The following is a 72,089-nucleotide window of genomic DNA, read 5'->3' as shown; positions in this document are numbered from 1 at the left end:
AAAAAGAAGATGCACTGGTGTTCCTGGTCAAAACTGACGAAGGACAAAGGCAAAGGGGGAATGGGATTCAGGGACCTGCAAAATTTTAATAGAGCTCTCCTTGGCAAGCAACTCTGGAGACTGGTAACATGTCCAAATTTATTGCTAAGTAAATTTATGAAGGTGAAGTACTTTCCAGACAGATCATTATTCCAGTGTAAGGTGAGCCCAACTGCTTCTGGGTTTGGAAGAGTATGGCCAGTGTTAGAGATGAAGTGGGGAAAGGAATTTGGCGAAAATTGGGGATGGTAGCAGTACTAACATCTGGATAGATCGTTGGATTCCAAATAACAAAGGAGGGACACCTACTACTCCTAAACCCCAAAGCTGCTACCTAACCAAAGTGAAAGAATTGATAACAAACTTTAGGTGGAATAGACTACTGATTTTCAGTACTTTCAATGGCAAAGATGCTGAAGAAATCCTCAAAATCCCCATAAGTGTGGCAGGAAGGCCAGATAGCAGTTACTAGATAGCAAGCACCAATGGAAACTACACTGTGAAGTCAGCCTACAAGATGTTGGAAAGGGAGGAGAAAACTACTAATATTGGAAGGGGAGTAGCTGGAGGGCAAGGGGAAACCAGCTTTAATGGACAGAAGGAGAAAGATTAGACAAAAATGTGGAGAATGGACATTAAGGGTAAACACAAAACCTTTCTTTGGAAATGTCTGAACCAAGCTCTACTAGTAAACGAGCTCATATACTACAAAACCAGAATGGGGGAACCAATTTGTCTGTGGCGCAGGAGAGGAAACCATAGAACACTTGTTTTTCTTTTGCAATCCAGCAAAGGGAGTATGGAGGTTCGCACCAGTGCAGTGGGATGGCATTGATGACAGTAGAGGCAATTTCAACAAATGGTGGAGTGGACTAATGGAAGCAACAAGCAGAAATGAAGGTCACTGGCACCAAGCTCTCACTGTGAACATCCTCTGGCAACTGTGGAAAGCCAGAAATAAGAAGGTCTTTAACAACAAGTGTAGGACACCTTTTGACATTGTACAGAAAGCTCATCTAGAATGGAGAGTACACTGAAATGAAAAGTAAAGAGAAACGGGTGAGCAGCCAGGAAACATCAGCTTGTGATGAAGAGGGATCGTGCGACATTATACACAGCAACAAGATGACAATTGAAGTGGAGGTGAGCCAGCTGAAGGAAAGCAAAATTGTTGGCATTGGCATAGTAGCAACAAAAGACAATAATGTGCACGCTGCATGGGCCATGCAAGACAAAAGTATAGGTGACATTTTGCTGGATTATACTGCTGCGCTTAAGTTATCATTGTGCAAAATCAAACAAATGCCTTGGCCAGATGTTAATTTGCTAGTTTCATCCGCTCAGTTGTTCCGAATGTTGCGAACGCACAAGACACAAAACATCAGACTTTTTGCTCAATTGGAAGACATTCATATGCTCAAAGCTTTGTTTATGAACTGCTCATTCAGCTTGGCTGAAAACCAATGTAATAGATTAGGGAAAAGAATTAGTAAGTATGCTACTACTTTAGTGCAAGATGAGGAATATCTAAGTACTCTGTGTCAAACGACACAATTGTAAAGCTCGTGATGGGCCTTTGCTCAAGTTTGTATAGCTTGTTTTTTGAAATCAATATATTTTCTATCGTTTCCGTAAAAATATATATATATATGCAGTTGAACTCCAATATTGGTGGCAAACTTTATTCCCCCTTTCCAGGAGTAACAAGGATATGAAAGGCACACAAAAAATGGAGGGGCAAGCTCGTACATGACCAAAGGACTTCAATCAGCACCTTTCACTTGGAAGGGTGCATGTGGACTTGTCTACATTGCAAACAGCCGCTGCGAGCCACATGACAGATTCTACTGGCTTTGGAAATGTGCAAATCCATAGAGATGGGAACCAGTATGCTAAGTTAGAGAATTCAATTTATAGGGTCAAATAGACTTGCTGTAGGCGTCGTTTTGTGCAGTTAGGAAAGACTGAAAGGGACTAGTTTTCATAGATGTCTTTTGGTGCAGTTAGAATAAACAGGTGCAGACTAATTTCCAGATTTTTGTTTAGTTTCAAGTCTATTTGTTCAGATTCATTTTGCTATGATAATGGCTACAATGCATTTATTTGATGCTTAACATGCTTTTTTCTTTTCGAATGCTATCAGGCAATATATTCAATTTTGATTTACTATAGAAATATCAGTTGTTGGTCTTTTACAGGTCTTTCATACATTTTCTAGTCATAATAAACTTCAAAAAATAGGACACTTTAGTCCTGAACTTCACAAAATGAGACACTTAGGTTCTTAAACTTTAACCAATTGCACACTACATCCCTAACCTTTAAACAATGGGAGATTTTGGTCCCTAAACTACACAATCTATTCAAATAAGTCAACCTTGCAAAATAATGCAATACATCTGAATATACAACTTATGCTATTCCTTACCTAGAACCACGTAAAGCTAATGCCTAGTTCACAACCTATTTCTAATACCTAAAAGAAGGAAACTTAGATACCCTACAATATTATGACCTTTGGCCCCAGATTCTGGTAAAAATTCATGTTTTACATTATGGTGCTTCTTTTTGACAAGATTGTGGCCTTTGGCCACAAATTTGAACAAAAAGAACCACAAGACAATGACAACCCAGTGGTGGATCAAGTATGTTGTAAGCCTCCTAACTTTCCCTTGCTGCAACATTTGAGTTCTCTTGTAACCTCGCAATCTCACCTTATATCTTGTTTATCGATCTTAATAGTCCAGGGATTATTTCTTTGGATCTTTGACATATCTCAAGGTCAACTCAATCCCAATATCTACAGCCTCCTGGTTCCAATTAAACAGCATAATAGCATTAATGAAAAGAAGTTTAGCTTGCCGCAATTCATACAAACTGAAAACAAAAGCAAGCACGAAAAAATAAAACCTAATTTCCATTACACTGTACTAAAGACATTGACAAAACCTCCTTCTTGGGTTTAAACCTATCCACGATGTGATCATTAGTGATTGTTTCCACAATTACAAGTTTGCCAGACCATCTTAATTTCTTATTGACACGAATTTCTAGTTTCTTTTATTCTTTGTTTTTCCCTCTTGGATGGAGTATCGAAGGCTGTCCAAGTCAATCAAGGTGCTCAAGTCGATTCCATGATGGTGCCAATGGGTCCAATGATGCAAGCTCGAGCCAAGAGACTTAACGAGTTATTACAAGCCATAGTTCAAATTGTCCAAGATTCAAGTGGAGTGCCAATCTTGGTCAAGGAGGGAAATTCAAAGGTGAGGTTGAAGAAGGGGCTTGATGGCCGAGCTTAGTCTTTAGTTAATCGTATTTGGGCTCGAATTAGTAGCTAATAAACGGTCCAGCTCTTAAAGCTTGGAACCGTCTTTTAAGTAGGGTTTTATGGGCTGTGTTAAAAGGTCCGGTTTGTGTGTCTTGTTGGTCCAAGTTATGTTAGGCATTATTATGTAAAGACACATTAAAACATCATTTTTCCTTCATCAATGGAATATATGCCATTTCCAGAAAAATATTTCTGGAAAGATTACTCTTTTGGCTTTACAAGCTTTTCTTAAACACCTAGAATTTTCTTCGCGTTCGTTTGGCTCATCAATTAAGTTTATCACCCTTGATTGTGTCACCTTCTACCGTTCTTGGGTTCGCAAGTTTGTTTGGTTGTGGGCCAAGTCATTCACAACCATGGGGATTAGAGGGATCCAAATAGGATTTTCCTCTACCAAACTTGTGTCAATCACCATCGGTCCAGAGTTAGATCGATCACGAATTTTGTTAGAAGACAGGGTTCATATCAGCTGGCATCAAAGCTAGTTGGTGATTTTCCAAATTATATCCCTAACATGAACAAGAACCCAAACATGCGACGACAAGAAAACCCTAGTGACGTTATAGAGGACAACCACAGATTTGACACAAAATTAGAAGAAACTAATGAATTGGACAAAACAAATAGATATAACCTAGAAAATCACCAACTAGCTCTAATGCCAGCTAGTACGAACCTCAATGTGACAAAACTCGTGAACAAGAAGCTTGGATCTTTGGTGATTGACACAAGTTTAGCAGCAAAATTCCTACACAGACCCGTCTAATCCCTGTAGTTGTGAATGTTGATATGATCTTGACCCACAACCAAATGAATTTGTGAATCCTAGGAAGGTGGTTGGTGCTACAATCAAAGATGGTTTCTTGATTGATAAGTCGGAAAAAACACTGGAGAGATTTTTGAAGTATTCAAGGGTGCTCGCAAAAACTCAAAGAGAGCTTCACACTCGAAGGTATTTGCTGGAATAATTTGTATGTATTATTGAGAGAAAACAAGAGTTTTATAAGTCTTTTACATAACAAAATCCTATCCAAACTTGGAAAGCAAATGGCTAACAATTGCCTAATAACCATGGGCTTAAAACCCAACCTTATAAGAAGCGGATCCAAGCTTGTATATTGCTGGTCCATTTATTGTTTTCTAATGATTAAAACGACATTAACAATTAATGCTAACAAAGATGAAATTTAAGTGCACCAAACTCGGCCTTCATGACTCCAATTCACGCATGACTTAAAGCAGGTTTACTAATGGTAAACCCTTCTCATTAGACTCTTTAAATGTACTTGGCATCCCAACCGAGTTTTGACCTGCTCGACCTATAGTTTGAAGTGATTCATTGAGTTTCTTGGCACGTGCACATGTCATTGGACCTACTAGGATGTTCACAAGATTGACTTGTGCTTCTCAAACTTCTTGGACAACTTGCGCGATTTCATCATGAAGGGTATATTAGTCATTACAAAAAAGGAAGAAACACAATTATACCTAATAAATAATAATAATAATAATAGAACAGACAGTTAGATTTCAATTGGACTTTGGATTGTGATGGAAATTGGGCTTTTTTTTTTTTTTTTTTATTAGTACTAGATACATGCATTAAACTTAAGACGGGGAGAACTTGCTATTATCTAAAACTTTAAGAGTATTTTCTAATTAAGTGCATGGCTGGAGGTCGCCTGTCCCTTCCTCTCCCGGTCCTTTCCTCCTCCATCAATGTCTAAGGGGAGTAAAAGACACTTTGCTACCAAGAAAAAAGGGGTCAAAGTTCAACATCGTAGTGATTCGATGTTGAGGTGCAATTTTACACCTAAGCCAATTTAGATAGAAATTACCTAAAGTTCCATTAAAAACCAATGAAGGTCACACGAATGGTGCTCGACATCTACAAAATATCAAGAAATTTTCAAACTCTAAGCCACAAGTTACAATGTATAGCACCGAGAAACTAAATTGCATCTATATATCATATCACAAAGAAAAAGAACTAAAATCCAAAAGTACTTGTATTAACAAAAACCAGTATAATTGGGTGGTAAAGCATCCAAAGGGCAGTGACGGACTCAGGAATTTAGTTGGGATGAATCATCAATGATATGATAGCAAGACATCTATAGCATATAAAGCATATTAAATGTAAAATGAAACTTCAATAGACTATCATTGGAAATAAGAAATTTTTAAAAAATAAATATAAAATATATAAAATGTTAAAATTAGACTTTATGCCATTCAATTTACTATCAATGTAGCGCATTCAAAATCATGGTTGAAACTTCTTCAATTTGTATGACAATTTGAACTTTTTTTTTGTTTTCTTTGTCTTTGACTTCCTATGAAATATATACAATGTTACTTTAGTTGCTATTTTAAAGTTATACTAATCAAAGAAACTAAAAGTTATTTATTATAAGAGATTTAGTTACAAGAAAACTTAATATTTTTGTAATTGTTATTCAAATATTAAATGTATGATAATGTAGATACTAATGGTATACTTTTATAAGAAAAATAATTATTAGTTTGCTGTAGGACACTTTATCAAAAGAAATTAAACACAATTAAAAAAGTACTGTTGATTATTATGTTTAGAAAGAGGCCAAAGTAATATAATTTTAGTTGACAACTTAAATTATACAGAGAATTTTAAAAATTTTAAAACTTTTAGGGGACGGCGGCCCCTACTGTCCCCTGTGTCCGCCTCCCCAAAGGGTTGCCCAAGAATATTCCCATCACAAAGACACTGCTTCTTTACAAAATGTTTTGAGTCTGACCAATCCAGGATTTGATATTAAATTCTGCAAAGCCCAAAGAAAATTTTGATTTCAGGTTCACCTGCCCTCTTATGGGGATACATATTCGAAATTTGTTTTATGTTAATTAATTTTACTGTTTTAGGAACTGAATAACAATTTTTAAAGATTATTAATTTGTGTTGTTTATAGCTCTTTAATGATCAATAATTGCAACTAGTGATTAAGACACCCCGGCCCAATGCGTATGCCATCAATAAAAATATATTTAAAATGATTAACATTATTTTTTTTTGTGGAAAAATAGTAATTTAAAATAGTTAAACTATTTGTAGTATTTTTAAAAAGTGGCACTTTTTTATTAAGTGATAGTTAATTTATTTAGCAGATATCGAGTAGTTATAGCCTTATAGGAAGGTGAGTCGTTAAAATGCTGTAGCTCTCTGTAGAAGTAAGGGTAGATTAGGCAATGCATAAAATGACACAATTTGGTGTCTCAATAGAAGTAAGGGTAGATTAAACAATGCATTAACTCACACACTTTGTTTACACCAAATTTCTCCCTCCCGCTTTAATTATACATAGTAAGAAAATCGAAGCAACTCCTCAATCACTATTACATAGAGCCAATAGCAGCATAAATGCGGGACAAGTTTTACTGGTTCTTATTCATGACCAAACTTATATACATTAATTGAAAATTTTACACGATTTCTAGATTCATGAATTGCACACCGAACTTATGAAGCTTGAGACGGAAATCTATATGAGTACAAAAAATCCCCAATTTCCATATTCATTTCAATTTCAACATTTGAATTGCATGAAATTAAGGCCCTTAAAGAGAAAAGAAGAACTCAACACAATCAAGAAAAACAATTTACAAGTTTTTAATGTGAAAAAAATCTGAAATTGTCCAATTTGTTGACATAAGTGGAAGAAGACATTATTTTTTTTTCAATTAAGTTATGATCCAGCATAACAAACACAAAAATACCACACAGCACAAGTACGGAAAAACTATTCAAAAAATATGACACAATAAAAAAAGATTGTGATGCAATAAAAAAAGGTTATGATGCATAGTATTGAGCCAAAGATGGGACTATCCAGAGTTGAGAGTGGACAATTGATCCCCTCAAAAAATAGGCATAGGTGGGATGGTACGAGAGAGAAAGTGTAAGTGAGAGATTCTAGATTTGAAACCTCTCACTTATACTAAAAAATAAAAAAAAATAAAAAAAGATGGTTCCCCCCTCAACTTTCAAAAAATGTCCTTAATATAGTGCAAAATTTTGTGTAAATTTCAGAACTTGCCTTTCTTGAAATGTAAGGGATGAGGGGGCAAACAAGTAAAACAAAAGAATAATGGCCCACTAGCGTCTATTAGCCTAGAGGAGAGACAATGTAGGAGTCACCTTTCTATACGTGTGTATCTTTTTATTATAAATCTATTCCTAATTTCTAAGAGAAATTTATGGAATGACTAAACAATAAACACCTATATAAAAGTATCTCTCAAGTTTCCATATGCGTATGTTATGAAGCTTTTGAATCTATTCCTAATTTCTAGAGAAATAAAAATTATAGAACAACTAAACAATAAGTACCTGTGATGCGTGAATTCGTTTTTAGTTTTTAGGAAACAATTAAGGAACAACTAAATAGTGGAAACATGAAACAAAGGAACTATCAATTCCTTTCTAATTTACAGGGAAAAAAAGTTAAAAATGAATTAATTGACTTTAAACTTGCAGATACGTATCCCAAAATTTTAAAACTTATAAGAAATTTATTTTAGTTAAAGTGTTAAGCTATACATAAAGTTATGATTTGTTAAAAAATCTTATACCACATCTCTACCTCCAGAAGAAGAATAACCATACTCAAATCTCGTAAAGCATCTCCAACAAACTATATATAACGATTCTTAGAAATGTGCAATGAAGTCATACAAAATCAACAAGTATTTTATCCTGGGATTTTTTTTCCCACAAGTCATACAGGTTAGTTAAACAACTCAATATGTGTATTTATATTTGTTTAATTTTTTTGGATATTATTACTACTTTTGTTCTCAGTTGAATACCATTTTATAATTTTATCTATGGATTTATTTTTTATCTAACATAGAGACAATATATGTTAACCATCCATAATGAGATTCTAGTATATGTAATTCATTGTAGTCTATGCAGTATTTGCATGAATTTAACTTCTGTGATAATTGAATCTTTTCAATTAGGTGATGGAAAAATATTAAAGAAGAAAATCGGTATTTATGTCGAAATAGTTTTGTTATTTTATATGAGAATTCAATAAATATGGCACTTAATGGTAAAATTTTTTTAATGTAACCAGCAATTTTTTTTTTTTTAAAGAAAATTACTCTACAAACTTTGTCCCCGGCCCTCCCCCCATGTATTGAGCACCGACAATACCAGATAAAAATCACAATACCTCCTCTGTCTCAACGGAGAAAAAAGAATTGGGAAGTTGGAAACAGCCAAATTTCTCCAGAAATATTGGAATAAGATCAGACCATGAAAACTTGAGCTAATGCTTAATTTTAAGCAAGGGCTAGAGACGAGACATGGCACTGATGAGGAAGGTTTGACTCCCGAATATTAGAGCATTTTTCTAAAAGGGTCAAAATTTCAATTTTAATCCTAAAAAGCGTGAGGAAACTAGAAACAAGTAGGGATTTGGTTTCCTTTTCCACATCCCGAATATTAGAGCATTTTTCTAAAAGGGTCAAAATTTCAATTTTAATCCTAAAAAGCGTGAGGAAACTAGAAACAAGTAGGGATTTGGTTTCCTTTTCCACATAAGCCAAAAAATAAGAACTACTCCATATAACACGGTTTCATCACATAAAGCAGTGTCTTTTTCTTTAGTAGTTTCCCTTTTTCTTTTCTTTTCTTTTCTTTCTTCTCTTCAACCGGAGCAGTTTACGAAATCCTGAAGCAGTTAGCCATGGAGAAAACATCGAATTGGGGATCCCTCACAGACCTCCTCCTGGATTCAATTCTTAAGAAGTTGGTTTCCCTCATCGATTACGTCCGCTTCAGTGCCGCCTGCAAGCATCGGAGCGCCGTAGCAGCAGATCCAAACATGGAAAAGTTACATATTGAAACTTCTGCAAATAATCAACTCCCCCTCCTGATGATCCCAACAATAAAGGGTAGTCGCAAAAGCCGTACCTTGTACAACTTAAGTCATGGCAAAGCCAATTACGACGTGGAATTATCAGTGCCCCTCCACAGAAGATGTTGTGGTTCTTCCCATGGATGGTTAGCGTTTGCCATGGATGATCTTTCCATAACTCTTTTCAATCCTTTCACCGGTGCACGAATTGATCTACCTTTTCTCGTCCAAAACAACCCCTGATTACGATGCTGAGTATTTTGTAGAAAAGGTGGTTTTGTTAGCCAATCCAATTACAAATCCAGAATATGAGGTAGCTGTCATATATGGTGATATGCACCAATTAGTATTCATCAAAGCTGGTTATGAGAAGTCTTGGAGTTTTATTGAACTTGATTATTGGAAAATCACAATAGAAGATTTCGTTGGCTCAAAAGAATTTGTTGTCTCAGATGTTATATATCATAAGGGAATTATCCGTTGCGTGAACTATCATAACAGAATTAGCAATGATACTCAGGCAAGGCTTCTACCGAGGAAACAACGGGCAAAAAGCTTTGGACCAGGGGTTTTAGACGACAGAGTAAGAGCAGATTTGCTTGAAGTTAAAACAAACTTGGTTGAATCTTCGGGTGGGAAATTGTTGATTTTAAGATGATTTCGGTCGTTAGATGGTGAAATGTTAGGCTTGACTTCAAAGTTCAAAGTTTATAAGGTTAAAGGGAAAGGAATATATTCAAGGCTGAAAAGGGTGAAGAAATTAGGTGGTGATGCCTTGTTCTTGGGTGACAATCATTCCATGTCCGTTTTAGCTTCTGAATTCCCAGGATGTCGGCCAAACTCGATATACTTCACCGATGGCTATATTGAAAATTTTTACCGCAACGGGCCTCGAGACATGGCGATCTTTAACTTGAAGGATGAAAGCATCGAAAGCCATATGTGCCGAATCTTATGGACAAAATAATGCCACCACCAGTATGGATCACACCCACGCCAGCAATGTCCAAATTCTGCTGAAGAAACTTGGTCAGAGTACGGGGAAAAGGAAACAGAGAAGAAAGGAAATAAAGAAGAAACTCTTCAATGCCAAATTGCTTGAAGATGACTGAACATGAGATTCCTTATTCCTCCTTCTAATTTGAGTATTTTTTGCAGAAGATTTTTAACTGTAAGGTTTAGTGGATACTTTACTGTTTAGTTAGTGTTTTTTCAACAAGATATTCATTTAAATTATGGCTGACTTTTCAAATTGGAACTGTAGCAGTTGATTGCTCTTAACACATATTGGACAATTTAACATGCGATATTGTCTTGCTTTTGACTTTGCTACTTTGGTTTGTGGCAAACTTACCATTCTGTTCAGTTATAAATTGTGCATTGTGACTTGTGAGGCATTTGTCGAATTTCTGTTGTTCACAACTGATCTCTTACCGCATGATATCTGTACATGCATTCTGTGTTTCTTTTTCTTCTGTCTGTGCAAATGTTTTTTTTTTTGCACTAAATATAAACCATTATATAAGTCTTTAGAGAGCTCAGACCATGCATTATATACATCATTGGGTCCAAGTAACCAGTCCAAATAAATCCTGGATAGGGACAAGGACTTCGTCGTTTTGAATAAGCAAGAAAGCAGATCATTTTAATTGCTGTCATTGATGCATAATGAAGTTAACTGCTCTTCGATCATACGTCTGGTTGAGAAATGAAGCAAATAATTCTTGCTTAGCAGCAGAGGTAGGTCTTACTCTATATCAACAGCCACTAATTTGAATTCACTCACAGAAAGTCGATTTTAAGGTAGCTTTAAAGAACAACTGGAGTTCCTTACAGTCTTACACTGAATTTACCACTTTTATGCAGACTAGATGTCAATCAGGGGACTTTTTTTTTTCCCCTAACTTTAAAGAGGATCGATAGTGGTATCGAGAAATTTCTAAATTTATGATGAAATTTAAAATTTTTCTACAAATGGGGCTTTTTGAATGTAGCATTCTGTCTAAGTGATGTACATATTTGCCAAATGTGGCCCACTAAGCTCGCATTCAGCAAATGCGATTTATTATTAAATTTCTGATTTTTGCAAAAATCTAAAAAAAAAAAATTTTGCTTCAGACAAATGCGAGGTCAAGCAACCTTCCCCACTCACCATAGCTGCCTGTCTTCACTCCTCTGTTTCCTCTCGATTCCCTTCTTAAAGCCGTCTACTTCTGCTACTGAAATTTATACCCGCCATTAAAATTCCAATTTATTAGTATTAATTACTTACCATTTGAATATCCTCCAAGTCGAACAACTAGCATTTTGTTTTAAAACAAAAAAAAATAGCAGAATGAAGGAGCTAAATTTGCAGAAAATGAGAGGAACAACAACAATGGTGTTGTTCCTGTTCATAATTGTTTTTCTTTCCACCGCTTTGGCGTCGTTCACTGCCAATGTTACGTTGGATCACTGTGCTTTAGTGATCGATGGCAAACGGAAAGTTCTGATCTCCGATGCCATCCATTATCCTCGCAGCACTTCGCAAGGCCGTACAGCTCTCCTCCCCTAGACTTCAGTTTTAGACATATTAGTACTAATTTTTACATGCATTTATACACTTTTTGCAAATTATTCATGTTAAGTGTGTGGAAATTTATTGGAAACATGGAAACACAAATGTGGCCGGACCTGATTCAGAAGTCCAAAGATGGAGGTTTGGATGCCTGACCTCGCATTTGTCAAATGCGAGGTCTGAAGCAAAATCTTTTTTTTAGATTTTTGCAAAATCAGAAATTCAATAATAAATCACATTTGCTGAATGCAAGCTCAGTATTTGAGGGGTTGTTTGTGTTGGGGTTTCTAAGAATAGGTAGTTCACATTTGCCGAATGCAAGCGCATTGTGGGTCCTCCTGTCCTGCCGTACTCTTTGCCACGTTGATCCACTAGACCATTTAAAATGTCATTGGGTTCGGCCACGTGAACTCGCATTCGACAAATGCGAACTACCTATTCTTAGAAACCCCAACACAAACAACCCCTCAAATAGAAAACTTTTTTTTTTTCATAATAGTTTTAGAATTTTCTCTAGTGGTAACAGGTGACCCTTGATGACTGTAACAGCCCCACTTTCCCCTAAGGCGAACCAAAGGGGTTAGCGGACTGCCTGCCCAACTCTCGCCAGGACTACGGATCAGATTAGAGCTATCTGCTTCATTCCGGAACTTACAAACGCGCGTAAACAAATCAAAATAGCAAACACTCACATCGGAACTTTAGCGTTTACAAATCGAAATGACATACAAAAGTTTTCAAAAGTTAATATATACACATGGTTTGCCAAATCAAAAGAGAAAACGCCCCAAAAGTACACTTAGGGTTTTAATACATGAGCTATACAAAAGATATGTTCGACTAGCTCAATTTGGCAGCCATTTGTCAAATCCAGACCAAAAGGGTTTATTTTCCTGTAAGAAAAACAAAAGGAACAGAAAGGGGTGAGCTTGCGCTCAATGAGGTACCAAACATATAGCAGAAAAATCATGGCATTTCACATTTTACAAATCAGATACACATGTCAGATGTAAAGCAAAAGAACTAATGATTCAAATCAGAAGGATACGGGTGGCTCTCAGGAGCCAAATTTCCAGCGCAGTACTTGATTCAAACCGGTTGACTCTCCGTCAACGCATATAGAACCAACGCGTCCGTAGACCCCTCTTTACACCGAATTCCGTCCACCAAACACCCCTTTACCGGGCCCGCTCACCGTAACCGAACAGAAATGGTAATACTCGAGTATACCCGGAATCAAGGGTCTCAATACCCAAAATCCCCGAACAGACTACCGTGGTTCGTTATCTAATCGTCCAGGCCCTTGCCGGCCCGAGTCGAATAACTTAGCCACAGGATTGAGCTCATAGGTCATAGAAATCCGAACAGATGCAGACACAGATAACAGATTCAGATACAGATACAGGATAGCAGATTCAGATAGCAGATTCAGACGGCAGATTTAGATAGGCACTCAAAATTGGCATATGAACAGATAGAAGAACGAGTGTGATAAAGTACACCCTCGCCTCCATTTTATCAAAACAGTATTTGGCTTCAATAGTCATAAATCAAGTATTCAGATATTCAGATATTTCACATAATGGGTAGCAGGTAGTGGAACACTCACCGGCTCAACTTCAAAAGTTTTCACTTTAGATTGGCCTTAATCGCCAAGAAACCCTAAAATAATCAAAATAAACCAATTGAAGGTTTTACTTCCAGAATCGAGTAAACAGAATGCACATATGAGGCTCGACTACACGTCGTACGCCTTGCCAAATAAATACTAATGCAAGAAGGCAAAAACATGATTCCCTTGGAAACGAAAAGGTAGCATGAAGACCTAGGCGCAAACAACCCAAAAGCCTTTCATTTCCACCAAAAGGCAAATCCAACTTAAAGGAACCAAACGGCCTAGAAAATCGGGCAGCACCTCCCCTAAAATTCTTACTTTTCCAGCCATCAAGGCTTCATTATTTCCTCAAATCAGCCCCAACATTTCACACAAAAGTCATCTCATTTCCTAAAAGCCGTTCACTAGGCTCAAAGTAGTACAAGTACATAAGTTAGCTGGGAAACAACCGAAATGAAAGCAAGCCCTAAAAGAGACTCGACAACGAGTCATAAAGCCATGCCAACCACAACCCCAATAAGGTTTCATATGCATATATAAGCATTGTAGCAAACCAGAAAATCAGGAAATGTAGCCATCTTGGCCATAACAACAAAAACAGTTTTGCCTTCATTATGCGGTAATGGCACAAATTGCACTACGATTATCGGATGAGGGTGTAAGACCCACCGTCTCGAATCTAAAAGACAGGGCTACAACAATGTAGAAGGCCACTCAGTCCAAATCCTAGCACAACTAGGTCAAAAATGCAGAATACCACAACCTGAACCGTAATTGCAGGTTTACAAATCACACAAAACTGTAATCAGTATAACTCGGTCTATACAGGTCCAAATGCATTGATTCCAAAGGCATATGGTAGCTAAGACATTCAGCTACATTTCATCAGAAGACACCAACATCTAAAACCAAAGCAATTCCAGTCAAAATGGCCAATTACAAGTGCAGTTTTCGCATTCTGATCAACCCAGAACAGCATCAGTAAAATCGACATATCTCATTCTACATTAATCCAAATGACCTGAAATTTTACAGGAACCTCAAACACATCAATACCTACAACTTTCATGTTTTGAGCCAAGGCCAATTCGTCCTCTAACTAGGTGCTAAAAATTCGGACAGATTATGCAACCCAAAAACCCTAACTTGCTGAAATTTTTCCCAAACCAGAAATTGGTTGCAATTGTTCACTTTTCCCACCTCCTTAAGTCATTATATACCATTTCTAATCATCCTAGATAGCCACACAATCATGCTTATATTAAAACAGAAAAAACCCCAAAAATAACAAAACTTCATCATTTCAACCACAAATTAAGAATTAATCCATAAAATTGCCTCTTATGCCACTACTAAACATAAATTAAACATCATTAGAGGGAGGAAAGGGGTTCATCATGACTTACCTTAGAAACAAGAGAGAGAGAGCTATTGATCACCTTAACTTTCCAAAAAAACTCCACCAAACAACTCACAAATACTAAGTGAAGAGGTTTTATGGAGTAATTGCAAGATCAAATGGTTGGATGGTTCACCTTGAGCAAGATTGGAGCTAAAACTTGAAGAGTTTCTTGCTTCCTTTTGGAGAGAGAGGGCCGGCCATATGAGGAGAGAAAATGGAGATTTTTGGTGATTTTTGAAGATATTTAACAACTTGGTCAAAATGTCAAAAAGCATGAATAGTAACTCTTAAATCCTATCCAATGATACCATGACACTTGGCACCTCATTAATGCATTCCTATCCTTTCTTTTCTCTCTCACATCAATCATTTCACACACTCTACTTATCTCTTAACACCCGAAAAATTTCACACAGTATCCGGAATTTAACCTAATTGGCCGAATTTTCTCGAACTTTTCGCACTAGTGGGTCCCACGTCCATTATATACTCTTAATTTCTCAAAATCTATTCGATACTAGAAAAATCATCTAAAAACTATAATTACTCATAAAATCCACCAAGAAAATATTCCTAAGCTAGAAAATGCAGAAAACATGCAATTAAAGGGGAAAACCCTAGGAAAACATTAAGGGAAAAATACGGGTTCTCACAATGACTCTAACTGATGATCTCTTGGTTACAAGTGAAGTGCTTTACCTACTGGACCCTGCTTCGTAGTCATCAACCATGGGGCTTACTTATATTAAAGATTAAACATATGTCCTTCTTGAGTCTCATGCCGTATCTTCAAACAATATGTCAGAACTACAATTTCAAATTTATTAGAGTCAAAAGGTTTAGCATCAAAACTAGTAGCTATTCCTGCTGGTCCTGCTGGTATATTGAACCGCATTGCATGTACTTTCCTATCAAAATTCAGGTATGCGTTTGACTCAACAAAATGACAGGGGCTTCCAACATGCAAATTCAAGAACCACCAACTTTGTCGAATATCTCTTCTTTAACTTAAAAGTGTCATCACAACACTCTAGCAGCATTTCTTCATCTAGAAAGAATGTCGTAATGAATACATGATCTTGAACGATAGATATGGTCACATCATGCACAGAATTATCTAGGAGTGGGATGATATGCTGACGCCATCACCTGGATCAGCGTGTCTCCAGTTTTGATCAGTTGAAGCTTAACTTCTCTCCTCCCAGGGTTAAGTGTAATGCATCTACCACCAAAAATTATCTCACCAGGGATTTCACCAGCTTCTACAGGAGGAAATTTCCAATGAAGGCACTGCAAAACAGCACATTTTATCACGTCAGAATTTCAATAGCATTGGTTGTGTCCACACTGTGTTTCAGTCACTTCTAAGCAACAATTTGACACACTGGTTTTCTCTGTTACTATCAGATTTGGGAGGCTAGAAATCCAATAATTTTCCAGGTACTCCTGTTAGAGTTGGTGTGGTGGTGGCTATAGTTGTAGACATAGTTTTTAGCTGCATCATGTGCTAAATTTCAACTAGAAAAACAAATTGGGAGCTTGAACTTAATGGTGGGCATTGATCATCACTTTTTTCAATTTCATTGGTCGACCCAAGGTGTACAGCTTCCTGAATAATTTATTCGTTTTCGTTGACTAAAACAAAGTTCTTTTCTGATGTATACTGAGGTCCCCCCCCCCCTCCTGGCGGCAGCACTACATATCTTGGTTAATAAGATCTGCAAATCAGCTTTGCAAACCACCAAAAAAAAACACATATATATAAAACGAAGAGCAACATATAACAGGACTTGCATTGTAATTGTCCCGTGGCTGTGAAGCTCAAGGAAATTAAAACCCGAACAAGAACTTCAAATACTAAAAGCTGCAGCGATTTGTGTTGCTGCAGTGTTTTTATATGACTTTTTCACTTATAGCAACCACTGAATGACTTTGATTTCTGGCAGCATTGGATAAGCAAGGAACGAGAATTAAAATCTGATGTCATGTATTTAGATGATTTCTAGATTTATAGACTTATTTGATGGAAAAAAGTTCCAAGCTTTTGAACATTGGTGCGTCCGTCCGTGTAATTTTTGACTAAAGGATTAGCAATTACTCTTATGCAACTGATTAGATCGTGTCTGCTTGGGCTTATAACACTTGAAACTATCTCAACAGTAATGAGCATAAACAGTGGCAAAACAGGCCTTTCCAAGATGTTGAAGGTGGCCTGCTAGAAGCACGTGTGGCAATGAATTGAGCTGCTCAGGAGCAGCTTGTTCAAATCCTTGAGTCGAGCTTCAATTTGATCGTTCAAAATGGAAGAGCAGGCATTTTCAAGATGGCAGTTGGGGTGGCCTTTTAGAAGTAGGGATGGTAACTGATTGAGCTGTCAGTGTCGACTCGAGCTTGTCCAAGCTGGTTTAAAAGATGTTCAAGAAGGTGTCTCGATATTGATTTCTAATCTTATGGTACTTAGGCAGGTCTTCTAAGCAAGTTACAAAACCAAAGTCCCCAAGACTGAATTTGCTGAAAAGAAAAAGGAAAGACTAATCTAGGCTGTGCAAAAGACAGTGTAGACAAAAAAATTTTATTTAACTTATTTAGTCAAGATTTATTTAAATTAAATTTATCTTGATTAAATTAAATTAAATAATAAAAGTCTATTGTGTTTAGGGCTGACAAGTTGAGCAAATATTATATGGGCTATTAAATCAAATTAAATTTGTGATGTCCATTTAAACTGAAGTGGATTATTTATTAATTTACAATGGACTATTTGGGTTAGCCTACTATTTAAGGCCAAGTAAAATGGATTTTTTGAGTTACAAGTCATCTAGAATGCATGATCTAACCTGCATATTTTGGTTATAAATAGAGGTCTTCCGTCAAATCAAAGGACATATTGAAATTCCAAATTTCCGGCCGGAGAAATTCTTTCAAGTTCTCAAGAGCTTTTTCCCTCAAATCCTAATCCAAATCAAGTTAAATAAATCCTTCTTCTATTCTTGTTGAAGACTTAAATATTCAAGTATTCAACGCCATCATCAAATTATTTGTTTTTTACGCCTAAATCATAGAAAACACTCTCTTGATTGAAGAATAAATCTTTTCGACCCTTCGATTGAAGTTATTTGAAGAGAAGAATCATGTGATTAATTTCTTTAATTCAAGAATTTTCAAAGATTGTAACCCTCTTATTATTTGATTTAATATATTTGATATTTGCACAAGTTTTCTTGTCTTTATTTTAGGCAACGAACGAAATTTGTGCTTTCAGACAGCTTCCAACTGGTAACGGGAATCTATAACTCGTTCAAGAACTCTCGACTCCACACCCTTTTTTCTTAGGTGCTGCCTTCAATGGCTATGTAGGCTAGTGTGGAAAACAAGTTCTTTAGCTTTGACAATATATGGTTCGCATTTCTTTTATTCAATACGATTTTCAGTTGGAGCTTATCATTGTATGGAAATCAATTTCTTTTATACGGTTAATCTAGACATTTATTTTTCTACAATTGTTTGTTAATTTACAAAAACACTTAATGGAGAATATTTTGGTTTGTGCATAAACTAAATATTGATCTTATAATTAGAAATCACAGTGCATAACAGAAATTGTCCTCCATACTTTTTGTTTCGTTTTTGGTTGATAGATAGGATGGTTTTGTAGTAAAATAGCTAACAAATTTCGTTTTCAAGTCAGATGGGGAAAGAAAGACAGGCATTCATTATCCTGATGTGCTGTGCTTATTCAATAGAACCTTGGTAATAATTACATGGTAACCTTGTGCTTGTTCATTACATGGTAATAATTGATAGCATTTGTATTAACCTTGTGCTTGTTCATTACATGGTAATAATTGATAGCATTTGTATTGGTAAGTCGGATGTGATTTAGGTAAATTAACAAATGCTTATTAGACATTCGCTAGAAAAATCCTTTTATTACGGCCGTGATCCCTTTATTTGTTATGTAGATGAAAATTATGTTGAGACATAATCCGATTAGTTTCATCAGTAAAATGAAAATATTGCTTTGGACTAATCAAATCACGTAAAGTTTACCTATTTTACTTTTAACTTACAGCATAAAAAGTTCAAGTTTTATTTTCCTCAGAACCCACTAAAACAAAAGAGCACCATTGGCCCAACAAACACCACAAATGCTAAACATCCTTTCCTCCACCCCCACCCCAAAATCAGTATATTAAATCATAAATATAAATAAGAAAATTGCTTGATAAGTAAGGCTATATCATGCAGCCACAATTTTCAAACGGCAAAAAGTAGCTTTCTAAAGCTCCAATAATTCCTCGCATCAAAATCATAGGCTTGTTTCCTCTTTCATTGATCAGTCTGATGGTACAAGTGTACAAGCATCAGTAAGTAAAGGTGACAATTTGGATTGAGATCCATTTATCTATCCATATAATCCATAATTAAATGGATTTGGATTATCCATTTATACTATTGGTTTTAAATGGTTGACCAAATTAAAACCATTAAATTAAATGAATTTATATGGATTATCCATAAAAACCATATATATCCATTTACTTAAAAACCAAATAAAAGAAACGGGAAGGAAATGACTAAAAACCATATATTTCTTATTGCATGTTTTTCAACTCAATCCTAGGCAGAGAACCCAACTATAAAACTCATCTTTCAAATAGTCATTCTCACAAATAGCTAATACGCATGTGACATTTCTATAAATACTCATCTTCCAGTACAAGGAAGAAGACCCCCACAAGGAATGTGCTGTGTGCTTGGAGGGCTTCAAGATCGGTGAAGTTTGCAAATTGCTGCCCATTTGCAACCACAGCTTCCATGTTCAGTGCATAGACTCGTGGTTGCTACAGACGCCTTCTCGTCCTGTCTGTCGAATATTTGCTAACTCTATTTAGACGCAATAGCTAGTGACAAAATATTTAATATCTTGCATGGCTATCATCATTTTCTCTGGTGGCTTTGGGATTGGGAATTTGTGTTTGAGCTAGACTCCTATTTACTTGAAATTATGTTTTGTGTTTTTTTTTGGGCCCTGTGTAAATATGTAAATCCTTTTTAAGTGATTGGCTCTTTAGTTGTGTTCAATGTGATCTCAAGAGTATCAAGCAGAATACTCTTAAAACAGAATTCTGAAGCTATCTAACTTGCACTTTAGTGAGCAAGTGATTTGTAAGAATTTGTGTTCACCATGCTTATTTTAATACTGCTTTGGTCTTGATAGAATTATTTAAATGGATAATTAGTTTTTATTAATCAATTTAGATCCATTTATTAAATGAATCTAAATGGATTGGATAAATTTCATCCACTATCTATTAAGTCAAAATCAATTATGAACCATTTATTCATACTACCACCTCTATCAGTAAGAACCGACAGGCAGGCACATTTAACGTTAGGCAGTGGGATTTATAGCAGGAATAAGGGAGAATCATACCTTGAGCATGAATTCCCCGCTGAGGATAGAAATTTATCATTAGATCTTCGAGATGTCTAGAATTTCTCCATAATGAGTAAATCCCAGGTAAGTGCCGTTTCGAGTAAGGGACTCTATCCTATATAGTAAGAGACTTGACACAAAGCACAAAATTCTAAAATGAGATTCAAGGATTCTGACCATCATAAATTGAATGCGCAAAATAAGACATTTCTGCTTTTCAAAATTTTCTTGTAGGCAAATTTCCATGCCAATTAGCAATTTGCTGGGACAATTTTATTGCAAAGTTACATGCCAAACTACTCATTTAACACAACACTAAGTAAATGATACCTTTTCTGCATGTGGCCTCTTGTTGTTTGCCAAAGAATACTTTGGCCTGCGAGTTTTTTCTTTGACGTGTCATACCATTTACCTATTTCAATCTAATGTAGTGGTTCAGAATATGCTCTACATTATATCAAGAAATATTTACATACAGAATTCAAGTTTTCTGCAGGCAGTTTTTGGGTAGGTCAGTTTTCTGCATACACTTATTGTAAGGGCGAAGGAAAAGCATTGTTTTATCATTCAGTTCACGCTTACCGAGCAATGCAAGCTCAAACTGAATAACGAATAGAGAGACTATGCACCAAGGGACAAAAAGATTGACCAAACTACAAAATGTTAGCCCAGAATAATTTTTGCTAGATGCAGGCGTAGTCATGATCAACACTGATGCAGCTGTCCCTACTACATTAGCAGGACCAGGGTTAGGAATGATATATAGCAAGAGACAATTATGGAAACCTTGTTGAAGCCAGAGGTATCAGAAAGTATAGCAGCATGTGGAGCAGAATTAGAAGAAGCAGATGCAAGCTGACAGGGACTGGTAATGGCTAGCGAAGTTGGGTGGCAAAGAATAGAGGTGCAATCTGATTGCAAAGCTATCACTGAAAAAATCCACAAGAGATGCATGGAGGAATCACCAATAGCCACCATAATGGAAGATATAGGACAATTGAGTGACATGTTCCGGTACTGTACTTTTTCTTTTGTGTATAGAGATGGAAATAGATGTGCTCATAAAATGGCACAATTTGCAACTAAACTTGTTTCCAATGTAATATGGAAACAAAATTTCCCTCTGTAGCTCAAAGAGAGTATACAAGAAAATAATAGGACCAATGTCCACTTTTGTAACGGACATCTTGTATTATCAAGTTTAATATATATATAAAACGAATACCGTTGGGAAAAAAAAAAGAATAATTTTTGCTAGAAGATGCAGAAACGTACCCTGGAAGCAAATGAGGATATTATCATGGACAGAGACAAGTACGCAAATATTGACATGATAATCAACTATAGTTGTATAAAAAGCATCACAGATTGCATATAACTTGTGCAAACTCCTTTTAGGTTTGAGCAGCCAAAAGTTCTAATTCTAGTATTTTAACAGCACAATTCTGGTTTAATAGTTTAAAATGCATTGCATAATGTTGATGAATTAAAAAAAGGGATTAGCAAAACATGATTAAAGGTACAAATGCATAGCCCAAAGGAAAAAGTTTCAAAAACAATTTCCTAACCACGAATTAAGATTCCAAGAAATGAAAGAAATCTCTCAATCTATTGGAATTTCCAATGAAAGTCTGATTAAAGTTTATAGTTGAATGAAAAAAAATAACCCTAACGATGCCTATTTATAGGTTATAAACATTTATTTTAGAAAAGAGGGGAAATACCCCAAAAATATTAAAATGAAATAAAAGTCGTGTCTATCCATGACACAGATCGGCGAATCCATTAGGGAAGGCTATAGATCCAGGGTGCAGAGATCTGAGGCATCTTCTCAATGCCAGGATTTGCACGGAGATCCATTGCTTTGAGAGCCGGATCCATGCTGCAAGATCAGCAAAGAGTTGGTCCTACTTTGGATTGGATCCACTTTGGCCAATGTAGGATCTGCTTGCGGACCCTTAGCAGCGAACAGCCGAACAAGGCTTCAAAAACCTTCTTTTGTCCATTCCTTTGCACGTTCCATTTGGTCCGAAATTGAATAGAAACCCGTTCTGTATCAATTAACATCAAGCCTTCCAAATATGACATCCACATATGGTCCTAGCATTGATTAAGTTTTTAATTTCCTTGGTCCAAGTGTACCAGACATTCCAGTTTGATAGCTGGCAGTTTGATAGTTATGCAACCACAGAAACTGAAAACATTCCGCTTGCCAAAGCAACATAGGTCTACCTTTCTTCTCTCAATTTGCCTGCATGTTTTCCATACAACTTATCCAGATGTTGTTTATTTAATTAGATGAAGTTCCTAATTTCGTCTCTCTTGGTATATCTGCGAGTAACTCCAACTTAACGTCTAAGCAACTAGTATGACTTCAAAGATCCCAATGCAATTTAGTGCATTTTTTCCCCCAATGTTCATGCAGATTCTATAAACTAATTCCAACGTTGGTGCAAAAGATGACTCAACTCACAATTGGCATAAAGAATCCTGAGTTAGTGCTAAAGAAATACAAAGAAAGCACAATTTCAAACGAGTCTTCTATCTGGAAAACTGAATAATGTAAACGTTTTTCCTTTTAATCATTTTTTTGGCCTTCTTTTAAAACTTTTTTCAGACTTTTTCATCAAGAAAATAGAGAAAACTGCTTCCGCTCCTTGAACTAAAAATAACTTGTACATTTCAAAAGATTTGACATACAATTACAGCCAAAGAATGAGATCTAACATCAGCAATTGAATACGCACCAAGTGCTTGTCATCCCATTCCTTTTCTTACTTAGTCCCTAACTTCTCCTCCCAGTCCACATTGTGAGAAGGGGAACGATTTGGAAGCTTGGAAAATCCACCAACATTTCACACATGTATCTAACCATCAAGCACCAAGATTTCCATAGAATTGCAAATTAATCGCATATTTGCAGTGGAATTGCAATCAGCTGCACTAGAAGTGCACTAGAAGTGCCGCAAATGGCCAACTTTTTATATATACCTGACCATCAAATATCAACTTAAGTTTTCCCTTTAGTTCTCACTTCCTCATTGTCTCCTTTGTTATTTATTTTAGCCCATTTTTGTCTGTTGAACAACACATTTTTTGGCTATGAACTGGAATGTGCAAAAAAGAGTTCTCAATTATACTAGTTGAACTAACCAGTCCAGACAAATCTGGTTTTGAAGACATCACATTATCGAAAAGCGTTATAATACAAGTGTCAAGACTAGGGGCTTATAACAGCACCCTCGCACAAAACTGTTTGGTATTTAGTTTCAAATGGTCACTTCCAATAACAATTTGGGGCAAGAAGAAGTGCTCATAAATCGTAGGGAAGAATCACAAACAAATTAACAGAACAAATAAACCAAATTTTATTTTTAATTAGTATAATAGGCCTAGATTTTAAAAGATTTAGTAAATAATTTGCAATTAATATCTGAAAAACTAGCCCTAGTTTCTCACGAGGGAATCCCATGGTGAGGAAGAGATGAAAGAGCTCAAGAGGACGAGACCTGAAATGAATCAGAGAGGCACGAGGTCGAAGTGGAGAGACTGAGGAAGTCGCAGAGGAAATTGTTTTGGAAGAGATGGTTTGCGGGTTGTTCTGGAAGAGATAGCTTAGCTTAGAAAAGGAGAGTGAATTTCAAATGACGCTATCTTTTGATGGAATTGAAATCCTTAATTTAGCCAGCAGAAATGGGTCTCTATTGGGGTGGATTTGAAATCCTAAAGCCAAAAAAAGTTCCCCAAACATCAATTTGATAGATGTTCAGGGCAGCAGGTAAATTATCATATGACCATTCTCTACTTCTGTCCTAATTCCCAAAAATCGAAGACTGGAGATCTGTTCGTTGTTCTGTTAATTCAGTTTTTCAATTTGGCAAGAATTTGTGGCTGCAAATGGATTTTTCAGAAACAAAATAGTTGTTGAATAGCAACCTGCAAAAATTTGTCTTCCTTTGTCTCTTTAAAGCCTCTGAATTGTCATCCTTTGGAGGAGGAATTTCTAGAAGATCCGGTTCAACACATATACCACCTTCAAAGCTATCAAGAAGAAGATCATCTTATCATTCCACTAATAGAAATGGTTCCATTCCATTCAAACGGTCCAACTTGACAAAGTCTTGATTCATCACCTTGATAATTGATTCTCAAGTAGACTCCATACCAAACTTAAATAACACCTTAAGATTGTTGGAGAATATAGGGATTATAAGTGTATGGAACCTACTATAGAGCTATTACAAAAATAATTTCAAGAACTAAACTAAACTAATTTTAAGGAATTCAAGAGAGTTTCTAAAACGTGTGATTACTCTCCTTAAAGTGTTATTTGCCCCCACTATCTTGCTAACCGGGTTGAAATAGCAATTTACCTCTAGGATACAATGGAAATGAAAACTAGCCTATTGCAAGTTTAAGCTTAGTTTTCACAAGAAAGAGATACAAGAAGTTGGATTTGCAATTTTAAGATACTTAAACAAAAGTTGACACAAGAGAGGTTAGACTACCTCTATTTATAGGCAATATAAGAGCAAAAGTACATGAACTGCACTTAATGTCTATTTATGAATTTAGTACTTCAAGTTGATGAATTGAGTAGTTCCATAAATGAACTAATGACTTTGAAAAGATTCATCAATGTATCTTCACTTAATGTCCATTCATGAATTTAGTACTTCAAGTACATGAATTGAGTGGTTCCATGTACATGAATTAAGTGGTTCCATGAATAAACTTGTGAGGACCCATAATTTTATTATTTCAAAATATTGTTAAATTGGTCATTTTAAAAATATTTCATACTCGAGTTACCCAAAAAAAAAATAATAAAATAAAAATAAAATAAAATATACTAAAGTACATGAATTTCTCAAAAATAAATTTTTCCGATTGGTTCTTTACGCGCATATTATTTTAATGCCCAAATTTATTCAAAATGAATTGCTTATCATGACTTTTATTGTTATATATATATATACTTGGATTATCATATTTTAGAGTTTTAGAATCGAATAAGTTGAATTTCCAAGTTCAAACGAGAAAACCCTTAAGTTTGACCTTTATACGCGCGCGTGCCGAAAAGGCCTCGACAGGCACATTAATTTGATTAATTGGAGATTTTAAAAACATGATATTAGACTACTAGTAATGTACTATTAATGTACTAGGGAAATTACCTCAGAGGTTTAGTGCACAAAAGTTGCAAACGAGCGCGAAAATTGGACACGCAAAGACACTAAACGGACCTAGCATGAGTTGACACTTAGACTTAACCATTAAGTCACCAATTCTCTCCACTTTCATTACAATACCTGATTTCACTCTCTCTCCTCTCGTCACTCTCTAGTTGGCCGAAGATGGGAAGAAAAAAATCTAGCCAAAATCCTCACAAACTTGCTTCAATCGACTTCCAAATTTCATCATCCATTAGAGGGCTTTGATCCTAGCTTGGAAGAGGGGGCTGTTCATCGGTTTTCTTGGAGGAATTTCGGTCAAGATTTCTGCCCTAAAGCTGTCCAACTAAGTTCTTGAGGTAACTCACTCACCCACACTTCAATCTTGCAAAATTATAGCTCAAATGGAGCAAAGGTAGCATGGGTTTGCAACCTATGGTAGAATTTGGGTTGATTGGTTGAGTAATTATGTTCTTGCAATTCCATGACATGCTCAAGGGTTTGAGGATGTTTATTGGTGACTGATGTGATGAATTAGCATGTTGTGGTTGCTGATATTGTGCTATGTTACATGTATATAGAATGAAGTTGGAAGAAGTTTAGAAATTTGGAGAAGGTACTGTCTGAAATTTCTGACTTGCTGCCGACTTTCTTGTTTGCTGCTGCCCTGTAATTTCGAAAATTTTCTGGTGCTGATTGAGCTTCCAAATTGGTGTAGATATTTTGTGCTATGTGTATTGTGGTTGTCTACCAAAAATCAACCCAAATGGTTGGTTAAATTTTGAGTTACAAGTAAAGAAGCAAAACTGGAACAAGCTCCAGAATTTTCTGACCAGCAACATTTGTGTAGCTATAACGTTTTGCTCGTTGATCGAAATTGAGTTCCGTTTATGGCATTTGAAAGTAGACTCTTAGAGCTTTAAAATGGTACCAAGCTCATTTTCTAGTTCGTCCCGAACGATTCGTGGCGAGTTTTGAAAGTTGGCTGCCTGTTTATTACTGTTCATCCGAGACTGTCCAAAAAATCCATTTTGTTGCTTGATTTTGAACCGCTTATGTCTGGATTTTGGAAATGATTTCTCTGCATAAATATATCCTTGTGAACCTAGTTTCTAACACCACCAACCGTTTTCAATTTCACTGAGAATCGAGTGAGATACGGCCTAATTAGCGAAGTGCATTAAATCTGTAAAATAGGCCAATAGTCCAGGAATTTTAGCGAACTTCAACTTTTTATTTCTTGAGCTAGGAACATCGGAATTGAGTTCCGTTTTTTTCATTTGAAACCTGGATTAGAACTTTACATTCATATCAAATTTCAAAGGCTGGTTTTGATTCTATGATTTTTAAAGAAATTCCAAAATTATTGGAAAAACTTGGACTGTTTTGACCTATCTTCAATGAATAGCAAACTTTCTTGGAGAAATTGACTTGTTTCTGATTTGATTCTTGGAAAGTGACCTTCTACAAAGTTGTTATGCTTCGAATGAAGTTTTTGACGGTGTAAAATTTTCTATTTTGGACTTTCCGAACTTCCGGACTGATTTTTCCACGAATGACTCGAAAAGTGAAAATTTCCAATTTGGACCTAAATGTTCTTTTAAGGGCCTAGGTTACATTTTTACAACTCTTAGAGCATTTCAAACCTATTTTCATGAGTTCACCTATCACTTGAGACCTCATTTGAAAGTCGGTTCCTTATGAACTGAAATACTTTGAAAACTTGAATTGTGGAGTCAAAATTGACTATTTCTTTTCTTTACACGAATACTGTATGGCCTGGAATTTGAGATACAATGCATTATTGCATACTTTCAGGATCTCAAGAGGACTTCGAGGGAACTCCTGGTGAAGCGTCTTAGAGCTAATTTCTCAAACTTTGACTTTTGATACTTGGTGAGTATCAAGTGCATGTGAAGTGTTTAAATGAAAGGATTCTTGTACTTGCTAGTTAATGAGACTAGGGCGTACTTTATCGCCCTTGTTCTCTCTTTCATGGAGTTGCTTGCTTGATAAGTGATACGTGTTACATGTGAATGCAAATGAAAGTGTTTTTCGTGAGTATTGAGCGGCAGAATGTATCATGCCCTTTTAGGGTAGGAGGTACCGCTCATCCCGTCTCAATGCTATGACCAAATCTTGTCGATTGGAGCTTCGTCTCATCGACCTAAAAGTGAACGGGGGGGACGCCCCAACCCATTGACTAGCCTTGTAACTCGAGCCGGCAAGGGCTTGGTCGAGAAACTTGGTGAACCTTGGGAAGTGTTATAGTTTGATCCAAATAAGGGGTCTTGCTAGGTATTGACGGGTATTTTACATACGTGCAAGCTAAAAAATACCGAATTACACCCGTTCACTGCAAGTATACAGATCAACTAGTAGTTTAGGGTATATATCGGGTCGATCCCACAAGGAAGAGTGAACAATTACCGGTATTACTAAAGCTTCTCTATTATTTAGACTATCAATGAATTATAAGAAATTTAACCTACTGAAATTATACAAAATAACAAATAAAAGCTCCTTAGGTTGTGGTATCCCTAACTACTCATGCAAGTGTTATATTTGGATCATTGAGTACTACATCTAAGCTAATTATGGTGTAATTTCCTAATGCAATTGAATCCTACTTTCGTAGTGAATCAATTATACTTATAACTAATCCATACCTATTCTCATGGTTATGAAATTAGTTACAAGTTCATTTCTTCAATGAAATTACATGAAATTAATCACCAAAACCCCATAGGTGCACCTCTACTCTCGTGAGTGTACTCCCCATGTTTAGCACTTATTGAACTAATGTTAAATCTCAATTTTCATTGCAGAAATAACACCTTAGATAATCACAATTAATGGCACCAGATTAATCATGATTTAAAGAGCTAAAGTGCTAAATAACTTACTCAAATCATAGCAGTTAAATAGCCAAATGATAAACACTAACAATCATAGAAAGTTCAACCAAACCCAAGGTATAAACTTTAAAGACACATATTAAATATAAATTCCAGAACTTGCATAATAACCATATTTAAGAATCCAATACAAAAGATAAAGAATTGGAGTAGAGATAACCCATATCACTTGAGTTTCAACTCCTCCATCTTCATCTCCATCTTCATCCTAATCTAGCTATTATACAAGATGGATTAACTACACTTACTACACTATCCTACACTAAGGAAATGAAAGAACTACATTTCTGCACTTCAAGTTCTCTCCCGTATGTTCCTGAATGAATGAATGAATCTCTGTCTCTGCATATAAACTCATGAAAAGTTCCTCTTCTCCCAGTCCAAATTTGCTGCTATGATTCTTCAAATCTCATTTTGTTAAGATAGTCAAAAACCATTGTTTTTGACTTGAAAATAAGCCATATTGTCTGCCATTTTGTCTTCTGAAGCATGTGCACCGAATTCCCTTGCATCTTATAGCTGGAAAGTGGTATGAACACAAGGGAAATGGCTGAGTCAAATTGCAGAATTTCGGCCAGAAAACGCGCCTACACAAAACGCGGTTACAAGTCACGTTTTGTGTACTCGCGTATTCACTTTGGCCTTACTTAATCTGCGATTTTGTCTATCATAAAGGCCGAACTAGCTTTTGTGTAAAACACCAAAGTTGTAGCCCTTTGAGTTAGATTTTCAATGCTTCAAGAATCATCCAAATTGGAGCTTTGTAGCCTGAGATATGACCGAAATACTATAGACTGGTCGGAGCTCTGTTTTCCACTTTGGACAGCTGAGTTGAATTTCGGTATTTCAACTTTTAGACTATGAAAACGGCTGAATTGGACTTTGATGTCTTCATACCAAATGTAGATATATCTCTTAGCTTCAAAATGGTACCAAGATCACCTTGATCCAATCTGTGTAGCTCCAGATATAGTCAAAATACCAAAACGTGTCAGAGTTGTTAAACCTGACTTTTCTTGCATTTTTCCTTTTACACTTCATATTTTATTTTCACCACTTTAATCCATCTTCAATCATCCAAATATCTTCCCAATGCACTTCATTTGATGATTGAATCATTAAACCTACAAAATATGAAGTTTTTTTACCATAAAAATCCATAAAATGCAATGTTTAGCCATTTTAACATAAAATGTAGTTTTTTTACCAAAACCTTAGTTATTTTAGTTATAAAACTAAATAATCAAACCAAAATTAACTAATAAAACACACTAAAAATACGTAAAATAAACTCTTATCAGGTATACTTGTTAAGTGATACCACCTACATGCTTGTTTGGTTACAGATCCAAGAGGGTGTCATGGTGGCTGGAGGTAGTAAGTGGAGTTCTACATGGATAACTGTGAAACTTGACGGAGGGTCAACTACCTGAGCTTGGATCGCGCGTGGATTAGCTCCTGAGAGCTCCCGTATCCTTTTATTGTGATTAAATTCCCTAGTTGCTTAACGTTTCGCAGTTACTTGTTACTCGAGTTATTGCTTTATATTGTGTCTTTGCTAGCATGCTTGCATGTTTTTCCCTTGGCCTCACTGAGCGTTAGCTCACCCCAATTTATTTTCCTTAACAGGTTTGGAAGTGGAAGTTCTGAGGCTTAATTAGTGACCCCCAAAAATAATTTTTCCCCACAAGGCTCGAGGCCAAAGAAAACGCTTGTATTGAGTTATTAGTGCCTGAAGGGATATCTCATATATAATTTGAATTCGATTCACTTGATAAGTATTTGATGTACACTACAAGAAATTTGGTCATTAGTAACAACATTTCTCAGCGACGAAAAAAAATTGTCACAGAATGGGGTCCTTTAACCACAATACAGAAAGTTGTCACAATTGAGTCAAGGGAGCCAATACATCAGTGACGACCTTGCATTGTCGTCACAATTCGATTCCCGCCAGGAGCCATGAAGAGAGCGGGAACTGCAACAGTGACAACTTTCTAAAAGTTGTCAGTATTAATAGCACTTTCTTTGACAACTTTGCAGCTGTTGTCACTGATAACATTGTATAGCCGTTAGTGACAACCTAGTCTTGTCACTGTTTGATTTAAAATATTGATTGCTTTTTGCAACTATTACTCCTAATTTTTTGTAATCATTATGTGTTCTCTAATGGTTTTTAACTGTTATATACTTATGAGCCTCCTTATTAGTTTAATTGCCTTGTATATGTAATAATTTCATTAGAATAAAAATAATTAAAAAATAAAAAATTCATTAGTGTAAATAAACTTATGACTACTTAACTTTTCTCTGTGACGAAAAAAATTTGTCACAAAAGTGAATCCTTTATTGACGACTTTCTAACTCATCACAAACCTCTAATGGGAGCCAACTCATTTGTGACGACTTAGAAAAGTCGTCACTAGTAAATTCCCGCCAAGATTTAGCAAGAGTGCGGGAGTGTTTAGAACACACAATAGTGACGACATTAAGAACATCATCACTATTGCTTGGACTATTTACAGACGACATTTTGTTGTCGTCACTGATCACTAAAAATAAAATTTATTAGCGACAACAATTTTTAGTGATGACAATAAGTCGTCACAAAAGGAGCTTCTTTAGTCACAACACCTAAAGTTGTCACAATTGCATCAAAGCAACTAAATGTTTAGTGACGACCCGTTATTTTCATCACAAACTACACCGCAAGAAATATGGTCATTAGTGACAACATTTTTAGTGACGACAAAAGTCGTCACAAACCGTGGTTGTTTAGTGACGACAAGGAAAGTTGTCATAATTGCTCAAAGCAACTAAGTCTTCAGTGACGACCTTGAAAAAGTTGTCACTAAAATGATCTATATAGTGACAACTTCTAATATCGTCACTGTCACTCTACCGATTCAGATTTAGTGACAAGAATTAATCGTCACTGTTTAAAGTACTTATTTCTAAGTCACTTTCATTAATTCTACTGTGCCACCCTAACTTTTGCGATTTAGCCCCAAATGTTGTAAAAAATTCCATTATGATACCTTAACTTTTACAATTTTGCCCCATATGTAGTACACCGATTTCTTTAATTCTATTATTACTCCCTAACTTTTGTAATTTAGCCCCATATATAATTCACTAATTTCATTAATTCTACTATGGCACTCTAACTTTTGCAATTTAACACCCATATGTAATACACCAATTTTATTATTTCTATTATGGCACCCTAGCTTTTACAATTTAGCCCCTATTTTTTTATTAGGAAATTGCGAATGGTATCTTGATAAACTATGCATAAATATTTTATAATTTTCTCAAACTTAAGTAATAATTTGTTATAAACTCTAAAGATATATCTTTCATTACAATAGTTATAAGGCAGGTAGGTCTTTTTATCAATGGAATAAGAAATTTATGTCAGATTTATCCTTTGTACTACATGTCAAGTAGTATTAGCAAAGGAATAACAAAGTACTACAAAGTAATTAACAAAATAGCCTTCAGGGAGTGTAGTTTATGGGCAAATGAGTATTATCTATTCAAAGTACCAACTTTTTATGGGCATTTTACTCTCAAACATATAATTTATGATAAATTTATAAATGTTTGTAAGTAAAATTCAAAAAGTGTTACACTGATTTCTTACAAAACGAAAACTGGTAGGTTATCTTTTCAATATAAATTAAATTTTTTTAAAAAAAGAAATGGCCCATAAAGTACCAACTCTTTGTGGGTTTCCTCCATTACATGAACAAATATTCTGCTCTTTATGGGCATTTCACTCTGAATCATTTAATTTATGTTAAATACATAAATGTTTGTAAGTAAAATTCAAAAAGTGTTGCACTAATATTTTTATGAGAGGGAAATTGGTAGGTTTTGTATTTAACATAAATTAAATATGTGAAAGCAAAAAAAAAAAAAAGAAATTACCCATAAATCTATGTCTTGCAAATCTATACTAGTAAAATAGTTTCAAACAAAATTAAACATTAAAATAAACTGTAATTTAGACACATTAAAATATCTGTAATTTATACACATTTTGCAACTACTACTTTGTGTTTTCTCTGTAATGAATTTTTTAACTATTGAGAACTTAAGTTTTGTCTTGCAAATCTATAGTAGTACAATAGTTTTAAACAAAATTAAACATTAAAATAAATGTTTGAAAAAGAACAAAAGTACATTTATCACTTGCAGTAATGTACGTAACAAAATTTTCTCAACCATTATCAATATTTTCACAAAAGTATTAAAAACTAGCAATTGACAATATTAAAAACTAGCAATTTAATTAGTGACGACTTTTCTTGTCATTATAATCTTGAATAAATTAGTGATAACATTATGTCATCACTAAATTTTCTTTGATTTTGATTTAACAATAATGTCTTATTAATAGCATTTGATTATTTTTAATGAAAGTCTGTTATAACCATAGAATTTGACTTTCGTTATTTTCAATTAATGATGTACTTTAGTGCTGCAATTATAAAAAATTGCAGGGCTAAAATATTTGCAAATTATAAAAGTATATTTTCACTTATATGTAATTAATAAATTTTGCCACCTATATTGATGAAAATTTGTGTTTTTGTACTAAAAAATAAAGAATAATACTATAGCAATAAAATCTATGCTTCAAACCAAATTAAAAATAAAAAAAAAGCATGATGATTGGTATCAAATGTTGGGAAAATGATTATTTTTATTGAAACTATGTTATAACGATATAAATTGAGTTTAATTATTTTGAATTACATGATGTTCTTTAGTGCTACAATTATAAGAAATTAGTATAAAATATTAGCAAATTATAAAAGTACATTTTCAATTATATGAAATTAACAAATTTTGCCACCTATGTTGATGAAAATTTTTATTTTTTGCTAAAAAAATAAAGAATAATACTATAGCATTAAAATCTATGGTTCAAACCATATTACAAATCCAGAAAAAAAACATGATTTTTGGTATCAAATGGGGGGAAAATGAGTGAAGTCAAAATTTTGATCAAATCATAGTGAAAGTGCCGCGCAACAAAAACAATATCCAAAGCAAAGCAAAGACCAAAGCAGCGGAACACATTCTGAAAACAAAAGCAACGGAACACTTGGTCTGAGTTAAAGCAACGGAACACTTGAGCAACACAAACTTTCACCGAGCTGAAACAAACAAGCTTCTGCACTGAGCACAAAACAGAGCTTCCTATACATTTTCCCCAATTTTTCCAAATCCCTACTACATTTTCTTTTCTCCTTTTTTTTTCCAATCTTTTGCCCCCTCTATTTATGTCGAGGAAGCACAGGGGAGCAAGGTGTTGGAGCTGAGAGGAAAAAGACTGAAACAAGAAGGAAAAACTGAGAAGAGAAACCGAGAGAGCCGAGAGTAAGGCTGAGAAATTCTAAGCAAAAGGAAAGGGAAAGCAGCGAGTGAAGGAGAAAACCATCGCTTTCCATCATCGGTTTCCATCATCGTTGAAGGGCAATGCTATCCGCTAAAGATCTTTCCAATCCGCTTCCTTTTTGCTGTCCAGGTATGTTACTTCTTATCTATCTGTTTGACGATGACGAGGTAGCCTTGCCATACTTATGATTTTAAGGTTCTTGGTACAGTCTATGATGAACCCATGAGGTCTTTCGTTGGATGTTTATGGTTGCCCTCTTATGTTTTGACAGGCCAAAATCAGAAAAATCACATAAATTTCTTGTTTCAACGTTCCATTCCTTTACTTGTGGTAGTGATTAATGGTTTTGTTAGAACCCCTGCAACACGATGAAACCTTTTGCTTGTTGCAATTGTTTCCGGTACTTTTTTTTTTTAATCTTTTTTTGCCTTTCGGTCGCTGAGATAGCGTTTGATGTGATGCTGTGTTTGTTGTTTGATCCAAAGGTTTTAACTTTCTCCAATCTGGTAAGCCAAAGACTACATCTTTGGTCCTATTTGCATAACCTGGGTCTGTTAGGGCCTTTGGAGTCCAATCGAAGGATGCGCTGCGACAAGCTCGAAGTTATCGGCTTGTTGCAGCAGTCTTTTCTTTCTGGGATTGCTAAAGTTGTGGTTTCATTTGATAATTTTGTTTTCGTTTGCAACTGGAGTGGGATACTATGAACATATCAGCTATCAGGGCTGTGTTTAGAAAGTCATTAGCCTTGAACTAAAGGCACACTGTCCTCTTTTCCCATTCCCTCGCTGTTATGCGAGCAATTCCAGTAGCTGAGAGTTGCTGCAACAAGGACGGTGCTCCTTGTCCTGCTGCAGCAATGTAGACAGATTAGAGCCCTATTCTCTATTGCAGCAATAAAAATTTTGATCTTTTGAATTGTTGAAGTTTCTGGAATGGTTTGAATTTCCTTTTTGGTTGGTTTGTTGTTTGAAAATAATCTCATATATGAGTATGCTACGATTTAAAACAGCAATCAGTAAGCCTGCTACCTTCTGTTGTGCTCCTGTTCGTTCACTTGTTTAAGTAACTGTTTTCTTACGTTTCTGTGGAGTTTTGCTTAAGAGCCCGTTTGAGAGATTTTGACTTGCTTTACCATGAAACAAGACTTTCACTGCTATTTTCCTTTTCATAATGCCGACCAAGTGTGAGTGTTAACTTGTTAAGTGAACTCCCATAGGTAAATTCAGAACTGGTGGAGACCTTTTGAATGAATTAGAATTTGCAAACTTTCACTTTGTTAGCTCTTATCCTCTTGTATGTACAACATGGCATTTTGATTATGAGTTTACGAAAGTTAATGTCGGTTTGGCTGCTGAGTCTGTTTGGGTTTGAGCTGCAATTGTTGCAGCAGAAAGAGCTTGCTTTGTGGGAGCAAAGAAAGCTTCGGTCTGTCGGAGCCCAGAAACTTTTAGGAAATTTTAGGAACCTGAAGTTTTGAATGCTCCTTTGTTCTTTCTTAAAGTTGTGCTTTGTATCTTTTGATGGGGAGTTTTTGATAATAGCATTTTTTGGGGCTGATGTGACCTGTTTTTGGGTAACTTGTGGTCAATGTGGATTGTTTTTTGGTAATAGCTGGTAATAGCATTTTTTGGGGCTGATGTTATGCATCATTGTAGACTATTTTTTGTTATAGTTGTGTAGTCCAGATAGTAAATAACAATTTATGGATACTCGCACCAAGAAAAGGAAAAAGAAAGAAAAAATGTCTTATGTCTAGGACCCATAATAACTCAATCACAGCAAATGCTGGATGAAGACTGTCCTTATTGAGGAAATATTTCACTCGTTTTCTTCTTATTTTTATCTTGGATTTGTGTATCAATTTGCTTTCAAAGCAAATCCAGATTAAAAAAAATGGGATGTTGACAACTCCTACATCTATTGAGCAGCAAAATACTACTCCTACTTCAGTACAAGTCGGATCTAACCAGTCCATTGGTTGTGGAAGTGACTGGAATAATGAGAGAGATGATGTTCAACAGAATGATACCGGTATATGAGATTTACTTGTAATTTATATTACACAGCTAATTTCATTTCAGATTTTTCCACTCACATTCATAACTGTGTACTATGTTTTGGGTAGGTGGTATCAATGTAACTAGGAAAAGAGGATATACTCGCAATATTGCACTGTCCAAGGAAAAGAAGGCCGGCAAAAAGGTAAAAGTCCAGGTCTCTGAAGTTAGTGGAAGAGTAATTGGAGAAGGGGCACAACAGTACATCTCAGAGGCAAGTTGTGTCATTCGTAAATATGGCAAATGGAAAGCAGAAAAATGGTCCAAACTCCAAGAATCTGATAGAGAAGGAATGCTAAAACTTGTTAACGTAAGTGAAATTGTTTTGAAGGCTTGTTTTTCTTCTTGACTTGGTAACAACTAGTTCTGCAACAGGTCATTTATGTACTTTTTCTGACATTTACAATAAATTTTTTACTCATATTTCAGAATAGTTTTGCTTATGATGAAGGAGAACATGTTAAGCCAGCACTTCTTAAGCAGTTAAATACACAGTACAGAAGTCGACGATACAATTTTCACAAGATTTTCAAGAAATTTAGTACAAAAGAGGAAGCACTTGCAAATTGTCCACAATATGTTGAAGAATCTGATTGGATTTACCTTTGTGACTATTTCTGTAGTCTAAATTTTATGGTATAGAGGCCGACTTTTGATCATTTACTATTGTTCTTTCTCATGTTTTTTGTGTGTTAAATTTTGATCACGGCTGAACTTGATAAGTGCAGAAGATAAGTGAGAGGAACAAGATCAATAGATCAAAGCAAAAAACTGCTCATACAGCTGGAACAAAATCCTTTCTTCGTCATAAAGCTGACCGGGTATTTGATTATCTTGAAGACATGTCTTTTGGATTGTTTAGGCAGGTTATTTAACTTCTTATTGTAACAGGAAGCACAAGAAGGGAGGGAAGTTGGACCAATAGAACTTTATGACATCACCTATTACAGCAAGAAGAAGAATGCAATGGTTGACGAAACATCTGCTATGAACTTAGTAAGAAAAATGGAATTGGTACTCTAATATTGTTGTACAACTCTTATGAAAGTCTAACTTCAGAATTTACCTTTGTGACAGAGCATGATGAAGGAGAAAAAGTTGGAATCTGAATCCAGTGGTGCAAATAGGACTGAAGAAGACATTTCCATTGAAGTAACTGGACGTGTAACCGGATACGTACATGGCCGTGGTCCCTCCAAAGCTGGAATAATTGCCCAAAAGCTTGCAGAGATAGATGATTTCAAGAAAAGAGCAGAACAAGCGGAGAAGCGCTCAGCTGAGTTGGAAATAACGGTCCAATCTCAACAACAACTTATGGAGAAGCTTGTGAACCAGCAAAGTGAAATGCAGAACCAACAAAGTGAAATGCAAGATCTCCTTAAATCTTTGAAAGCACAGCTGCAAGCCAACAAGTAAGACGATGAAGGCACATCTGAACGAACTGATTGGTAAGCAATTTTCAACTATATATACTTGTCTAAATAGATATAATGGCTGCTATGGTTTAAAGTTAACATAAGTTATTGCAAATTAGTTATTGGTAGGTGACAATATTAACTTGTAATATCAAGACTGAGGAGGGACATTTAAGAATTACTTCTGTCAACACAAGGTTCTAATCAGATGGTGTTTTGATCCTAGGAGTACATTTGTGGCTTTATCATAGCTTTGTTATCATGAAACAATAACATTACACAAAAAAAAAGCTTCAATAGTGTTTCTGTTTCATGATATTAATTTGAGGAGCACAGAAGGGCTAAAGAATAGAAAAGATTATTATTGTCATTTGGCCAATGAGTTAGCTAAAAACTTTTCATGGCCAATGAGTTAGCTAAAAACTTTTGACGGAACAAGATATACAGTCCCAAGTGTTAAGTGAACAATTTAATCAATCTCCGACTTGTGTTGGGTTGGGAGAATACTGCATTTGATTACGTGAACATTTTATCAATCGCTGACTTGTATTGTAAGATTACTGATTTGATTACATGACTATTCTAAAAGGAATATTCCTCTTGTATAGCAGAGTGGTAGTATAGTAGTGATGGACGAACAAAACAGAAGATTTATTCATCTTTGACAGTATTTTGATAGATTAAAGAAACATTGCTGATGCCAAAATTGGTCTTCATTTGTGACAAACCTCCTCTTTACAACCGTTAACACTCCTCGTTCTTTAGTAGTCAACCAAGGCATCTTGTGTAGTAGATAAGGCCTGCAATTATCACAGTTCCCAGTTTTTCCCTGTTTCCATCCATTGCAGCAAAAGCATATAATTTCTTGACATCCAGGCAAAATTTGCAGAAACAAGATTTTTCTACCCCACCGATGTCTTCAGCAATCAAATTCGGATCATCAATCCAATCCACCAACTCTTTCCTCCTACACACACTCCTATGCACTAATTTTTTTTTTCCACAGACCATCAATCCATTTACAATCCTCCGGATGGCATGCAGGGTGGAATCCGATTCAGCTCTACAGACTTCAGTTCTAAAGATTGCTTTTTCTTCATTGGGGTAAACAGTTTTGTTATGTCTTACCAGCCATGAGAAGAACTGCCACCTACCTACCTAGTCCTCCTTGCTCACCTGTTACACATACTCTCCCCTTCTCCATCTTCTCCCCTTCCATTAATTTGTGTCCGTCTAGCCTTTAATACCAGTATAGTACTGTTTGGTCTCTCTGCAGTGGATTGTCAGTTTCAACTTGAAGAATTAATGTATTTCTAGTATAATATTTCACTTGAAGAATACCAGTATAGTACATGCGAAATGTATTTCCTTCAAGTAGTTAAAGGGAATCTTCCTTGTTAGTTAGACTGTTGTGCTGAGTCAACAATCAAGTAGTTATTTTGTTATTCTTGAGCTGTATAAGAATGCAGAAATCTGGATTGGGCAACATGGAAAAATCATTTTGAATAATATCTCTCTTTCTTCTTCCTCAAGTCTAGTTTCTCTCCCCCTTATCACTCTATTTCTGCTGCAATTGCTGCATTCATTACGGTGGTATCAGATTAGTGAATGCTTGTTACTTTTGTTGTTTATTTAGCAATTAGAGACTGTTTTGCTTTTGTCACCTGATAACTTTACTAATAACTTTACTACTTTATTGCAGATATATTGCTCATTTTGGAGGTTTCGAAGAAGATTAGCAGTACGGCTTACATGTCGGCACAAAAACTGTGGTTATAGTGCTGTCTTAAGTTTAGAAAATGTTTCAGAAGCGCAGGAAATGTTTTGGGATTTGGAATATGTTTTTTAGTGCAGCCTTGACTTATATGAGTAGTATTTGTTCTACTCAAACTTATGAAACTATTTGTACTATGATGTTCCACTTATTTATGACATTTGAATATTTAATATATTATTTTGGCATATTCTATTGTAACGGTGCCTACATTTGTTATTTATTAAACATTGCTGATATTTTCTTTTTTTAGATATTATTGTAGTAGGAAAGTCATGTGTAAGGTGTTGTAGGCAGGATGTCTTTATTGACAATTGTTATTGTCACTCAATCAAAACTGTCTATTGATAAGGGAATGTTGCCACAGTTGATCAGGGGTTTATTGACAACAAAGTCGTCACTAATTCCCCTATGCCCTCACTATCGTCCCTTCATGCATCACTTGCATCACTGACAAGAGAAGGTGTTGTCACTAGATTATAGCTTTTACTGATGACATATGTTGTCATAAAAAGTTTCATTCACTGACGACTCTAAGGTCGTCACTATATAATTTCATCTTTTACTGACGACATAGATTGTCATAAAAAAGGTTCTATTTACTGACGACTTTAAAGTCGTCACTATATACTTTTACCGACGGAGATTCAGTGACGACCTTGTGACAACTGAAATGTTGTCAATAATGGTCATCAGTGACGACTTTTTGATTATTTGTGACGAAAAGTAGTTATCACTGATGACCAAAATTCTTGTAGTGGTAATTATTTGAGAACTGAGGACTTTTGTCTTATTCGGAGAATAATACCCTTACTTGAAATTTGTAATGTATCTTATCTCGTTCTAAGTTTGAAAAATGTTATTTCGTTTATTCTTGAGGTTGTACCCTATGTTATTGGATATGAGTGATGTATTTTAATTAAGAATTGTAGTGAGTCCCGGCGAGAGTTGGGCAGGCGGTCCGCCGAGCCCTTTGGTTCGTCTTAGGGGGAGGTGGGGCTGTCACAAAACCAATGAACTTGAAAGATACATTAATGTATCAATGAATTTTGTAGGAAATGCATAAATCAATCTTCTAGACATGACATTCAAAAATCATGTCACAAGTCATGATTAATTTTTGTAGTACAAACTAATTTTCCAACACAATATCCCAATACATGAAGACGATTCTATTGTCCAGAAAGATTGTCAATTTGACAGCCAAAACAACCTTTATCTCCGCCTCTATAAGCCTGTAAACACAGCCAATCCTTCCATAAAACTACCAGTTGTTTATTTCCTTCACGGCAGAGGCTTCTGTGTGGGCTCATTTACATGGCCTAACAATCATAATGCCTGCCTACGCCTAGCTTCGGGACTACAAGCCCTTGTAGTTGCACCAAACTACAGGTTGGCCTCGGAGCATAGACTTCTAGCTGCAATGGATGATGCAGTAGCTTCTCTCAAGTGGCTTCAAGCTCAAGCAATCTCAGATAGGCTTCCTGGTCATGAATATGATACATGGTTGCATGATCGGGTGGTTGACTTTGATCAGTTTTAAATAATCAGTGACTCTTCCGGTGGCTATATGGCTCACAATTTGGCCATTCGGCATGGGCCTGGTTCGCCGGTGTTAGCCCCTGTTTGTGTACGTGGTTATGTGCTGATGGCACCATTCTTTGGTGGCACACTGAGAACCAAGTCTGAAGCAGAGGGGATGCCTGAACCACTCTTTAATGTGGAGATTCTTGATAGGTACTATTGTAACTAGCGTGACGCTTAAATGTTCAATTAACTCCAAATCCAATTCTATAGCGCTGATCAATGTTCCATAGCATATGCAAATATAGTGCAAAATTTAGTATAGCAGCCTCATGAATGTATGTATTGTACAGTAGTTAGAACCTAGTTAGAAACTAATTTGCTAAAGTTATTACTCATAGCGACAATGTTATATAGAAGTTGACACAAGTTCAGTCTTCAAATGTATAACTTCATGCACTTCTTTTCTGGTTGAAGTAACAAATATTTGAAAGAAATATTATGCAAAATCTGAAGGTTCACTAGTGCATGTCAGGTGCATAATTAATTAATACAAAATAGATATTCTACTGTTAGGTCTGGTCCCAAGAAATTGAGCAACAAGGATAATATAGGGGGTGTTTGGAACCCAAGTTTTTGAGCAAGTTTGTTTGCTACTAGTTTTTATACAACTTTTGCTACAGGAACCCAAAAAACTTCCAAAAAACTTTTTCACTCCCTTGTTAAACTTTCAGCAAAACGACGTCGTTTTGCCGCATCTTTTGTTTTGAAACCCCAAAACACTTTGCCCGACAGAAGCGGTACCCTCCTATACGCAAAAACTTTCCTCGATTTTGAGCTCACGGAAGCGGTGCCCTATACAGCGGGTTAGCGGGCTCACCTGAGCAACTCGGCCATAGGACGTGGAGTGATCGGAGCTTGGAGTGAGGCGTGAGGGTTGGTGCTGCAGCTCTGTATTGCAACAGTGTAGACGCGTGAGAAGCTAGGGCTCGAGGTTCGGCGAAGAACAAATTCATCCCCTCCCCCGCAACTGCTCCTCCTCTGACAAACGGCTGTGCCAGTCCGTTTGCCACAATTCTGCTGTGCTTCCATTTAGGTAAGTTTCCTTCAGCCAGTAGCTTAGATTTGAGGAAGGCACGCATCGATTTTTTGCCTCTGAAACCGCGGCATTCCAGAAGCAATTTTTGGGATTTTTTTTTGTTGATTAGTCACTTTGTATGGCGTGCTGCGCTAATTGATTCTTTATTGTTTTGGTATTAAATAAGCCAACATTTGGAGAAAGGCTGAGTTAATTGCCCTCCATTGGAATGTTACACTTGGTCTCAAGTTCGGACAGAGTTGAAAGCTCTGTGTTGATTAATTTGGGTAATGTGTTAATTAATTCTTTAACATTGGTCTGTGAGAATTAATTTGGGTGCTGCGTTGATTAAAGGTTTTTCACATAATTGATTGCTCTGTGTTGCTCTGTTGCTCCGGGCCAAGATTGAGCAAGTATTTGAAGGAGTTTTAAAGGCTTTGATTGGTCTTGGTGGGATATGAGGTTCAGCTGAGGAGTCCCTTGGGTTACTTGTTCTTGTTATCCTTGCTGTCTTTGCTGTTGTTGAAAGCGTTTCTTTTGCTTGATTGGTGAATTTCCCGGCAATTGTGAGATTTTGGAAATAGTTTTTCTTTTTCAAGATTAGTTTGACAAGCTTCCATTTGATAAAGACAAGCCTTGGACAATGATTTTTTAGACGAATGAACTTGAATAATGAGATTGCCAATGGATAGTGAATTTAATTGTTTGTGTGTAAATTTAATAGAATTTAGGTACATTAACGAGGTCCTAATAGTACTGAATAAAAAAATTCATTTTTTATGATTGAAATTTCTTGGAGACTAATAACTAAGAAAAACAAATTTTTAATAGAGTTCTGATTTTTCTAATTAGTTTCGAATCGCTTGATACACACTTTCCATCAGTAATGTATACTCCTGCTTGTTGTCGCTCCTTCTATTTACTTTGAAAAAAATAGAAGGGTTGAGGTCCCAATTAAGCGAGGGCGTTGATTAGGCAAACTATTTATTTTACCTAACTATTTATTGTACCTAAATCAATCAATTATTTCTTGCTCTGTAATAAGAACGCAAAGGGTAGATAGGGATGCCAATTTGAAGATGAGTTGGTGAACTATACAAGCCACCACGTTCCTATCTACCTATGAAATTTGCATACTCACTTGAGTATCCTTCAACTTACATCCTTTAGTTTTTACTAGTATCATTTATTTGCAATGTGGTGACTGGTATAACTTCTAAACACTCGCCCAAACTAGAAATCTTTTATTTCTCAGTGTCTTGTTTAATTTATTTATTATTTACTATAATTATTTATGTTTCTTGGGTTTGCAACCCAAACTAGAAGGATTCCTTTCAAAAGACTTTTCACTTAAATTGTGTGCTTATTGAGGCTTTGACAAATTAATTCATGAGTAGTAGTAAAGTTTTCATGCCTTCATGATTTAGGTGAAATAGGGGGTTAGCGGAATTAGTTCAAATTCTACTGTTTGCTTAGTAAAGTGGATGGTTTTTCATTTATTCCTTGCACGTATTTTTCTGTTCTATATAGAGGTTGGTAATTTTGCTGCATTCTAATTAATTTGAGATATAGGCATACATTCATTCTTACATTGTTAACAGGTTTATGCCGCCGCGCACTAGATCCATTTCTAGAGGTTTGTTTTGGGGTATTTTGACTTTCACTTGCATGTATTTTTCTGGTAGATATTGTAAGGGCTAATTTTCACTTTACTTCACAGTCGGAAAACTCAAACTTCCTGTTTCTGTTACGACTGCTTGGTCCGAGCGTGGAGAGAACGATTTACAGCTTTGCATCACCAATTACTTCAAGGTATTATTGAATTCGTCTCTTTTCACAACCCTTTCACTAATATATTGAATTAACTATTTTGTATGTCCCATTTTCATGGCTGCCCTGGTTGGAAATTGGTATTATTTGCATCTGATTCAAGGGATTTACTTTAATATTTTGCCATATATCTGTTTTGGGGCTAAGATGCTATTCAATTTCTGTTTAGCGTCTGTAATAGTCAATTTTCGCTAATCCTTATTTGTCCTACATAAAGCATAAAAAACCAATGGCCGGTAAGGTTGGTTCATCGAGGCAAGGTCGAGCCCAATTTCCAATGGAGCGAGAGGTTGAATTTGCGGAGTACTTGGTTGAATTAAAACGGGCTAATAGAATTAACAAGGGCAACTTAAAGAGTGAGGTGTTCCCGGCAATTGTTGATAAATTTGCCAAAAAGGGATGCCACTTTGATGGATCTCAAATCAAGGCGAAGTATTATGCTCTACGCCATCTGACTCAAGAATACAATCACATGCGAATGAGGGTGACTGGGGCCGGATGGGATCCCCTCCTCCAGACTGTAACCATGGATGAAACCAAATGGCAAGATGTGATTAAGGTATTCCATTTAATTTTTTCTTTTCTATCACATAAGCTTATAAAGTATAAAAACAATTTTAGATATATCCTCTGTGTTAATTTTGGCTTTAAATGTGTAGGAGAATCCATCTTTTGAGGCTTACCACAACAAAGATTGCCGTGTCTTCTACATATTGTCGGAGGTGTTTGACAAAATGGATGCCCAAGGCCGATACACAAGGGACTCAAACCAACCACCAGTTGACATCAATGACGAGATAAGAGCGAGGCAAGGTCAAGCTTTCTCCAATATCAACCTCTAGGGTACGGAGCACGTGGACCTGACTGATGAAATGACGTCTCCTGTGCAGTCAACTGGGAAATCGGATGCCCAACATTCAAAAGGCAAAGGCAAAGGGAAAAGGAAGACTCTAGAATCTTCATCCGCCAAAGACGGCAACCTCCCGCCTGGTCTAAGTCGCACCTCATACAATAATGCCATATCTTGGATGGATGCGACGTTTGCTTCCGATCGGAGCACGTCCCAGAGCGTAGATGCCCCACCTCCCCCACCTGCTGCTACTACAGCTCCTCCTGTGCCGATTTACGTGGATGATGACCCGTACTCAATGGCAAAGGCACGTGCAGCCTTGGACGCAATTATAGGCTTGCCAGATAAAGTAGCTGTAAAAGCAGCTGTTAAGTTGGCTGATTCCGTAGATCATCGGATGATGTTTTTGACTCAGCCGAGTGAGGCTAGGAAGCGGTTGTATGCATTGACGATTGGGGGGGTGAACTAGATGATTGAGGCCTGCATGTGCCTAGGGGGGGTTAAGCACTAGTTGGAAGGGCTTTCTTTGCATGCTTTAATGACGCTAGATTTGTATTTGTGATTGATGGATGCTGGTTTTCCCTGTTGGGAAACGAATTTGCACTTTGGTTGTTTCATTCATTTTAAAACTTACCATAATGTTTCACCATTTCTTTAATATTTGACTTTTCGAGTTGACGAATAATAAATAGGAGTCTTTCTTTAATATAAGAGTTGATTCTCTAATGATCAAATTCCTAGCTTGTTCCTCATTTGGTGCTTATGTATCACTTGTTATCAAGGTGCAGGTGTTTTGCCCAAACAGAGCGTAAATGGCTAGGGCTCAGCCAAATTTTGGAGTGAATTTGGATGATCCAGATGATGCAAGACAAGCCGCAACTGCTGTATTAATACTATCGTGGCACTTTCAAACACATCAGGTTCCAAGGACAAGGCAGTTAGTCCATACATGCCCTTTCACTAGTCAGGGTTGGGTTGACGACTTGTTGGGGGGAAAGTGCATCAGGATGCTTAACAACATGCGCATGAATGTGCCCACATTCATTCAACTCTGCCGGATATTGCGTGAAGGTGAATACATTATTAAGGGCCCCTGTGATAAAGTGACTTTAGAGGAAGGAGTGACAATTGCCTTATATGGGCTGAGCCATGATTTGACACAAAGAGTGTTAGGTGAGCGATTTCAGCATTCCACTGAGACCATTCATCGACACGTGCGCCGCCTGTGCCAAGCTTTAGTCCGATTAGCACCTATTGCTATCCGACATAGGGACTTGGATGCTACTCATCCTCGGATTCGGAATAATAGAAGGTTTTATCCCTGGTTTAAGGTAGGTGCCCGCATCTTAAAACTAATAAGTTTCGAAATGCAAGTTTAATTTATCACGTATTCAATATGTAGGATTCCATTGGGGCTATTGATGGAACACATGTCTCGGCAAGCGTGCCAAGGGGGGAACAGGATGCCTTTTGTAACAGAAAAGGCACGCTTTCACAAAATATTTTAGCCGTATGTGACCACGATATGAGATTCGTTTATGTCTGAGCTGGTTGGGAAGGGAGTGCCCATGATAGTCGTGTCTTATTGGATGCTATTTCCAATCCGGATGCAGCATTTCCAACCGGCTGGAAAATATTATGCAGTTGATGCAGCGTACAGACACATGCCAGGATTCATGGCCCCTTTTAAGAGTGGACCAAGAGGAAGATCACAGACGACACAGAAAGGATTATTTAATCGCCGCCATTCTTCGATTCGGAATATAATAGAGAGGACGTTTGGGGTATGGAAAATGAGGTTCAAAATTCTGGATGGTCCTATGAAAAACTATCCCATTGAGGCACAGAGGAACATTGTAGTGGCGTGCTGCGTATTACACAATTTCATTTGAGAGATGCAGCCATACGACGTCTACTTATCGGATGAAGTTAATATGGATGGCGGAGGTACCGAGGGAGCTCAAATGCCACAATTACACGTCACTCCAGAAGCACTCCATGATTGGAAGGAATTACGAAATGCAATGGCTGATTACATGTACCTTTACCGAAATGAGTAGTATATGGTTGCGACGCTTGATTTCCACGAGCCCGAACTTGCTCTCAATTGCATAACATGACACTTTTTTTTTGAATATTTGGGATGAATATTTGGTACTGTAAAATTTAAGCCTTCTGGTCAATGTTGGGTTAACGGATACTGATAAGGGTTTATTTTACGTATTTTTAAGTACATTTTATTAGTTAATTTAAGTACGTTTTATTATACTCTTTACAATGTTTTGGTATTTTATATCATTTTGGTGTGATTATACGTTTATATTATTTGTTTGAGTTATTTTGTTATTTTTCATTTGTAGATATTGGACATGGAGGCAAAGATGACCAAATGAAGTGAAAAAGGCGAAGTTGGCTTCTGGGTGGAAAGCAACTTGGCTTCCGGGTTGACAAAAATGTAATCCTAATTTTGATATAGTAATATAGAGCACAATTTTTGGATAAAGGGAAAAAAAATTAGGGAGGGAAGTTAATATTTAACACCTAAAAAAAATTTTGTTAAAAAATTTAAAAAATCGCTACAGTAAAGTTTTTAGAAAACTTATACAGTAAAGTTTTTTCTACTACTTCTACAGTGATCTACAGTAAAGTTTTAGACAAACTCCCAAAAAACTCAGGTTCCAAACAGGCCCATAGTTATTAGCAATCCAGTAAAGACAATAACAAATCAAATAAATCAAATAGAGAAACACAGAATGATTGTTGGCAGCCCAGTAAAGACACAAACAAATCAAATAAATCAAACAGAGAAACACAGAATTTTACATGGTTCGGTTGAACTAACCTACGTTCACCGGCAAAGGGGTAAGCAAATTTACTATAACATAAAAAGAGTACAAAAAGCATCCAAAACTCAAAATACAAAAGAGTCTAAATAACACAAAATACTTAATGGCCCAAAGGCCTATAACTTGTTCTTTTGGTTTGATGCCTAACCGAAAATCCTCTCAAATTGGAGCATGGATGCTCTGAAACTCTCTTTGATTAGTGTGATGCAATCCAAGGTCAAAGGTTATTTCTCTTGTTCACGTCAAGCTCAAGTTGGATTGCATGCAACAACGCCTTCATACTCAAGCTATTCAAATGGAAGGAAGTAAAGGAAAAACCGCCGGATGAAATTTGAAGACAAAGTTGGTCTTTGGAGTCATTTATTTCCTTGTTATTGGTCAGCGTTATTAAAGTGTTTAAGTATTTATTTTCATTATTTATTAGTAGCTAAAATTAACGGCCAGCTTTGTTGCTCAATAAGGCCAATTGGTTTCCTAGTCAAGGTAGGATTGTTTTTACTTAAGTCATTTCATGTTAGTTTAGGATTTAGGGTTTTAAGGCTATGAATAGACTTGTCTTGTAAACGTCTTAGGGGGGCTCATTTTGTTTTTGATAAAAAAATTTGAGAGTTTTTCTCTTAAGGCTTGTTGCAAGCTTCTTTTGAATACTTAGAGTTAGGCTCTAGTGTTCATTGGCTTTATCAATCAAGAAACGCACTTGATTGTGGTGCCTTCTACCAAAATCGAGTCTGCTAATTCATTAGTTGTGAGATCACAACTTGGGGATTAGAGGGGTCTAAGGATTCTTTCCGCTACTCAAACTTTGGGAAATCGTCTAAGTCTAGGGCTTGTGAAATACGGGTTTCTTTTTTGGCGGGATTTGTGTCATCTAGCTATCAGAGCTGGTTGACATACCAGGTAATACAAGTTTTTTTTTTTTGGTTGTTTGTGTCAACTTCTTGTTGTTTTCTTTAAGTTTTGTTTGTCGTTTGAGTTAATTGTCTTGCTGTTTGTCGATCTTCCTCATAATTTGCTTGTGTCATTTGATAATCCTTGCTGTCCAGTGATGTTTTTTTTGTCTTATGTCTTGAATCATTGTTTGTTGGTTATCTCTTTGTCATCTTATCTTGTTAGAATTTGCTTCATCATTTAAAAAAAAATAACCCCCCCCCCAAACGTTTACAAGACAAGGCTATTTATAGCCTTAAAACCCTAAATTGTAAACAACATGGAATGACTTAAGTAAAAACAATCCTACTTTGACTAGGAAACCAATCGGCCTTATTGAGCAACGAAGCTGGCCATTAATTTTAGCTACTAAGAAGCAATGAAAATAAATACTTAAACACTTTAATAATGCTGACCAATAACAAGGAAATAAATTACTCCAATGACCAACTTTGTTTTCAAACTTCATCCGGCAGTTTTTCCTTTTTTTCCTTCCATTTGAATAGCTTGAGTATGAAGGTGTTGTCGCATGAGCAATTCAACTTGTGCTTGACACGAACAAGTGACATAACCTTTGAGTTTGGACTTGAACCTTGGATTGCATCATAGTGCATACAGCACTTGGATTAGTTCCCTTAGTAAAGTTAAATTCATTTAAACCCATTATATTTATAACCACCATGAGGAGAGACTTCTTTGTTAAATTCTCGATGTGGTATACAAAGGCACATTAAACAAATCTTCACCTTGGCGTGTGTCCAACATCGATAAATAGCAACAAATAGAAAACAAACTCCATCTTCTCCATAAAAGTTCCAATGGATTCCAACGACCACCAAAGTCGCAACAGACCCCACCGAACTACCACCAACGAATCAAGATGCAAAAGACTCAACAGGTTCCAACGGATTAAAACTCATAAAAGGTTCAACAGATCCCAATGGATTAAAAGCACTGACATAGTAATCTTACTCCACCTTCTCCATAAAACCCTTAATGAACTCCAATGGATCAATTAGCTTTTCTTCAAAACCCAACTGAACTCCAATGAAGGATTTTTCTTGACGCTCTGTAATGCTAAATCATCGTACCGGAATTGATATTGATAGTCTGTTATTGTCATCAAGAACCCAAAACTTGAACCCAAAACCTAAAACCCAGAACTTGAAGCCGAAACCTGAAGCTCTGATACTAATTTTTAGGTTTGGTCCCATGAAATTGATCAAAGAGAATAATATGATTTTTGGCAACCCAATAAAGACAATAACAAATCAAACAAGTCAAATAGAAAAACACAAAATTTTACGTGGTTTGGTCGAACTGACCTACGTCCATGGGTGAAAAGATAACTGATTTACTATAATAGAAAGAGAGTACAAAAGAGAAAGGGTAGCTAATTTACTATAATAGAAAGAGAGTACAAAGTCTAAGAAATAATTCCAAGGCCCAAAAGGCATGTAAAAGTGAAAACACAAAACGGTCTAAATTGCACAAAATATTTAACAGTCCAAAGGTCCATAACTTGTTATTTTAGTTTGATACCTAACCAAAACTCCTCTCACACTGAGACGTTGGTTCCCTAAAATTCTCTTGAACTGGTGCATACTGCACTTGGACTAGTGTCATTAGCACATTTAAATTCACTTAAATCCACTATATCTATAACCACCATAGGAGGAGATTTCTTTATAAAATTTTTAATGTGGAATACAAAGACACACTCAACATCTACTATATACAAATTTTAGAGATATTGACAATTCTCATATTATAGTAAGCAAATACACAGATAATTCAAATATTATAGTAAGCAAATGATGCTCAAAAATTAAAAAGCTAAAGTGAGAATGCATCTACAATTTAATAGTTCAAAGTAAAATTAACAATTACTAGCCTCTTCCCTCGCCCTCCTCCAACCCTCCGCCCGTGCAGCCGGAATAATGTCATAAGTAAAAGTAGTAGAAAATATCATACAAAGAGGCACTACAACAAAAATAGCCTTTCCTGACATACCTATGAAGACACTTTATGATTTGTGTTATTATAGTAATCCTATCATGATACTTATTAATTAACTCAATAATATGTACTATAAATTTTTTTATTTCATCTAATATAAAAATAATAATGTGCCTTTAGACTACCTATCATGACACTTGGAAAAATGTGAGATGACCAAAAAAAAAAAAACAGACACAAAATGACGTTGTTTTATTTTGCCAAAACATTTTGCCAGCAAAATCCAAAACACTTTGGTGAAATACTTGGTGAAACACTTGGTGAAATACTTTGAAGTTTCATTCTACCGGCAAACAAGCTATATGTGTCGGCCAAAATTTTCTTCTTCTCATCTCTCTCACCTCTCCGCAAACAAGCTATATCTCGGCCAAAAGAAATTTGTAGGAATCCAAGCAGCTTGAAAACCATCTTCATCTTTTCTAACATCAACTGTTGTCCCTCGGCTAAGACATCTAGAAGGGCAGGCAAGAAGTAAAAGTTAGAAGATTGGAGTTCTACATTGGGAAAGCGGGAAGATACTTCAGGCATATGTTGTTCCAAAAGAAAGTGGTAAACACAATGAACTTGTTGCCCATAACCTATTCGATAAAATGTCAATCCTCCCTGTTTTTCATTACTCTCTCTGAATCTCTTTTGATGTTAATCTATGAAACTTAGTTATAATTGAAGTTCTTTTTAAGCAACTATGTTCATGTTTTTCTTCATTCTTGATTTTGCACAGCAACATTTATCCAAATGTGAAAAGAACCTCTTACCATGTTCTTGTGATATATGTTTCTTCCAAGTTTTGGTTGGCTTAAATTTAGTCGGCTAGTGTAGAGGTTTCCCCTGATCTTCCTTGTTCCATTCCTTTGCTTTCCTCATCTTAGCCGTAGCTACCTAAGTGTTGGAATTCCAGAATTGAGGTGGCTTCGGATGTGTGAACTCCAGTTAAGCCTTGAGACTATTACACTCTGTTCTGACTGTCATCTTTTGCACATCAGTAGCCAAAATGAAGGCAACCCTTTTCCTAAGCAATGTTCTTTTGCTTCAAAAAGAGGAAATGTGGTCGGAATTTATTGTCTCTATAACAACGTAATTTGTTCAATGTGATTTCTCAAATTATTTGTTTGCCTTTTATTGGGCAAATAAAATTTATTTGGTGAACATAATTGATTTGTTTCCCTTTTGCATTGCATTTCACTTCATATGTAACTTGCTCCTTGAATTATTTAAATGGATCTATGTAGTCGAAAGGGCTGAAAACCTTCTGTTTCATAAAAGTTTCAGACAGTTTTGATTTTTTATAATACGTATCAATTAATATGGTCAAGTGGTAAATCTTGCATATTTGTGTAAATATATAAATTGGTTTCTTTAGTTCTTTTTATGTGATTGATGAATTGTTCTGGATTAAAGTTGAACAGTTTATTAGAAAGGGTTCTAAGGGTATAGGATAAGAGATGAGGCTGGCATTTAGTTGTTTAAAAAGTTTAAAATTTCTTCACTAAAATTTTCTTAATTCAAGGGTGGATAATAATATTTGATATTTATATTGTGCCCATCCCTATATTTAGTGCACTGAGGGCACTTTAGCACTGAGGTCATATGTTTGTTTAACCTTTGACATTTCAGATTGAACTTAGGAATTTTGCGAAGACGCGAGCGCAGGAGTTGGTACGAAGAGCTTTGTCATGTTATTAGGTAAATAAAATTTCTATTCGCTTGCTTGCAATTTCTGTTTTGACAGATTGTTGAGAAATTGTGCATTTTGTTGATTTCCTTTATTTGTTGGGCTACTTGATTTAGGAGACTGTAAATTCTTGAACTTGCAATTAGAGACTGCTTGATTTAGTACTAATGTGTAGTTGCTGTTTTCTTGCTGTTGGAAGCTTGTTGGAGGACATTTATTTATATTAAAAGTATGGATAAAAGTTGGATGGATTTTCCAAGAACAAGTGAAAAGTATGAGGCAGGACTTCAAATGTTTCTAAACTTTGCATTTTCTAGATCAAGTTGTGATGGAATGATTTTGTGTCCTTGCAAAGATTGCGGCATGGGTGTTTGTGTGACTAAAATGGAAGCATATGATCATTTGAGAGTGATAGGCTTTATCAAGGGTTATAATAATTGGATAGCACATGGAGAACTTTCAAACTATAATGAAGCCACATCTAATTCTGAAAATACATCAATTGGGGTTTCAAATGGGACTAATGACATGCAAGACTTGGTCCATGGTGTATTTGGGATACCACATGGAACAAATGAATTGAATAGAGAAGGGGAATTTCCTGTTTCAGAGGCTGAAAAATTTTACAAATTGATTGATGATTCTCAACAGGATTTGTACAGTGGTTGCAAAAATTTCTCGAAGTTGTCTTTCATTATTCATTTGCTTCACCTAAAATGCCTTGGTAAGATGAGTAACAAGATTTTTAATATGCTCGTTGAGCTGTTGAGAGAAGCATTTCCGGAGGCCATGACTAATTTGCCTTCTTCTTACTATGAGACTGAGAAATTGATGAATACATTGGGGCTGGGTTATGAAAAGATCGATGCATGTCCTAATGATTGTTCTCTTTATTGGGGTAGTGCTGAAAAAAGAACTTCATGCGAAACATGTAACGAGCTTAGGTGGGTTGTTTCAGAAAATGATCCAACTGGTGAAAAAAGAAAAATTCCTCAAAAAGTGTTGTGGCATTTTCCCTTAAAAGCTAGATTACAAAGACTATTTATGTCTTCTAAAATTGCATCTCAAATGAGATGGCATGAGGAAAAACATACAAAAGATGGTTGTATGAGACATCCAGCTGATTCTCCAACTTAGCAAACTTTTGACCATCTACATCCAGAATTTGCTAAGGATTGTCGAAATGTTAGATTGGGGTTGGCATCTGATGGGTTTAATCCATTCAACAACATGAGTTCTACACACAGTACTTGGCCTGTGGTTTTAATACCATATAACTTACCTCCGTAGATGTGTATGAAGCAACCATACTTCATGTTGTCCTTATTAATACCCGGACCATCCTCTCCTGGGAATAATATTGATGTTTATCTACAGCCTCTAGTTAAAGAACTAACCGAATTGTGGGATTTTGGCATTCAAACTTATGATGCATCCTAAAAAGAAAATTTTCGATTGCATGCAGCTCTGTTGTGGATCATTAGTGATTTCCCTGGATATGCAATGTTATCTGGGTGGAGCACTAAAGGTGAATATGCTTGTCCTGTTTGTCACAAGTTCATTCTTGCACGACAGTTGACTCATAGTTTCAACTACTGTTATATGGGTCATCGTAGATTCTTAGATAGTAAGCATAAATTTAGAAAGCAAGCCCAATTCTTTGATGGCACCGAAGAATATGGAAAGCGACCATCTTTGCAAACTGGGGATATGATTGTGAGTGAATTGGGAGACTTGCAAATTCAATTTGGAAAACTTGTCAAAGGTAATCTGAAGCTGCCTTTTAATTGGAAAAAGAGGAGTATTTTCTTTGACTTGCCATATTGGAAAGATAATGTCTTAAGACATAATCTTGACTTCATGCACATTGAGAAGAATGTTTGTGAAAACATTTGGGGGACATTATTCGATTGAGTAGATACTTCAGGCAACTTTATTTTAAAGTTTGTCCTCAAGATGTGGTTCGTTTGGAAAATGAAATTGCCGTTACACTCTGCGATCTTGAGAAATGCTTTCCACCAACATTCTTCGATGTCATGGTGCATTTAACTATTCATTTGGCAACTGAAGTAAAATTAGATGGCCCGGTGTATTATCATTGGATGTATCCTGTAGAGAGGTACTGCTTGTAATTCTAATTATGCCTTAAATGTTTATTACTTTTTTTCTTTCTTGATTTGTGCAACTAAACAAAGAGTTTGGAATGATGATAGTTTAGGTATCTAGAAACATTAAAATCTTATGTTCGAAATAAAAGTAGGCCTGAAGGTTCTATTGCTCAAGGCTACTTGGCAGAAGAATGCATAAACTTTTGCTCGTTGTATCTTGCAGACTATGTTGAGACAAAATTCAATCGTCCAAGCAGAAATGAAGAAGTACATAAGGAAATTGAAGAGGGTTTAGATATATTCTCTAAATCAGGACATCCTTTGGGGAGGGCCAAGCCAACAGTCTTTGATGCTTATATCTTGAGTAAAGCACATCAATATATTTTATTTAACTGTGATGCTGTCACACCTTACATAGAGTAAGTTCAACTACAACTTGATGCATTAAAATTTTATTGTAGAATTCAATGTATGATTACAATTTTGACTCATGTACTTCTAGGCAGCATCGTAGATTGATAGAAGAAGGACATCCTCAAGTTCCACAGCATCTAAAAGAGCGCTTGCATAGCGAAAATTTTGCTTGTTGGTTTGCTGAACATGTAAGTAAAATTCTGAATATTAAGTACAATTTGAATTGTAGGACTTCAAATATAGTTTCATCTTCTTTTTTTTTTTTTACAGATTGACAAGTTAGAACATCCTCAAAAATGTTTCGGTGTTGAGAGACTTAAGGTTCCTTGCTAAAGGTCCAGATGTTGTTGGAATCCAACATGACAAGTACGTTGTTAATGGATTTTGGTTTCATACCAACGAAGTTGAGAAGAAAAGAAAAACGCAGAATAGTGGTGTTACAGTCAATGCAACAACATCCAGTTTTGCAAGTATAAGGGATCAAAATCTGGTTTTGAGTGAATTAGTTTACTTCGGCGTCTTGAAAAATATGATTGAATTAATTTACGGAGGTCGTCGGGTGGTGTTATTCGAATGTGATTGGATATCAAATGGTTCGAGAATGAAACAATATGCTGATGGGTTTATTGTAGTCAATTTTGCAAATGTGAGGCCTTATGTTAAGCCATTTATACTCACTTCACAAGCATCATAGGTTTTTTATGTGGAAGATCCAACTGATAAGGATTGGCAAGTTGTTATCTCTACCACTGCAAGAGCTGGATATAACATGGGCACAACCATGGATGTTGAGACATATTTGCAAAGTGATGTTGGCAATCCTGTTGTTGAGAATGAAAATGAGGAAATTAGTTGGGTTCGTGAGGATGGACTCGGGATTGAAGTTGATTTGTCCCAATATAATCTGATTTAGTATCTTTTATAGTTGCTAAGCTTGCTGGCCCTATTGTTCTCTATTTCAATTGCTAAGGCTCTACTACTGGCTGTCATTTAGTTCAATTTGCAATTCAGGGAGTACAACTTATTTATAACAGTTGGTATTATTTATAAAATTTTGTTCAGGTCAACGCCAATTACTTGCCTACATTTCGTTGGTCTTGTATTGTTCTTTGAAAGTTAGACGTTAGAATTTATTGTACAATGGAACAAATGAAATTTGGACCTGGACATTGTTCAATTGTTTCCCATATAAGGTGTTAGTAAGTGTTTTGGCTTTGTAAGTGTTTTGAAATGGAAGGCCGAGGTCCGAAATGGAAGGAAGCTAGTGAGTTTTGGTTCGTTTGATTACTATACACAGCAACTAAATTTGAAGGGACAAATATGGTTTCAAATTTACGGAATTGCAGCTTTTGGTGTTTATTCAAGCATCTGCCCGTACACCATACAAGGCCTCAATTGTGTTCTGTGCAATCTTTATCTGCCTTTGTGTTATGGGAAATTGCTATCCATTAAATCCACTTTCAAGTTTGATTATGATTCGTTAAATGTTTTAACAAAATTGTTATTATTATTTTTGATAATTACAATAATCATTTCTTTGTTTTGTTTTTTAAACTTTTGAGTGTAAGATATAATGCAATTTTTGCAAATCAATTCAAACCAAACATAAAACAACCCAATTTTCCAAGGAACCCATTACTAATTTTAAGAGCCCAATGGGCTGGATAAATGATAGTCATTATTTTATAGGCAATTCCATTAATTGTAAGCTGTAATATTAATCTAATGAATCAATTTATGTTGGAATCCAATTTTTTTTATCAATAGAAATAATTTGAAACTTTAATCTCTAAATTTCTTAAATAATTTTTAATACAATGGAATTTTTTTTTAAAATAACAATAGATAAAGTGAATTTCGATAGAACTTTCCGGTCCAACTGATCTTTGATCGAATTTAATTGGTTTAGTCGAAATTTTGGATTAACCATCAAAGTGACTAGAGACACGATCGAACCGATCATACTGATCAAACGTTGTTATTGCATATTCTGTACAGTCCATAACTAATCTTTGATTGAAGGTTGTTCGGCTTAATTGAATTTTTGGATTAACCATTGAACAAGACTGGAGACACGATCAGATCGATCGAACCGATCATTCTGAACTTGGATGTTATTGCATAGTATGTCCACTCCATAACTGATCTTTGATCAAGTTTAATCGGTTTAGTCGAAATTTTGGATTAACCATCAAACTTTCCACTAATCCTAACATTTATTAGTGGAAAGTTCAAATTTAAGATCTTGTAAGTGTTTAATAGCTTCTAATTAACACAAAGTTGAACAGTAATCGCTTTGGAATTGAAAACATTGAATATCTATATATATATATATATATATATATATATATATATGTTCAATCAATTCTAAGTGTAAGCCCAAGGTTTATCAGTGAAAATTTCAATTTTAAGATCTTGTGAGTGTTTAATAGCTTCTAATTAACACAAAGTTGAACGGCAATCGCTTTGGAATTGAAAACAGTGAATATATATATATATATATATGTTCAATCAATTCTAAGTGTAAGCCTAAGGTTTATCAGTGAAAAGTTCAATTTTAAGATCCCCTAAGTGTTTAATAGCTTCTAATTAACACAAAGTTGAACGGCAATTGCTTTGGAATTGAAAACATTGAATATATATATATATATATATGTTCAATCAATTCTAATCCTAACATTTATCAGTGGAAAGTTCATGTATTCACAAGTTCATTTTCTTGTTCCATAAACTAATTCGATCCTTCTAATGGCTTGTTAGACTACAAGCCATACATAATTGCTAGCAGCATAAAAGAAATTGAGTACCGAAAACATTTCCATTAAATTCATGTTTTTTGTTAGCTTCACAAAATTTTTAATTCTTATATTTTTAGTTGTTATATTATATTGTGTATAGCTTTAACAAAATTTTTAGTTGTTATATTTTTAGCTGTTATATCGCTTTAACAAAATTTTTAGTTGTTATATTATATTGTATATAGCTTTAACAAAATTTTTAGTTGTTAAATAGTTTTAACAAAATTTTTAGTTGTTATATTATATTGTATATAGCTTTAACAATGGGTTTAGTTGTTATATAGCTTTAACAAAATTTTGCCCAAACACACAAAAATTGTCATTAGTAGCGCGGCAAATTGAAAAATTCAAGAGGCTTGACTAATTTACATTGGCGTCATTAGTACCACCTTTATTTCAGACATCTTCTCCCTCTCTCGTTGTCCTCTCCCTTTGTCCTCTCTCTCTGTTTCAAGCTCGCACCACCAATTTGGGTAAACCCGTCCATGAACTCGCACCCATTTGGGTAACTTTGTTGAGCTTGCACCATGAAAATCCCTAATTCGGCTGTTGCATTGGCTTCCCGACAAGAAATCAGAAATTAGGGCTTCAAAGCTTGGGTGAAAGCTGGAGTACAGATCTTGAAGCTTGGGGAAACCGAGAAGTTAGGGATTCAAGCCATAGTTTGAGGTAATTTCAATATTTTCTGTCTAATTTTGCATTGCATGTGACTAATTGTGCCTAACTTTGCATTGCATTGCATGGTAGACATAGTTTTTAGGTTGTTCGATTCCCATTTCTGCCAAGCTCCTTCTCCGTTTCTAAGAAGCACATTTCTAGTTGCATAGGTCGAAATCCGGGTAGAGATGCTATCTGTTCTTCTTTCTTGTCAGGTTAGGACAATGTGGCTTGTGAGAGCTGTCAAATGCGACGTAGTGTTGTGTATTGTCAGTTGCTCTCCGTTATAGCTTTAAAGAGTAAATTTCCAAAGTTTTTTTTCCCCATGAATGATGGACTTCTAAATTGTTGGTGCTGATTGTTTATGAGGAAATTTGTAGTCACAAATGAAAATGATAGCTCTGGATTCTAGTATGATTGTTGAAAATTGTAAGTGTCTTTGCTGGTACTTGGTCGACATTGGGTTCTAAAATGCCTATTTTGTTAGTTTTGTTTTTCACCAGCAAATGATTGTGTACTGGCCCTATTGATTTGAGCAAGTAGGGGGTTTCCCCATGAATGATGGACTTCTAAAGGTTCTGCTCTGTTTTTACTTTCTGTGGGAGCTCTTTAATAACCTCTCAAATGGAACTACATGACCTGAGCAGACCTCGTGATGTGAGAACATTTTGTTGATGGAGATGATAGTATTAGGATAATGAGAATTGATTTGTGGGTTTCGTCAAATTTACCCAACTGTAATCATCAAGTTCTTAAAGCTGTTTTCAAGTTCTGATTTATAAGCAAAAAGGTTTTTCAAATATAATTAGAAGCAAACTGCTCAAGTTTGATATACAATTGATTCAATAATATTCGTTGCAACTCAAAATTAGTTCAATAAAAGTATGCTTGAGCTCGGCTTGCAGTGTAAGCTGTAGTCAAGATAACTTGTTCATTAATTTTAGCTTGTATACTTTATCCATTATCCCAGATTGATGCACTGCTATAGGTAGAGTGTTTGCTTCAATAAATTTTAAACATTTACATTTGTCCCTTTCTTCACCCAAAAAATATATATATGGTGGTGAATTATGCAGGTATGCCCCGTAGAGGTTGAAAATGTAAGCGCGCTGCAAATGGATTGAGAGATGAACCAATTGAGCAACCTCCCTCATGTCATGAAACAAGGCAGCAGCCTCCACTTGGAACAAGCCATGAAAATGTCATTGAACAAGTTCAAGGAGAAGCTGCTCGGGCACCTCAATCTCCAATTCAGAATTCTACATTGGGAATAATGCATGAATCAAGTGACCAAGTTACTCAACAAGCAGATGGAGGTTCACAGTCGCATGAGCAGTGCCAGAACTCTCCAATTCAACAATCTCCACTTGGAACAAGGCATGAACCAACTGAAGAAAATTCAAATCAGGATTCTCGAGGTCCACATTCCAATGACCCCACCTTCATGTCATGCAACTCGGATGATGCAGGTATTACTAACTGTTTTGAACCAATTCCAGAAGTGCATTTTTTATGTTCATAACTTGCACCTTTTTTCTTATTTTATACAGGAAAAGAAACTACAAATGATTCAAGTGAAGTGCATCAGAAAACCCGAGGCCCTATATTTATGAAAGAAATTTGGGGTCGGCCTAAGGGCCTTCCATGGATTGAGATTAAACTCGATGACAATGGGATCCCAATAAGTGAGAAAACCTCTTTCTCTGAATTCTTGGGCAATTTGGCTAGGAATGGTATGTATTGTCTAATAGATGTTGAAAGTTGGCTTAAGATGCCAAGGAAACTTAAAATGGACATGTTAGAAGTGATAAAGGTAATGGTAGCTTTTGTATTATGTATGCTTTCTACAAAAATTACTGTGAAGTTATGTTGATTTTCTTGTTCCTAACTACGTTTCAGGAAAGGTTTGTTTTGCCTATGGGATTGGAAGCTTGGACCTTAAGATCTATTGGCAAAAAATGGAGAAGCTGGAAGGCAGATTTAAAGGCTACATATTTTGATCCTGCCGTGCCAAATGCTGAAGCTCGGTTTCGAAAGGACATAAGGGCACGGGAAGAGCAATGGATCAAACTTTGGGCTTATTGGAAAAGTGAAGAAGCAAAGGTACAAATCAGCTACAACATTCTTCATAAAGCTGTGTTTATTCAATGTTGTAATCTTGCTTTTGATTTTGAAATTTAGAAACTAAGTGAGAGGAACAAGAAAGCTAGAGGGGAGAAGAAGATGAACCACACAACCGGAAAAAAATTCATTTGCTCATCTTCGGAACCACTTGGTGATACCTCATCATTTTTTTAGTTATTAATTTTTTTTACTCGTACATGTTTCATTATGTTAGCTTATTGCTTATTTTTTAATTATATGCTAAATGCTAAAACTATAATTGAAAAAATTCAATTTCTTATAGGCCAAACAGTTGGGAAGACCTCCTACTAGAGTCTAAATGTTCAATAAGTTTTATACCCATGCCGATGGAACTCCATCAAGTACCATAGTTGCTGAGAATTTGGTAAGGATCCGAGAACACAAGCCTATAAATTAATCCATTGTTTTCAGATAGGCTTTTGCAATAACAAGTGTTTTCCTTTATTATGTAGGAAAAAATGAATGAGCTGAAAAATCAGCTTCCATCGGATTCGCAAGATCCAGTTGGTCGCAATAATATATTTGCCCAAGTGGCTGGCCAAGACAAACATGGTCATGTTCGCTTGTTTAGTGACGGTGTGAATCCAACGGACTTATGGGAAGACATTCCTAGTCGTAACACATGTTACCGTATAAGTGTTCAACAACAGTCAACATTGGTCCGTTTGGAGGAAAGGCTTCAGCAACAAGATGATGAAATAGCCAGCTTGAAGAAAATGGTTTTAGTTCAACATGGAAGGGGCTCTCCAATTGACGGCCCGAGACATCCTTCATCATCATCTAACAATGTGTCAAGCCATACTCCATCGCGAGCCACGCGACCTATTCGAGTAAGTATTTACAACTTTTAAACTTTTACATTTGTAATCTGGAATTTGGCATGAGTTTAATTCTTGTACTTGTTGGATCTTTACTAGGTAGGAAATATGGTTTCACTAAAAAGTTTGTTTGACCCAACAAAAATCGTGGGATATTTACGGAGTTTGAATCCATTGGATGAGGTCGGGGGACAAGCTCTTGGGCCAAACTGGTGTGAAATACAGATACAAGTTGCAATGAGTCCACGTGAGCAATTGATTAGACCCTATGATTTGCAACAAACAATTCAAGATGCACTTGGTGCACCAGTTGCTTGGCCTTGTCATTTGGTGATATATGCACTACTTAAATACATTGCGGATTTTCTGGAATTTTAGTGACTTGGCTATGATGATCTAATGATCCCCTTGGTCTTTGTGCACAGGTGGAACCAGCTGAAGAATGATGGGGACTTCATGGTTATGACTGAGGACTCTCAACAAAATGGATAGTTTGGAAGCTACTTCTACTTCTTTCAACTTGTTAGGGATGAGAGACTTTTAGTTTGTGCACAAGAAAGTCTTTCAAGTTATTGTACATGAGAATCTTTCGGTACTTTATTGGGATTTTAGTACTTGCTTTGAGCATTTGTTTGCGATTTTAGTACTTGCTATGTTTGTACTTGTTATCGACTTTTAATCGGATGAATTATATTTGAGTTTTGACTTCTTCTTTTAAATTGCCATATGCATTCTGCTCTTTGGGATAATTTTACAAGTCCCTTGGGATTTTGGTTGATGGAATGTACAGCAGGGAGGACTAATTGCAGGTTGCTTCCATATAAAAAAAAAACTGGGAAAAAGCTCCTGGCAATTAAAAGTGTCAGCATATCTTAGCTTCGAAAAACACTAATGACAAATGGGCATGTCGTCCAAAGCAGTGTAAATTCATATGGCTACGTGTCCTTAAAGCCATATATTAAGACAACTCAAGATGGCTTCATAAACTGGATATACTACTGATCTGCTACTGATGTTCTAATGCTATACGGACACTTTCAATTATCACAAAAAAAAGTTTTTGTTGGCAGAGGGAATGCTATAGCAGCATCGTTTTCCTGACACATTTGAATGCTGCTAAAGATTTGAGGCTATCCCCACATTGGAAGGGACAACACTCGCCCTAGGTGTGAGGATAGATAAAGTGTCAGGTTAGATTATCTATACTGACACCTTTAAATGCCGTTAAAAGCCATTTTTGTTGTAGTGAGGTGTGCTCTATTATTCCCATATACTACAATTACACGTGAAAGTACTCCTGACACGCATCATTAGATGTACTTCTCCAATTATATAGTACCTCCTCCCTCCCATAAAATTTGTCATATTTGTTACTTTTTCTTATTCGAAATTAATTGTCATTTTCGAAAAGTCAATTCATCTTTTTTCAATAAAATTTTATTTTTACTTTTCTTATGACCCATCATTTATTCTCCATAATTATTAATACATCAAATAAAAGACGGTCTGCCATTAAGGATATAAGGGAAAAGTAAAAATTCTCTTTTCTACTTATGTCACTATACATAAATTGCATGTTCTTATAAAAACGACAAATTTTATGGGACAAAGGAAGTACTATTTTTCATGCTTGATCAGATTACATGTGTTTACCTGATTGAATCTCCACGATAAATTTTGGAGGCTATCCTTGCTGTGACGCCCCGAAAGAATGAGTGCGAGAACCCAAGAATTTTTTTAATTTTCTAGGATTTATTTTATTTAATTGCCCGCCTTTTCTGCATTTTCTTTATTAGAAAAATTCCCCAGATAAAGTTTATGAGTAAATATAGTTTTAAGATGATTTTTCTAGTATCGGGTAGTTTTTGAGAAATAAGGAGTGTATATTGGACGTGGGACCCACTAGTGCGGTAAATGCAGTATATTTTTGATAACTTGTTGGAGTTTTGTATTAAGTGATATTATTTTACAAGGTGTTAAGAAATGATTAGAGGTTACTTAGATAGTTAATCTTGGTGAGACAAAGGGATAAGAATAAACTTAAGAAGGGCCAAGTGTCGCGATTCGATTTGTAGTTGGACTTTGACCAAACCTTCTTACCTTTACTAAAACCAAATTTTGACCAAATTTCTTCCATTTTTCATCCCTCATAGCCGGCTGTTCTAAGGAGGAAAACAAAGAAAAGCTCTTCAATTCCTAGCTTCCAAATTTGCTCAAATCTTGAGTTTTAACCGATAGTTTTGGAAACTACACCGTACGAGTGCTCATTATGGTGGAACAAAGGTGTTGGTGGAGTTGTTTTGGAGGAGGAAAGATTAAGCTCCTACTTTTCTTGTGGTTTTAAGGTATTTTGCCAAGAACTTCCTCTTTACTTCAATTAATTGGTGATTAGTGGGTTTCAATTGTTTTAGATGTTGTTTTGTGGAAGATTAGCACTTGAATGTATAAAATTTCCAGATTAGGGTTTCCATTTTCTTCATTCTGTCTGGTACTGTTACACCTAGTTAGAGGCCGAATCAGCTCTTGCCCAAAACATGAAAGTTGTAGAGAATGATGTTTTATTGTTGCCTGCAAAATTTCAACTCAATCGGAGTAACATAGCCTGTAAAAAGACTGAATTACCCTTGCTGTCCTGTTTCTACCCGAACCTGAGAACTGCGATTGTAATTGGTTATTTTGGTTTGGAATGCTTCAGAATTGGTTGTTTAGGTCTTCTGATGAAATGTATCCCTATATCTTAGCTTTTGGATGGCTTTGGAATCACTTGTTTTGGACTTAGGTAGCCTGACTTATGATGTTTGACCCAGAACACGGTTTGTGAACCTGTTTTTACGATTCTGGAATAGTATATTGCATTTCTGATCTAGTTACACTCGAAACTGGACTAAGTGGCCTTCTTAAATATTGTAGCCCCTTACGTCCTGAATATGCCTGTAAATTTTCAGGTCAAACGGATTAGTGTATCCTGAGTTATAGACAGAACACTCAGGCCTGTTTTAGACATTAGTTTGTGCTGCGTTTTGAAATCAGCCTCTGACCATGGATTTTTCCGTTTTGATCCCGTACGACCTGGGTTTTGACTCCTTCATAAGAAGTGTAGATCTTGGTTTTAGCTTCAAAACGGTATAAAGTGCGTCGAAATCCGAGTTCCGTAGCTCCTGTTATGACCAAAACAAGATCGATCGTCAGAACTGCCTTGTATCTGGACAGTTCTGACGGGTACTTTGACACTCAATTTTCGTTCTGTTCTGAGTGGATTCAGGTCTTGGCCAAAACATCAAAGTTATACCCTTAGGTCCTAGCTTTCCAATGCCTTTTGAATTTCTTGATTTGAATTTGTGAGCTGTGAGTTATGGTCCAGTAAACAACCCTATTCGTCACCCTAAGACGTAAATTTCTGGTACTGTTTTCTACAATTTCGACCTGCTTCCATTCAGATCTAGATTAAAGTGTCTCCAGAAGATTTGTAGCTCTTCCTCATAGCTTCGAAACGGTAACTCTCTCACTTTGATCCAACCTTCCTAGCCTAATGTTTGATCAAAACAGTTTGAAATGGCAGATTTAGCCGTTTCCGTTTGCCGTGCCGCGCACTTGCATGTGCCAATTTTGCCGTTTCCATACTTGCGTGTGCCGACTTTTGCCGTTTTGCTTGTTTTGGGTCTGTTAGTAGCCGTTTGTGATATAATGTGATAAAATCTTCTATTTCAGACGTTGGTGAGCTAGGTGGAGCCAGTGGGGCCTACTAGCTATTCCTCGCGGCACGAATTTCGTACTTTTGCTCTTTGTTCGTTGAGTAAGTATTCAGGCCGCTCTTGTGCGTTAGTTGCTTATGTATTTCGATATGTATGAAGAGGGTACTTAGGCGAGGGTGTACTTTATCGCACTCGCTCTAAACCCTAATTTGCGCACATATCTGTACATGGCTTGTGTATATGAGAAATTTTGGAACAAAAACCCTTGACCTTGTGGCTCGGGGTGGCTTTTGAATAATTTTGTGAAGTTTGTGAGTTTGGGGCCCGATCTCAATACCTAGATGGACTATTCGAGCCGGTTAGGGTTTGGTCGAAGTCAGTCCACCCTGGATTGAGGTCATCAAGTTTGTGAACCCGGTTCACTGAGTATGTGGACCAAGTTTGTGACCCGAGCTTGTGACTCAAGCTCAAGTTTGTGATTTCGTTCGCCTGGGCAAGTTTGTGAGGTGACTGGCCAGTGAGGGTGATAAGGTGTTCGGTGGGTGTACAAGTGGAGTTCTACGGACCTTATTTGTGGTCGACGGAGTGTCGACAGGAGGTCACGTATGGCACACGACTTGGCTTTGGAGCCACCCGTATCCTTATTATGTGATGTTATATTTTTCTGCTTTTGCTTTACTCTTACTGTGTAATTGTTAATATGTGAGATTTACGCTTTTGCCCCTGTTGACTTACTAAGCATATAGCTTACCCCTTTTCTTTTGTTTTCCTTAGCAGGGGCCGACGCGGGGAACTTTTGACACATACACTAGTATAGTTAGATTTGCATGTAATAGTTTGACAATTAGGATGTTTGTTTTAGTCTTGGTGGTTTGTATAAGGACCCTCCTTAGGGTCTACTCTTTGATTTTGGTTATATTCAGGATGTAATGGGATGATTAGAACACTTTTGGGATTGTATATATTGTGTATATAGTGCTCTTTCAGTTTATTTCATTTTATTGCCTTAAGTTTCGAGTCCTGGCGCGAGTTAGGCAGGCGGCCCGCTAATACCCTCGGGTTCGCCCTTGGGAGAAGTGGGGTCGTCACACTTGCCACAAGGGAAAAATGCGGACCATCCCCTAGCTAACCCCTTCGGCACTTTTAGCCAAAATCTTGAATCTGTCATGCTTGACCCAGTGCTGGTAATTACCGGAGGGATTGAGCTCCCAAGAGATAGGGTCGAGAACTACGCAAGAAGGTTGAAGGAAGCCGGGAAGGAAGTCCAATATGTGGAGATTGAAGGAGACCATAACGGCTTTTTCATAAATGACCCTTGTAAGAGCTGGAAACAGAGTTTTATTGGAGATAAAAAGATTGGATGTCCAAAATTTCTGGTTGATTAAGTTTATTGCACATTGCATTTGTTTCCGTTGTTTTCTTTCATATATGCACCATTTGTTACTGGAATAATGTCGAGGTTGCAAGTCCTGAAAAATAAGTAAGGTGTTTGATGTAAACAGGTCAGTGTCTATGCCTAACCCTCCATCATTTATAGGTGATTTTTTTTTTAAAATAAAAAGGTATTCAATGTAATAAAAGTAGCTTGTTGTCTATCAATTAAGTTAGAGCGGTTTACCAGATATTGTGCCTTTTCTTATTGAGGTAATATATGATAAAAAAAAATCCACCATTAGCTGAATTTCAAAATTTTCATTTTCATCCAGCCCCTCATCTTTTGCTTTCATTTTCACGGCTTAAACTATTAATACTAGCATATATAGCTGATGCTTTCCACAACACAACACGCATATTGCACGGATTGGAATGGTTGCAAAACATTCAGGCGTGAACACTACTAAAACATGTGAACTAAAACCTTATTGTCGCATTCCAATTAAATTGTACCTACCATCAACAGATTTGGAAATCAAAATAGTATAATTGAAGGGAGATTTAAGTCCATTCTTGGTCTTTGGGTCTTGGAGGTGCGTCATACTTTTGATTATTGGTGAAAGATCCACTTAGGGGAATTTTGCTCCCACTCTTGGAGGTTATTGACGTTCTTGAGCTGTGAAATTACACAATCTTATTGGTTTTTTTTTGTTGCATTCCTGCCAATAGTTAAGGCAGAGTCAAGAACTTTACCATTTGTTAACAATCAAAGATACCATGTTTTTGGTTAATCCTCAGAGGCAATCTAGCAATAAGAGACAATTTACCTCGATTTTGGAGAAATTGTAGATAAAAAGAGAAGCATAGTTACAAAAGATTTATATAAATTTTTGGGAAAAAAAAATAGTTACAAAAGATTGAGCTTTTGACTACAAAACTCATGCCACTTATGTGAAATATTTAGGAACACTTACCTATTTCCTTTTTGGTTTTGCTTTGTTTATAGGGTCTACTTCCGCTATAAATACTCCTAAAGTACTTTATATGCGAGCTAAAAAGTATTCATCAAATAACTATTGAAGTTAATGCACAAGGACTTTGTACTTCATACATCATGAGCTCCAAAACAATAAGTCACACTTAAATAAAATTGCACGGAACTTTATTTCTCAAAAGTCTTGCTATTGCATTTACCAAAGCCGTTGACGCATATGTCCTTCTCTTCCTCAAGCCTGTGTTTGTCCCAATTATTGTTGTAGCATTATTTAAAAAAAAAAAAAAAAAAAAGCCCCGGTCATAATCCATACTCGGAATTTTTCTTGAGCTAGCACCAGAAGTAGGAACTTCAAATTCAATCATAATGGTCACCGAGCACATCTTTGCAAACAACTTATCAAACTCAATTGATTTTTTTTTTTTTAATGAGGGTTGTAGTTCTTAATGTTTGTGACATCCGCAAACAGTATGGCTGTTAGCCTTGATGAAGTCAAATTTTTTGGTCTATCCGGCTCTCAAAAGATGTTTTGAGTTTATAGGTTTCATAAAATGAAATAAAAAGTAAAATAAAATAATTTGTATCTACACTGGATGAATTGCTTCTTGAACAAGTATGAGACAATTTGCTTAACTCTATTTATTTCTCTAACCTTGCTCATACAAGCAATAACTTGATAAAAATTATAAACACCATATTGCGCTGAATAATTGTCTCTACTATTTCTTGACACTATACTGCAATACACCTTTAACTCAATATTTGTTGTTTAAGTATGCAAAAAATACTTGAGCTATACAAAATGTTGGAAAGATTGCTTTTGCAACATACCCGTAGTTCCATTACACTGTTCTAGCACGCTTCGATGGTTTTGACAACTATTTTTTGCAAGTGTTCAAGACTTTGAGCAAATTCAATGGCATGATATAGGTGGCAAATAAACCCATTTAATTAAAAATATTTATACCCATTCATAAATAGATGGGTATGGGTATCTTAAGTTTTTTTGCATATGGGTATAAATGGATTACTCAATAATACCCATTTATTAAATGAAAATTATTGGGCAATCTATTGAATCCAATTAACTCATTTAGAATTGTCTTCTCCCAAACCTCCTCTCTTCCTCCACCCTTTTGTTTTCAGATTTTTCATTTTGTCATAATATTAACTACATTTGTTTCATTATTATTATTATTATTTGTTGGTTTTATCTTGTTATTTTATTTTCTTTTAGTTTGTTAACTTACTCAATTTTAAGCATTACCAATTTATGACAAATTTTAACCTCTTTTCCTACTTTTCCAAAATGAAATGTTAAATTTACATATGAAAAAAATGCTATAGAGGTTCAAAATTTTTGGATTAAGTTTTTATGTTAACTTTTATAGTACTTAGTTTAAATTTTTATATTCTTATTGTTCAATTATTAAATAGTATGTAATTTTGTAACATAGAGTACGGATGGAAAAAATTGGTAATTAGGTTTATTGAACATTATAAGTAAATATTTAAAACTAATGATAGGTGCAAAGGGTGATATAAATTAATAACATAGTTTGTAAAAATGAATTTAAAGGAGTTTACAAAAAGTTAAAATAAATGGGTTATAAATGAGTAATTAAGTTACCCAATTCATTTTTTGACTTACCCATTTATACTCATCTAATTAAATGGATACAAATTGGTTGACTTACTTATACCCATTATCCATTTTAACCAATCCAAACCCATCCAAATCACCCATTTTGACACCTCTACAGCATGACGATGCACTCTAAAATTCTGAGAGGAAGAAAGGGAAACACAGAAAATATTCATCATATGAAAGCAGTTGGTGCAATGAACAAAAAGAACATGCTCAACTCAACAGCTCAAACAATTTGACTCCCAGAAACACATAACTATAATAAAATACAATCAAGACAGCTTCCACATTTTGATTTATTTTATTTGATTCTTTTTTGGTGTCATTCTTTTCATTTTATTTGAAAATCGCTAAAATTAATGCTCCAAAAACAAAAAGGAAAAATAAAACCCTCCATTTTAGTTAGCTAAAGCACAATGTCTCCTAATTTCACCAGCCTTTCCTGTGAAACTCCAACTTTACTCAATTTCACCGTGCATGCAGCGAAGTCCTTGAAGAAAGTTGATCCGTGAGCCGTGGCTTGAAGTTTGACATGAGCTCTGGTCTGGCGATCATCAAGAAGAGCTGCACCAGATTGTAAATGCCCTCTTCTTTTTGTTATTAGTGTGTAACAGTAGGCTTCATCAAAGGATTTAAAGGTTCCAGGAGTCATTTCAACAAGTGTAGTGACATCTCCTGGCTTGCATTTCTTCTTTAGGAATGGAATGTATTTGGGATCCGAAGAAGGGTCCTTGTCACCTTTGCCGGTAAAGTTGTATAAACGGCTGCTGAAGACAAAGCAATGAGCATTTCCAATTGTATGTCCTCCTGTGAGTGGAAGAAAATTAGTAATAACATTAGCCATCAGGTAGCTAAAAAAAGCATTATTTGTTATAAATATTAGAATATGAAGAAAGAAAAAAGGTTTTAAAATGTACTTACTCTATTGTAAACTTTTGTTGCAATTATCAATATTGAACTTCTCTTATACTTAATGAAGAACTTTTTTGTTCAAGACTTTATCATATAGAAAATTGACTTTTGAATTGTTTACTTGAACGGTTGTGTTTGCTTTTTGAGTCTAATTAGTATGTTAAGTTAAACTCTAAAACCAATTTGATGCACTTAGAAATCTTAATCAGATTCACGAGTATGATATGTGTAAACATTATTTAATCGTAAACATATTGTGTTGGGGAAGTACAAACATATGTTTTAGAGTAATTTTTTTATTTCTAACATTAAATAGTAAAAGGGAATTGTTTGGGAAGTTTATAACCATCCAAACTATTAGCCCCAAGATTAAATTTCTTAACAGGACGACAAGTTCTTTTGTATTCCAACCCTTGGCTGCAAATGATGCTTTGAGTCGAGCAATGTTAGCAAATGGGGGTGGAAGATTTGACAAGGCCTCATTCAATAAAGAAACTCTTTCATCTCTTCGTCCCAATGGCACAATCCAAAATGGTCCATTGAGCTGTAAATAAATACATTTACATATCATAATTAATTCAAGAAAATTAATCACTTCCACGAAGTACGAAACACTTAAACGATAGAGAGTTTCCCTTTGCAATTTTGTTAAAAATAAAATGAACAAACCAAAGTAAACAGAAATGTAAGAAAGGCAAAATGAGCCAGTAGTCATGACATTTGCATGTATGGGTGAAGCCAGGTTGCATTGAGGGTGGGCAATTGTGCCCTCTCAATTTTGCAACATTTAGAGAATAGGCTTCAAATTTTTTATTAATTTTCATGTTTCTACATTATATTCCCCTCAATTTTGAAAATGATATTACCTCCTATATTGCCCCACTATTTGATGAAAAATTCTCATCTTCTCCCATTTTATCTTGTTAAAAAGATGATTTCTTTTAGATTTCTCTCCTATGGTACAATTAGTTTAGAGCTATAAGAATGCAAAATTAATTCCTACATAAACAAAAAATAACTTTAGAAAGTTTTATGCGAAAAAAGAATTTAAATCAGCTTATAAGCATTGTATAAGAGTAATTATATACATACGTATGTACATACATACACACACATACAGATATTACATATATATATGCATGTCTTGAAGGAGTTGGGTCTTCTATTACACATCTCTTACTTAACTTTTTAAATTGATATGTGTCCTAAAATAGTCATACAACTTTTTAAATTGACAAATATCTATTGATCAAAAGTAATGTTTCAAAACATAAACTGTTGTTTATTAATGCATATGACACATATCAATCAAATAGGTAATGTAACAAAAGTGTATTAAAGGGTTCAATCGAAGAGCTCTAAAGACCCACAGCCTTGAGAGATTAGTGTGTTGAGCTAATATTTGCAATCTAATAGAGAAAAGGATGACACTCAAATCCTTGCAAAGGGTGCAGATAAGACTGAAATTGAACTCCAGTGTGGGTGGCAGTGAATGCGCTAGATGCTAGATGGAGAAGATGATAAAGTCGGTTTGCTCTCCAATTGATTCAAAAGTAGGAGGTATAACCCTATTCGGGATCTGCCTTTGATTGGTCCAACACTTGCATCCATCCAACAAGAGCAATGAGGCCACTGCTACTCGTTAACGGGCCCTGAGTTCTGTTCCCCTACTTGAAGTAGTCTCTAGCTGGCACTTAAACATGATGGTGATGAAGACAGAAGATGTGTCTACTCTCCGCCCTTTATCCATTCCATATTAACAGGATATGTCTTAGCCATTTCGTGTTGCGGAAGCCCTACCAAATTAAGGTATAACGAGTAAATTATTGTACCTAAAATTGTAAATGATAATTCCCAAGAAATATTTGGTGAGCCATACTGGCCTGCTTAAATACCAATTTCCTAGACAGAATCACCTATATATGCAATTAATTGCACAATAACTCACTACAAATATACCTACAAATATAGCTACTAAATAGACAATAAAATAGAACACCAGAATTTAACGAGATTCGGCTAATTTGCCTACGTCTTCGGACACTACCGACAATTTAATATTTCACTAGAAGAAATATTACAAAGAGAGAGAAGGAAGCAAGTTATTGGCTCTTGCTTGGTGTACATGAATTGGTTTGTTTGAGAGCTATTTATAGCTCTCAAATGTTAAACTAACCGATGTGGGATTTAGAAACTTAGGCCAAAGATTTCAAAGTCCTCAATTTTGGCTTGAAAAAAGTCATCAATTGAGGCTTTGAATTCAACAAATCTCCACCTTGGCATAATTTCTAATTCCACCAAAAATACAAATCTTCTCCCTCAGAATTCGGTGGTGTCTTCAAATGCGTTGTCAAGCGCCAATCTTCAAGTTGTGTATAACATTTATCAAATTCAAACAATGTTGGAATTTGATAGTTGTCACAACCTTCGTAAGCATATCAGCAGGATTCTCCTTGGTCTGAATCTTTTGAAATAGTATCGTACTACCTTCCAAAATCTTCCTCACAAAATGATATCGTACATCGATATGCTTCGTCCTTGCATGATAAACCTGATTCTTTGCTAAATGAATAGCACTTTGACTATCACAATAAACTTTGATAGACTTCTGTCCAATTCCCAATTCATCAAGCAACCCATGAAGCCAAATTGCTTCCTTAACAGCCTCCGTAACTGCCATATACTCCGCCTCTAAAGTAGACAAAGCAACCGTTGACTGTAAGGTAGACCTCCAACTGACTGGTGCCTTAG

The 72,089-nt window shown here is 35.8% G+C and overlaps 1 protein-coding gene and 1 pseudogene across 1 annotated transcript; both read left to right on the top strand.

Annotated features, from left to right (window-relative positions):
• The first annotated feature begins 9,099 nt into the window (after positions 1 to 9,099).
• LOC113689253 (uncharacterized) lies at positions 9,100 to 9,928 on the top strand. The gene is made up of 2 exons (XM_027207053.1): positions 9,100 to 9,469; positions 9,537 to 9,928. The coding sequence occupies exons 1-2, from the start codon at positions 9,100 to 9,102 to the stop codon at positions 9,926 to 9,928; spliced, it is 762 nt and encodes a 253-aa protein (XP_027062854.1).
• Positions 9,929 to 36,923: 26,995 nt separating this feature from the next.
• LOC140007225 (strigolactones hydrolase CXE15-like) lies at positions 36,924 to 65,795 on the top strand (annotated as a pseudogene).
• The last annotated feature ends 6,294 nt before the right edge of the window (positions 65,796 to 72,089 follow it).

The sequence above is a fragment of the Coffea arabica genome, chromosome 5c, assembly GCF_036785885.1.
Source record: "Coffea arabica cultivar ET-39 chromosome 5c, Coffea Arabica ET-39 HiFi, whole genome shotgun sequence".
In the NCBI taxonomy this organism is placed as follows: Eukaryota; Viridiplantae; Streptophyta; class Magnoliopsida; order Gentianales; family Rubiaceae; genus Coffea; species Coffea arabica.
This window is presented reverse-complemented; position numbering and strand designations above follow the sequence as displayed.

Bases quoted from the DNA above. Each gene is read 5' to 3' on its own strand.
- LOC113689253 (XM_027207053.1), top strand. From the start codon at position 9,100: ATGGAGAAAACATCGAATTGGGGATCCCTCACAGACCTCCTCCTGGAT. The intron at 9,470-9,536 runs GTGCACGAATTG...AGTATTTTGTAG, and splicing joins TCTTTTCAATCCTTTCACCG to AAAAGGTGGTTTTGTTAGCC.